The 72,089-nt window shown below is 36.7% G+C and overlaps 4 protein-coding genes and 1 pseudogene across 5 annotated transcripts; 4 read left to right on the top strand and 1 right to left on the bottom strand.

Moving 5' to 3' along the window:
• The first annotated feature begins 13,888 nt into the window (after positions 1–13,888).
• Positions 13,889–20,767, top strand: LOC306879485 (5'-AMP-activated protein kinase subunit gamma-1-like). Its single transcript, XM_079432468.1, has 13 exons — positions 13,889–14,063; positions 14,803–14,854; positions 15,145–15,245; positions 16,071–16,152; positions 17,200–17,258; positions 17,343–17,388; positions 17,469–17,523; positions 17,601–17,727; positions 17,958–18,123; positions 18,232–18,269; positions 18,894–19,040; positions 19,171–19,270; positions 19,498–20,767. Exons 1-13 carry the CDS (start codon positions 14,055–14,057, stop codon positions 19,506–19,508), a joined length of 993 nt encoding a protein of 330 aa, XP_079288594.1. The 5' UTR covers positions 13,889–14,054; the 3' UTR covers positions 19,509–20,767.
• Positions 20,768–20,827: 60 nt separating this feature from the next.
• Positions 20,828–40,685, bottom strand: LOC306879484 (activin receptor type-1B-like). The gene is made up of 9 exons (XM_079432467.1): positions 40,605–40,685; positions 31,200–31,445; positions 30,859–31,107; positions 28,796–29,026; positions 28,530–28,697; positions 27,083–27,239; positions 26,806–26,930; positions 26,555–26,685; positions 20,828–24,079 (listed from the first exon to the last, which is right to left on the bottom strand). Exons 1-9 carry the CDS (start codon positions 40,666–40,668, stop codon positions 23,954–23,956), a joined length of 1,497 nt encoding a protein of 498 aa, XP_079288593.1. The 5' UTR covers positions 40,669–40,685; the 3' UTR covers positions 20,828–23,953.
• Positions 40,686–41,875: 1,190 nt separating this feature from the next.
• Positions 41,876–48,158, top strand: LOC306878963 (peroxisomal membrane protein 4-like; annotated as a pseudogene). The gene is made up of 3 exons: positions 41,876–41,986; positions 44,327–44,602; positions 47,919–48,158. The product of its transcript is annotated as a peroxisomal membrane protein 4-like (transcript).
• Positions 48,159–54,451: 6,293 nt separating this feature from the next.
• LOC306879201 (protein-glutamine gamma-glutamyltransferase 2-like) lies at positions 54,452–61,386 on the top strand (the record flags this gene model as incomplete). The annotated part of the gene is made up of 10 exons (XM_079431995.1): positions 54,452–54,458; positions 54,928–55,107; positions 56,097–56,339; positions 57,224–57,342; positions 57,427–57,555; positions 57,632–57,809; positions 59,642–59,777; positions 60,274–60,377; positions 60,621–60,860; positions 61,322–61,386. 10 exons carry the CDS (start codon positions 54,452–54,454, stop codon positions 61,384–61,386), a joined length of 1,401 nt encoding a protein of 466 aa, XP_079288121.1.
• A 66-nt stretch (positions 61,387–61,452) lies between these two features.
• Positions 61,453–64,684, top strand: LOC306879200 (protein-glutamine gamma-glutamyltransferase 5-like; the record flags this gene model as incomplete). The annotated part of the gene is made up of 4 exons (XM_079431994.1): positions 61,453–61,675; positions 62,801–62,964; positions 63,181–63,317; positions 64,216–64,684. The coding sequence occupies 4 exons, from the start codon at positions 61,453–61,455 to the stop codon at positions 64,364–64,366; spliced, it is 675 nt and encodes a 224-aa protein (XP_079288120.1). The 3' UTR covers positions 64,367–64,684.
• Positions 64,685–72,089: the final 7,405 nt, after the last annotated feature.

Raw genomic sequence — 72,089 nt, 5'->3', positions numbered from 1 at the left:
TTAGTTAATCCTACATGATAAGAACAACATATCCAACAATATCCACAGTAATGCATTGCTAACTTTTGAAGGTAAACTATACTGTAAATGCAAAAACAGAAGTTGTGTACTTTTGCACATATTAAGGTAGAAACAGAATTGCTTTCAAGTGGCAAATTCAATGCACAGAAAAGTCTTGAAAATGCTGAATATTCTGCTTTATTCAGCACTAAATAAACTCGCTGACATTAAGTGACGACTGTCAATCAATCAGCTGACAGATCTTTAGGAGCATGACTTACATGAACATGAAATTATTTATTTTCAGGATCACTAAATACAGAAGCAATTTCAGAATTCTGCAAAACTTTTGACAATAAAGATAAAATACACAACAACAAGAACAATCATCATAATAATAATAATAATGCAAGTTTACATAACTAACTTAGATAAGGCAGGCAATAAATAACAAAAGTGATGGTGGTGTTGGGTAGTGTAGAATAAATTCTGTAAAACTCGTCAATTAAAATAGTTATAACAATGTGTAGCATTGTACAATAGATAGGTTATTAAATGTTCTTTGTTAAAATCCAAATAGCCACAGCACTTTGTCAAAGAGTCATTTTGTATGACAGTAGACATGGTGTGTTTGACCTAGAAACTGTGAATTGGTAATTAACCCGCAAATGAAAACTGGTTGGAATGCATTAATTAGACTCTCCTCTGCCCGTCTCACGGTGAAGAAGCGCTTTGAAAGCTTTCCATGTAATTGATATTGAGAGAGATCATGAAGTCAGTCTAAATCAAATGAAAACGGCTAATTGGCAGAGTTATTACCTTCAGAGTCCATCATTACCAACTACATTCAATAAAAACTCTTTACACTTTCCCTTTTACACGGTAATTGGATTCTTGATGAAGAATGAAGTTTGTAGAAATGGTCTTTTTTCAATCAGAGCCTTTTAATTGAAAGTAAATCTTTTTTCCCCATCAAAGAGTTCGTATACATCACTGCGTGAAGAAATAGGACAGACGTGACATAAAGAGTCGACACGTGTCAAACACGTCCCCATCAGAGCTGGAGATATACTACTGTTATACAATCAGAAAGAGTCCGTGTATTGTGTTGTGTATAATTTGATATAAAAGGCATTCAAATTGAGCCTGTCAAACCTTTAACAGCAATGAGATTAAATGGAGCTCAAATGGAGATTTTCCTCAGAAGTCTCCTGCTTCTCAGATGTTTTAGAGATCTCATAATGAACTCAAATATGTGCTCCGAAGCCCATATAAAAAAAAATACATAAATCAGTTAAAAAAAACAAACAAACAAAAAAACTAAACCATGAAGTTTAATGAAATAATTTTTTGAATTTAAAAAATATATTTAGTTTCAACCTTCACATACCAAAATATATTACAAAATGTATTTCAGTGGCAAGAAAATTTCCAATTCTACAGTATAGCCTACTTTTAGCATAAATGCAAATTTGATGTTCAACAGATTCTTGGTCTCATCCTTTGAAATGCTTTTCCCAGCCTTTAATGAAGCCAATTCCAATTGTTGCTTGTTTTGGGGAGTTTCTGTCTTTACTCTCCTCTTCAGCTGCTGAAATTCATGTTCAATCAGATTTAAATCTGGAGATTGACTTGGGCAATCTAAGACTTTCCATTTCTTTGCCCTTATAAATTCCTTGACTGAACTGGCAGGGTGTTTTGGGTCATTGTCCTGATGCAATATGAAGCACTTCCCAATGAATCTGCTGGCATTTTCTTGAATATTGGTAGGCAAGATGGTTTTGTACCCTTCCAAATTCATTCTGCTACTGTCATCATACATTAAGTCATCAGTAAAGTTGAGAGGGCCTGTTCCAGAGACAGCCATGCATGCCCATGCCACGACACCACCTCCACCATGCTTTACAGATGAGGCTGTATGCTTGGGATCATTGCAGTTCCCTTTTTTTCTCCACATTTTTGCTTTCCAATCACTTAGATAAAGGTTCATCTTTGTCTCATCGGTCCATAAACACAGTTACAAAACTCTTCTTGCTCACCTTTGTGCTTTCACCTTTGCCTTTCTATTTTTGGTGCTGGTCAGAGGTTTGCATCTTGCTGTGTAGCATCTGTAATTCTGTGTCAAAGTCTCCTGAGGACAGTAGAGTTTCAGAGCATCACCGCAGCTTTCTGGAAGTTGTTGATGATTTTTCAGAGATGTGTTTTAGGATTCATTTTCACAGCTTTTATGATTTGTCTGTCATCAACTACTGTTGTTTTCTCAGCCGATCAGGTCATTGTTGGTTGCTGGTGTCGCTGGTGGTTTCAAAACTCTTGATTTCTCCATGCCCTTTGTTTTTGCTAGAGCACTAACTGACTTCCTCTTTTCTTTTAGCATCCAAATTGCTTGCTTTTCTCTCAAAGTCAGCTCCCTCGTCTTCATCCTGGTTTGTGTGTGTCATCATCGAATGCAAGATTCAGAATACAGAAGTAATGGATATAACTGATACGACACATACGAATACCTGATACTGATACGAAAACCTTCTCAAGATGGCGGCGCGATCAGACGCAGCGGCTGCTCCGGGTCCCAAAGACGGTGCTTTTATGTCTTTTAATGTCATCTGTTCGTCTCCAAATAGTTTAAAATTACCACTAACTCGCAAGGAAATCAATCCAAAACACATCTATGATCGCCAAAGCCTTTTGGATATCGGCAACGCGTATGAACAACAACTCTCACCGGCGGCTACTGAGAAGCTACGAGGCCTTTGTTTACTGCTGGAGCCGGACCTCGAGACAAGGCAGCGTCGCAAGCGGTATGAGAGGTGACGGAAGCGCGGTAAGCGCGGAGGTAAACGAGCCAGGCTAAGAGCTAACCCCACAAGACCGGCTCTTCCAACACTCATGCTCTCAAATGTTTGCTCTCTGGAAAACAAACTGGACTTAATTCAACTCAGTCGGCCTACACAGCATGAGGCAAGGGATTGTTGTGTGTTTGTTTTCACCGAAACATGGCTAAACGACAACATCCCAGACTCCGCCATTCAGCAGCACGGGCTAACCAACTACCGAGCGGCTAGAGATTAATCACTATCTGGTAAGACCCGCGGAGGTGGCTTGTGTGTGTATATCAACAAAGACTGGTGTAACAATGCTGCGGTATTATCAAAACACTGTTCATCGCTGGTGGAGTTTATGTTTGTGAAGTGTCGACCGTTCTATCTGCCGCGGAAGTTCACGGCCATTGTTATCGTCGCAGTCTACATTCCCCCGTGTGCAAACATTAAGGACGCGCTTTGTGAACTGTACAGCGCCATCAGTGAACAACAAAAAAATAACCCTGATGACTTTTTCATCATAGCTGGTGACTTCAACCACGCAAACTTAAAGACAGTTTTGTCAAAGTTCTACCAACATGTGAACTTTGCAACAAGGGGAAACAACACACTGGACTTTGTTTACACAACAGTAAAAAACGCTTACAAGGCTGTACCCCGCCCCCACCTCGGGTACTCGGATCACATCACTGTTATGCTAATCCCAGCATATAGACCACTTCTCAAACTCGCCAAACCGGTTCAAAAGCAGATCACAGTATGGCCAGATAATGCCACCTCAGCACTACAGGACTGCTTGCAGGACACAGACTGGAACATGTTTAAAGAGGCAGCTACCTACAACAACCACACAGACCTGCATGAGTACACTGAAACTGTGACTGCTTACATCAAAAAGTGCACTGATGATGTGACAGTCACCAAGACCATCAACACACGTGCAAACCAGAAGCCATGGATGACAGCAGAGGTTCGTGGGCTGCTAAAGACCAGAGATGAAGCATTCAGATCAGGAGATAAAGCAGCCCTCAAAACAGCAAGAGCCAATCTGTCCTGTGGTATCAAAAATACAAAACGGTCATATGCTCAAAAAATCAGCAATCACTTCACAGACAGCAGAGACACACGGAGCCTGTGGCAAGCCATTCAGACCATCACTGACTACAAGCCCCCGCCACAGGCCTGTGATGATGGCACACCCCTCCCCGATGCACTCAACCACTTTTATTCACAGCTGACAGATGTCCTAACAGATATCTTCAACACCTCGCTGAGCCAGGCAGTCGTCCCCACATGTCTCAAATCCACAACAATCATACCGGTACCAAAGAAATCACCTGTGTCCTGTCTAAATGACTACCGTCCCATAGCACTGACTCCAATCATGATGAAGTGCTATGAGAGGCTAGTCATGCACAACATCAAAACCAGCCTCCCCAACACACTCGACCCGCTCCAGTTTGCATACCGTCCAAACCGTTCTACGGACGATGCAATTTCCTCCACCCTCCACCTGGCTCTTACCCACCTAGAAAATAAATAAATTCTATGTTAGAATGCTGTTCATTGACTTCAGCTCGGCATTCAACACAATAATCCCACAACAGCTCATAAATAAACTAAACCTGCTGGGCCTTAACAATTCCCTGTGTAATTGGATCCTGGACTTTCTAACCTGAAGACCTCAGACAGTCCGTGTCGGCCACAACACCTCGAGCACTACCACACTGAGCACAGGTGCCCCACAAGGCTGTGTGCTCAGCCCGCTGCTCTTCACACTGCTGACCCATGACTGCACTGCCAAGTTCAGCTCCAACCACATCATCAAGTTTGCTGATGACACAACAGTGGTAGGTCTCATCAGCAACAACGATGAAACGCACTACAGAGAGGAAGTGGCACAGCTGGCTGAATGGTGTGGCACTAACAATCTGTCCCTCGATGTGGAGAAGACAAAGGAGGTTGTGATGGACTTCAGAAGAAACTCCGTTGACCACCCCCCACTGACCATCGACAGCCTGACTGTGGAGAGAGTCAGCAGCACTAAATTCCTGGGGGTGCACATCACAGAGGATCTCACCTGGACCACCAACACCATGTCACTCTCCAAAAAGGCACAACAGCGCCTACACTTTCTCCACCGGCTGAAAAGAGCAAGTCTCCCTCCACCCATCCTCACCACATTCTACAGAGGCACCATTGAGAGTGTGCTGACCAGCTGCATCACTGTCTGGTACGGGAACTGAATTGCTGCTGACGGCAAGACCCTCCAGCGGACAGGGAACACAGCTGCAAAGATCAAAGATCCCCTCTCCCCTCCATCCTGGACATTTTCCTTACACGATGCTCCAGCAAAACCAACAGCATCGTGAAGGACTCCACCCATCCCTCCCACAGTCTCTTCCAGCTCCTACCATCAGGAAGACAGTACCGGTGTCATTTTTTTTTTCATTAAAAGTTTTAGAAAAAAACCCTGTTATTTTACAGGTTTTTCCTTGTTTGAATTAAGATATTTTACCTTAATTTTACGGTTTTTGTTTGGCAGCCGTAGCTGCCAGTCATTTGACCGTTTTTTTACGATTATTTTTTATTTTTTTACAGTGTATATAAATATATATAAGCCCCAAAATATATTGGTAGAAAATATATTGACATAAATATATTTTGAAACACATTTAGCAAATATACTTTTTTATAAATTTTATATTCGTTTTTAAAATATATATAAAAATATCAGTTTTGCCATGGGATTGTTTGAGTTACTGTACATTATCTACCTTTATTCAACTCTATACTCTACATCAAGAAATCTCTTTTTTTATTTGACATGTCCTAAATAATTTTTATGATGATGTCTTCTTGCACTGGTGGGCGTGTCTAAATTAATGTCCAATCAAATGCGGTCTAGAAAGAGACTGTCCACCAAAATAAACACTTAGTTAATCATGTTAAACACATCAGCTTTATGAAACTAAACACACACTGTACTCTGTGTCTCAGGCTGTTTTTTTTTTTTTTTGAGCTTCTGGGGATCTTTGTGTCCTTGGCCGTGATCTGAGGAAAATCACATCTCAGACCATCTACAGCGAGTCTCCATTAGCTGGGAGGCTAATAGCTGCTCTGGACAAGGCCAGGTGCTGAAGATGCGTGACAGAGAGAGACAGGCAAACACACACGTCACATCTCACTGAAAAATACTTCCTCATTCATATGCGAGACTGGGATTTTATTTAATATTATATTCAGTGTATAATCACAGAAATATGGCTTTGAGTAGTTTGTAGTCACATACAGTGGTGTCTGTGACTCTCTGAAGATCTGATATATAGTGCACAAGTCATATGTTTTATGTTGTCCTTTTCAGAGCTGAGAAAAAGCAGCATAAACATCTTTTTTTGTACCAAGAAAGTAATTTGGGATTTAAAAAGGCCACAAGAGTGAGTAAATATTGAAAGTATCATTTTTGGTCTCTTTGCATGTCTCTTATAGGCTTATGGGACCCTGGAGAAAAATATGGAGAAACATCCAATCAGGAGATATATTGTACACACTACTATACCCTTCAGGAAGTTTATTTGGCAAGAATGCATCAAATTATTTAAAAGTGACAGTAAACATATTTATAATGTTTAAAAGAATTTATATTTCAATAAATGCTGTTTTTTTTTTACTTTCTATTCATCAAAGAATCCTGAAAATAAAATGTATCAATGTTTCCACAAAAATATTGAGCAGCACAACTGTTTTCAACATGGATGATAATCAGATTTTTTTCTTGAGCAGCAAATATTAGAATGATTTCTGAAGGATCTTGTGACACTGAAGACTGAGTAATGATGCTGGATCACAGGAATAAATAACATTTTACAGTATATTACAAGACAAAACAGCTTAAATTGTAATATTTCACAATATTACTGTTCCTTTCTAAACTTTTGAACAGTATGCTATGCATATTCCCTCGACTACACCATATGGATTTGCAATTTTAGCTTGTAGCAATGCATTTGGTCCCTTAAAATATGAGCAAAAAAAGACAGCACAATCATACTGTACATTTTGGCACAGCCTTTGCGTGCCTTTGCTGCATTAAAATACACATATACGTGGGTTTTTACTTTAATTTAGTCAATAAACCAAAAACACATTTTTTTAAATGACATAGAGAGGAAACAAGAAGAGATGTTTCCACTGCACAATAAGCACAGAGTCCACGGGGAACCGCGCATTGTAACAGAATCACTTTAATAAAGGGTCCGCGATCGGGCCCCTCCACGGGATTCTGTCAACCTGAGGCCCAGTGCTCCAGCGCAGAGCCGAGGAAGAGTGACAGCATGCAAACGGCAGCAGATAATCACTGCAGGAGGGGAGACGCAGCCAAACACGCCGAGCGCTTGCATCTGATGCGACGTGACTTCTGCTATTCTTAACCGCGTCGCGTGCTCCTGCGGCAGCGGGACCGAGGCATGTCTGACATCGCGTCTTGCTCTCTGATGCGCTCCTGGCTGTGTGAAAGCAAATCTGAGCATCTTCTGCACTCACAGCTGCATGCTTGCAGTAAACAACGACATCGCGCCCGCTAACATTAGCACGATTCTCACCGCAAACATTAGCACTGCTCAGCTCGAGTTAGACTGAATTGCAGGCAGTTTCGTTTGGTGGTTGTGGGTAAATGTAGTATTGTTGAGTGCTGGTGTGTGTGTGTGTGTGTGTGTGTAGGGTGACAGACAGCTGGAGGTTCCTGAGGGCCACCGGACCGCTGTGTCCTGAAATGTGACAAAACCTCAGGCCTCACACTGCTAATGTGAGAGAAATGTTATGAGCTGAAACTAAAACTATAAAATTAACTTTTCTGTTTATTTAAATAAAGCTGAAATAAAATGCTATAATTATAAGCATTATACTAAAGAAAGTTAACTTACAAAAAAATAAAAAAAAATTAGAAATGAGCAATGTTGCATGGCTACTAAATGAAATAAAATACAAGTAGGCTACAAACACTAACACAAATATAATAAAATGACAAAAGCAATAAAACTAAAATTAAGATGAAAATGGAAAAAAAATGCTAATTCAAAATATGAATAAATACTATAATAGTATTAAATAGTCTACTAAAACAACATTGTTTAAGATGAATTCATACATCAAACGTTTTAAGTTAATGACATAACAAATAACAAGAACAAGTACATGATCTATAGTATAGTACAATTTAAAATAATAATTACAGTAATGATCATGACATTCTGAGGGGGATTTATGGGTGGAAAGTGCTTGATTGTCATGATAAAAATTCCACATGACAAAATCTTAATGGTATATTTAATTTTCCAATAATATTTGGAATTTTTTTTCTATCTCTCTTTTTTCCATTACATAACAAAAGGAGATTTCTTCTCAATAATAGTTCATGCATATTCATATTTAAAAAGTTACATTAATGAATCTCACTTCATTATTCATTGTGTTTGTTTATTGACATTCATGTATTATGTTTGTTTATGTGTGTTTAAAAGATTAAGGTTTTTTTTGTGTAAATATAACACAAACCGGCATAATGACAGACTTTCCTGAAAACTCACATTATATTGTCACTAATTTCCCACAGTGAGACGCAAAGATGTTGTTTGTGTGAAGAATTCTGGAATCCTTGGAGAATAGTGATGTAAAGGCGTCACATATGTCAGGCAGCTGTTAACCAGATCCAGAGCTGTCGGATGAAAGTCTCGTTAGACGTGTCGACAGACAGATGCTGTGATCGTTTCATTTCAGCAGTGGACACATGGACACATTACAGTGTGAATCTGGACTTTGTGCTACCATTGCTGTATTAAAGACAAAATTAACATGACTTTATGTTTGTTTGTGGTTATAGTGGAACAAGCTAATAGTTAAAGGAATTGTGCACCAAAAATGGAAATTTGCTGAAAATGTCCTCATCCTCATCATCAGATTTGAAGAAATGTAGCATTGTATCACTTGCTCTGCAGTGAATGGGTGCCGTCAGAATGAGAGTCAAAACAGTTGATAAAAACATCACAATAATCCATAAGTAATCCACACCACTCCAGTCCATCAGTTAATGACTTGAGAAGACAAAAGCTGAAACAAATCCATCATTAAGACTCTTAAACATGTTCTTGGCAGAGATATGAACCAAGTAACACCACAATTGATAATGCTGATGTCTGTGATGTTGATTTCCCTTCAACATGATGTCACTTCCTGGAGGATGATGCCATTAAGGACCACGGTTTTCATAGTTAATGGGGTTTTACTTTTTTGTATTCTTTTAACCACATGTTGTAAGTTATGTTTGTGCATCTTTCATAAATGATCAATTAAAATAATAAATAAAGGGAATATAAAAGGGAACAAGATGGAAAGATACGAGGACACAGAAAATTATTAATTAAATCAATATTACCGAGAAGAAAAACAACAACAAATAAGAAACATCTGGATATTTTTTTAATAAATTGACAGTTTTTTAATTGTAGAAGCTGACAAAATAAACAACTATGCTCAAGCCAAAGTACTGGTTATTAGTAATAATATGACTTATATGGTGAGTTTAATATTTTATTCAATATAATAAAGCCTGAACATGTACACATGAGCTGTGACATCTGAAGTGTGTTTTTTATTTATGTTAAAGTGAGTAAATGATAATTTGACTGTTAAAGGTAACTCAGAGCAGAACTGCAGGCGTGTGTGTGTGTGTGTGTGTGTGTGTGCACCTGGTATTCATCACGTCCTGGGGACCAAATGTCCCCACAAGGATAGTAATACCAGTAAATCTTAATCTTGTGGGGACATTTTTTGGTCCCCATGAGGAAACAAGCTTATAAATCATACAGCATAAAGTTTTCTGAAAATCTAAAAATGCAGCATGTTTCCTGTGAGGGCTAAGTTTAGGTGTAGGGTTGGTGTAGGGCAATAGCACATACAGATTGTACAGTATAAAAACCATTACGCCTATGGGATGTCCCCATAAAACATGGAAACCCAACATGTGTGTGTGTGTGAGTGTGTGTGTGTGTGTGTGTGTGTGCGAGCAGAGGTCGGTTCACCCGCGGCTCTGTGAACAGTAATGAACTCCTCCACATGTGGGAATTATGACACTAGTTCTCACTCACCATTTTTCAGGACCATTTGTTTAATTAAAAGAGCACTTTTTCGAGAAATTAATTGTCGGCTTCTGCCTCTGGCTCCACTCTCACAAAGGCTGTGCTGTGATGACATTCAGCCCACGGCTCTCTCTGTGTGTGTGTGTGTGTGTGTGTGTGTGTGTGTGTGTGTGTGTGAAGAGCAACTCTTCTACAGTGAGTTTCCGTGCTGATGGCCAGGATCAGAGATAGTTTGATCTCAATGTCATCCTTCTCCACCAAAATGAGATCTGGACAGAATAATCCAAACAGCCCTAACAGCACAAAAATGAAACACGGCAGTCAAACAAAATTAATTAAAGCATTAAAATATAGTGAAAAGTGAAGTCTTTAAAGCTGAAGTGGGCTTAAACACTTAAATAGCTGCCTTAAATTTTAACAATCAACTTAGCTGTATAAGTCATTTCAATTTAAATGATATTAAACTGAAGTAAAAAACATTATTTGAATGTTGTGTAACTTATTTTAAAAAGTTTTAAAAACAACTCAAAAGTTGACAAGCACACACCATGCAGTGTGAAGCCAAAATTCATACAGACTCTCAAATACTTTTACCATGTTTTTCCCCACCATGTTAAAACCGTGTTTTCATGGTATTCTTTAAAGTTTGAAGTAAATAGTATGGTATAAGGATATGAAAATCATTCAGCGTATATATTTAAGTAAGATACCATGTTTTTGAAGCATTTTAGAGTAGTCTACTGTGTAAATACCATGGTAACTGAATTTGGTAATCTGGCAGTATACCATGTTTTTTCAGTAGACTTGGACACTTACTTGTGCAAAAAACAACAACAAACAAACCAGAAAAAAATGTATTCCTGAATTTACATCAAAGCACACAGGGAATACAAACATTACAAACCTGTAATTATTAAATAGTATAACAACTGTCCCCGCACTGCACATACATTTTTACAATATTGAGAATTATTTTTAAGCAAAATATGAATCATACATAGTAATTTCTTATTTACTTTTGATTTTGGCATGAAATATGTCCTGGACATGTTCTTTCATTATTTCCTCCTCCTTGCAGAGCCACAGAGTGTCATTGACAGTGAAGGACAGAAAACACTCTCACTTCATTTTAATTGCTTTTGCAGTGTTTGACAATAGAGTAATTTCAGAATGAACCTCCACACACACAGACGATCCTCCACTGGCCTGTCCTACTTACCCTGTCTTATAGAAAGTTGAATTCAAATTACCAGTGTAAATTAATTTTTTGATATGTAAAGCATTGCCCTGCATACTAATATAAAATTATATTTTTATACAATAAAGTTCATGATACAGTAATTAAAGGACGCTACCGTCTTTTTAACAGTCAGGAGCATGTAATCATGGTTTCTGTACAATAGAGGGAATGATCAGTACTAAACTGTATTAATTGATACTTTTTTTTATTTTTTTACATGGGCCAAATTTAAACCCTTATTATAAAAAAAACATAAAAACATCAAAGATGGTCTTCTTTCCTTTTCCCTGTTCTGTTTTTCACAAACTGAGACAAACAAGATCACACACACAGGCTCTAGAGTTTCTTTTTATGATATTTGACATTTGTAATGCAATTGTGCTCATAGTTTATGTATATTTTCTCCATCACAAATTGTTAAATTTTTCAGGATTAAAAAAAAATAAATAAATACTAATTTTAAGTAGGTTGTTTTAGCAACACCAGAAAAAAATGATATGGTTTCTGCATTAATCCATGTGTTATGTGGAAAATCAGTTTTTGGGATATATTTTCTTAGTGGTGTCAGCAGGAAATATGAGATTATTGATTGAAATCTGTTTAAAAGCATCCTGTATGTTCAACTCATTCAATCACACAGAAGATTTGATAATATTTAGAAAAATATCTGACATAATATTTTACTATGTGATGGTGTCAAGTCAGCATATATCGAGTGATGGACAAGGAAACCGTTTCGTGAGCAAATAAAAGAAGCAGAAAACAAACACCCCTGAACATGCTAAACCTATTCATCTAAAATAATTTTATTTTGCACTTCTGTAGTGTGTTCATGCATTTCCATCCCTCATGTTCTGGTTCACATGTTAATCACATATGTGCACATGCCTTTGTTTATTCACATGAAAATAATGTGAAACACTGAGAGCAGATGTGTGGCTTTTATTGGGACTTCAGTGGAACTAATGGAGATTCCTCTAATGTTACACTGTCATCTAGAGGCAGCAGTGAGAACAACACCAAAGATTTAAAGGGATAGTTCACCCAAAAATGTACCTTCTGTCATTATTTACTCCAAACCTGCATGATTTTTGTCCATACAATGAAAGCCAATGAGGTCCAGTGTTGGCATTCCACCAGTGTTCTTCAAAACATCTGTTGTGCTCCACAGAAGTCATACAGGTTTGAAACAATATGATGAGGATTTCCCATTTTTCCCTAGATTCCCTAAATGTCAGGTAATGGAAACATGGGTGCACCTGGGTTTTGTAGATGGCTTTTCAAAAATAATGCTGTCCTTTTTGAGAGTTTTCACCCGGAGATTATTCGGGCACATCTGGAAGTGAAGCATACAGTAAAGCAGGTTTGTATACAGTCTGCTTAAACAAACACACAGTTTAAACATAAAAGTTGTCTCAGACGTTTTGTAAATTTGACATTAAGAACACCCTTGAAGAATAAATCACTTATTTTTTACAAGTAGCAATTAATATTTCACATATGCAGTACCTTGAGCAAGAGGTGTTGTAATATCACTCTCTGATCCATTTCAAATCCTCTGAAAAAAGCATCATTAAAACCCAAAACAAAGCAAAACCGAAAAAAGAAAACTAATACTATATATTAAAAGAATAATTCACCCAAAAATGAAAATTTCCTGAAAATTGGATCACCGTTAGTTTCTTCATGGGAACAGATTTGGAGAAATGTAGCATTCCATCACTTCTTCACCTGCAGTGAATGGGTGCCGTCAGAATGAGAGTGCAAACATCACAATAATCCACACCACTCCAGTTCATCAGTTAACGTCTTGAGAAGTTTTTAACTTCAAACTGTTGCTTCTGGCTAAAATATAAGTCCACAATCCATAATATTGCTCTTTCCACTGAAAAAGTCATCACACAGATCAAGCCACGCTTACAATCAAAGACAGTCCAAAACAGCTCTAAAAAATATGTGGGTGTACTTTAATTTAAGAGACAACAGACAATAGACTTTTCCAAAGGAGAAAGCGTTATTATGGACTTGTTTATTTTTGGCAAGAAATGATGGTTTAAAGTTCAAAAATCTTAATGATGGATTTGTTTCTTATAAACATGCAGCTTTTCTCTTCTCCAGATGTTAACCGATGGACTGGAGTGGTGTGGATTATTGTGATGTTTTTATCAGCTGTTTGGACTCTCATTCTGACGGCACCCATTCACTGCAGAGCATCCATTGCTGAGCAAGTGTTTTCTAAATTTCTCCAAATCTGTTCTGATGAAGATACAAACTCATCTACATCTCGTAGATGTCCTGAGGGTGAGGACATTTCAAGCTAATTGTAATTTTTGGGTGAACTATTCCTTTAAAGTGACCCACACCAGACAACTTTCACAGAAGCACATACCACTGTCGTGTGAACGTAATATTACCTGTGGATTTACAGGATACGAAGTCAAGGATCTCTGAGCAGAGAATGAAATTGTGATAGAGCTCCGTTTGTTTGAAGTAAATTAAAGTAAATTGTTTTTAAATTAAATAAATACAAATATAAATACAACGTTTATCTGCCACACTTAGGCTCTCACTACTGTGGTCGAGATATGTTTTAGAATATAGTGTTGTTATATAATTAATATTTCATTTATTTGATAACCAGGATTAATTATTATGTACGATTACGCATTGTTATTATTATTATTATGTAGAAGCGCGCACACGTGTGTGTCGTCACATCCGGTCGCGGCCTCCGCATCGGTCTTCCTCATCGTTGAACGGAACCAGAGACGAAACACAGCTACCGGAGACCGAATTAAACTACATTTCTGGGCTCTGAACTCGAAGTAAACATCTTTAGCTTCTTCACACCGTGAATGGATCATGGAGTGTGTAAGTAGTGCGAGTTTAAACTGAGACAGAGTTGATCTGAGAGCCGTCAGTCGTTAACTGACTAACGGCGGCTTTTGTTTATGATTGTGTTATAATATACTAAATAGCTAATATCGGCTAAAATGTTAAGCTAGCGCGTTGAGTGTTATTAGTAAGATGAGTATTGTGTCGTGTAGTACTTTCCATTCATTTGAAGCCAGTTAACATACACTTCGCCTGCGGTTAACTAGGTTAGTGCTGTGCTGCTAGTTAACTGCTGTTACACTAGTACTGCACTAGTCTACTGCAGTTACTATAATACTCGAGAACTCAAGGATGCATTTACTTAAATGTGCTGTTGTTACTTTAGTATTTTATTAACAATTAAATAGTCTTTTAGTATCATTTTACAAAGTCCACCTTCAGGTTGTTCATGTGTCTTTTTGCTGTGAAATCTTTACTGATATTTAGCCTATATAATAAATGCAAAATAACTAATAGGTTAGTATTATTTCAAAATGAACACTTACTGGACTGAAGCAACTTGAGTATACACTACATGCATAATATTTTGGAAAAAATCAGCGAGTATCAAATATGACCATCAGGAATTTTGTTTGTTTTCTAAAAGTTCAATAAACATCCCTTTAAAAATGTGATATTTCTAACTATTGCTTCATGTGTGAGGATTTACAGAAAAATGATCACATATGTAAAAATGAAAGTGAGCTTTGAATGTTCACAGACATCTGTTTTTCAGGTTCCTGCTGTTCTAGATGAGTTGGACGGTAAAAAGGAGGCGCACATAGAGGGTAAGAATGTGAATAAATAAAGATGATACTGTAGTCCTGCGATGACCTGCAGCTCATGTGCGAGATATGAAAACAGAGCCGAGCAGGGGTTTGACTTCAGTGTTTGGAGTAAAATCTGAGACTGAAGTGACAACAGAAATATGATCCAGTGACATTTTGTTCTCCGACACTTTTTCTCTCATATTTTCATTGGTTGTTCTTAATGCTTGTTCATGATTTAATGTTTCAGCCTATGCTTTTTCAAGCAATAAAAAAAAAAAAAAATTAAATTCCCATTTCTTTCAAACCAGATCCTGAGTATAATGTCTACACCCGCTTTATGAAATCCCACCGCTGCTATGACCTGGTGCCCACCAGCTCAAAGTTAGTGGTATTTGACACTTCTCTACAGGTGTGTACTCAGAAGAAATCAAATGTTGTTACTTGTGCAACCTTGTTTGCAACCCATTTATTTCCATAATATCACAAATTTCTGTGTGAAACAAAAAAAAGTTGATTTTACTTCTCATTAAAGGATTAGTTCACCCAAAAATGAAAGTTTGCTGAAAAGATACTCACCCTCAGGTCATCCAAGTTTCTTCATCAGAAAAAATTTGGAGAAATGTAGCATTCCATTACTTGCTCAGCAATGGATCCTCTGCAGTGAATGGGTGCCGTCAGAATGAGTGTCCAAACTGCTGATAAAAACATCACAATAATCCACACCACTCCAGTCCATCAAATAAAATCTTGAGAAGAAAAAAGCTGCATGTTTGTAAGAAAAAAATACATCAAGATACGATGAGCTGTTTGGACTCTCATTCTGACGGCACCCATTCACTGCAGAGGATCCTTTGGTGAGCAAGTGATGGAATGCTACATTTTTTCAAATCTGTTGCCATGAAGAAACATACTCATCTACAACTTTGATGGCCTGAGGGAGAGCATCAAGTAAGCATCAAGTAATTTTAGTAGGAGAGGTAACTTGTTTAAGACAAAGAACACATTATTACTTTTTGATCAAATATAATTAACATGCATGCGCAGTTGCGCACACACACACTCAATATATGGAATAATATGAATAATTGATATTCGAATCGGGCACATGGGGTCAGTATTGATTTCATGTTGACTTTAGGGGTTGGATATATTTGTTCTGTACTTTGTGTCAACATTCATGACATTTAAGCTGTCCGAGTACCTGCTGGTTAATTTATGGTTGTCTGGTTACCAGGTGAAGAAGGCGTTCTTTGCTCTAGTGTCTAATGGAGTGAGAGCAGCGCCTCTCTGGGACAGCAAGAAACAATGCTTTGTTGGTAAGCAAGATTTTTTTTTGGAAATGTAAATATAGTGTGATTGTTTGATAAGATTAAACGGCATTCACAAATTCATATTACATAATGAAAATCATTAAGGGTAGATTGGATCCATTGTGATTTGATTGGATCATTGGATCAAGTTAGACTGTGTGTTATTATTATTTTTCCCTCTCCATGTGGCTTTGATTGCATCATCCAAAAACTTGTGTACATAAAATATATGTACACAACCATATTTGGGATCAGTTACATTTTTTCCACATTAATTTGTCAGTGACAGAAAAGGCATTTAGAAGAGACTTGATTCAAATCTTACTGGATTCAAACTGTGAAATGGTGTAATAATAATATAAAAATTTAATTTGAATTAAAGCTGCAGGCAGTAACGTTTAACTCTTTGTCGCCCTCTATGTTTGAAAACCTGGAATTGCAGTTTCTTGCAGAATAATTTTTCACATGCGTTTCATAAACACATAATCCTTTCTGGATTACAGTCCGCCATCAAAATGATACATTTAATTATTCTAGCTGCTGTGAGAAAAGGCTATAAATGAGCTGCCACCTGTAGGATCCTCACATGCGATAGCCTGCTAGCCGGGACAACTTCTTTATGTTTACAGACGTGACGTAATGACTCAGTGTCATACTCAAATTTCCCACAAAAACCTACCCGTACCACTCAAATTAGAAAACAATATTATAAGATAACCTTTGTGAATCGGGCTAAAGTGGCTGATTATGTAATTTCTCAAATATTGATTTTGGATCATTTTTAACCAAAAAAAAGTTACGGACTGCAGCTTTAAATAACTAATTTACAATTTATTGTTACTGGAAAGTAATTCTAATTTAACATACAGTGCCCTCTATATGCTGTTGAAACGGCTAATAATAAAATGTGACATTCTGTAGTTTTGTCTCATCTTTTAATCATATTTGTAAATGTCTTGACTCCATAGCCAACAGAGCAATTTTGTCTTTACTGTTCCAATACTTATGGAGGGCACTGTATGCCTCGTTTTCTTTATTTGCTTTCTATTGTAGGTATGCTGACCATCACAGATTTCATCAATATACTTCATCGCTATTACAAGTCTCCTCTGGTAAAATGTGTTATTCTCCCATTGATGTTTTTCCTCAAGTCTCTTTGAGGAGCACTTAATTTTTTTTTTCTTTTTCTGTTTTAGGTCCAGATATATGAATTAGAAGAACACAAAATAGAAACATGGCGAGGTGGGAATGATTTGTATGTGTATTCATGAGGTCTATGCTCTGATATGTGAGCCTGTGACTGATCTCTCTTTTTCTTATAGAGGTCTACTTGCAAGACTCCTTCAAACCTCTCGTCAGCATATCGCCCAATGCCAGGTAAGAGTTTGTAAGAGACAGATTGAATGCTTTTGTTAGAGAGTCGTGATTACGCCTCATGTTTTTCTCTCTCTCAGCATATATGATGCTGTTTCATCTCTACTGAAGCATAAGATCCACAGATTACCCGTCATTGATCCTCTAACAGGAAACACGCTCTACATCCTGACACACAAGAGGATCCTCAAATTCCTGAAGCTCTTTGTAAGTTTCCTGCCATGTAACCGCTCCCTGAATGTTTCCTGTGACACAGGAAGTTAAATATAGACATTCATTTATTTGGCAGTGGTCTGTCACAGAGCGTTTGCTTTAACTCTGTTACAACTTTTTAAGCAACTATTTCTAAATTACTCATATGTTGACACAACAATACAGGAATTTAGTTTTCTTTCTAGAAACACAGTCTTCATGTTTATGTTAACGATCTCCGACAGATATCTGAGATGCCCAAGCCTGCGTTTCTGTCTCAAACGCTGGAGGAGTTGAACATCGGAACGTTTCACAACATCGCAGTGGTTCACTCGGATACGCCGCTCTACGCCGCGCTCGGCATCTACGTGGATCAGAGAGTGTCTGCCCTTCCTGTGGTGGATGAAAATGGTGAGAGGAAATTAATACATTACTTTTTATATATTGTAAATTACAAATCTGTGGTTTTATTTTCTTCCTCCTCACTTGATGTGATTTCTCTCTCGTTTATGCCGACAGGACGTGTGGTCGACATCTACTCCAAGTTTGACGTTATAGTAAGTTTTGTGTATTTGTGTCTGTTGTTTCTAACTAGAACGCTGGACATTGAGCTGTGCTGGTGGTGTGAGATTATCGAATGTGTGTGATGGTGTTTCTGTTTCGATTGGACTCGGTGTGTCTAAAGCCTCTGGTGTTTGTCGTATTGATCCGCTTGAGTGAATGCAGCCACTGCAGCACATGATCTCATACTCATAATGCTGTGGGTTGTTTTTATTATGTCCTTAATTTAATATCTTACAGGAATAGTTTCACCCACAAAAGAAAATTTGCTGATCCAAGATGTAGATGGGTTTGTTTCTTCATAGGAAAAGATTTGGAGAAATGTAGCATTCCATCACTTGCTCTCCAATGGATTCTCTGCAGTGAATGAGAGCCACAATAATCCACAAGGAACAAATCCATCAAGACGTTTTTAACTTCAAACTTTTGTTTCCGGCTAAAATATGAGTCTATAATAACATTTCCTCCAGTAAAAAACCCATCTCCTGTTGTCTCTCACATTAAAGTCCACACACATTTGTTTAGAGCTCTTTTGGACTATTATGGATTTTTCTTGGGTGAATTATTCCTTTAAGGTTTCTGTGTTTGTGTCTCAATCTGGTTTTCTTATCATCACACAGAATCTGGCCGCTGAGAAGACATACAATAACCTGGACATCACCGTGACTAAAGCCCTCCAGCATCGCTCGCAGTATTTTGAGGGTGTGCTCACCTGCCGAGCCAGTGAGACGCTAGAGGCCATTATCAACCGACTGGTGGAGGCTGAGGTGAGAAACACATTCTGCTCAAATGCTTGGGGTCTGTAAGTTGTGCATGTATATGTGGATGGACAGATGAATATGTAGCTCACTGTCTGATCATGTCACCTCACAGACTGATGTGTGTGTTGTTTCTTAGGTGCACAGGTTAGTGATCGTGGATGAGCAGGAGGTTGTGAAAGGCATCGTGTCTCTGTCTGATATCTTACAGGCGCTGGTGCTCACCAATGGAGACGACGGTAAGACCGGATTATGATAGTGTGAAGCATTAATGCTCATATTCTGTTATTTCAGTGGAACACAAAATAATCTTTATACAACCTTTTCCATATGACTGTTTAACGGCTGTCAAACTTAAGAATCAGATCTTAATTTTAGCCGTTCATTTTAAATCCTACAGGTAATGTTAGTCAGTTTTAATTGATTATTTTGAACTATTGACAGCCCTTACTTTTTTCCTCTTCAGGAAGTGCTTGATGGAAGTAGAGACATGTGAAGCAGAACATCTCTGTATTTCCTCTTCTCTCAATAAGCCACCAGGAGATCCAGAAAAAGGATTGATAGAGACAGAGGGCTATGACACACAACCATCCCAAACACAGGAGATAATTAAGCACAACCAATTACAGACTGAAGAAAGAGACATGCTGAGAAAAGACATTGCTCTTCTAAGAACAAACTCTTTTAATCACAGAGCCTCCGTACCGCTTCAGGGAGTCTACAAGGAAATTCTATCATTTTAATTGGACAGGATTCAAATGATTTTAATTGTCACTCGAGCGCTGGAAAAGCAGATGAGATTTTTGTGCAGGTGTAAGTGTCAGTGTATGGACCGAAACATCCCGTTATTGATCTGCACGCAGTTTTGCAGAGTAACGTTTTTCTATCATTCGATAGTGAAGAGTTTCATCTGAATCAGTCTGTTTCCACACTACACACTGATACAGTCACACCAGCAGTATTCAGAGGACGCTTGATTGCTTTATTCGGATCCAGTTTCTCTGAACATCAAACCAGAGCCATTTCAACTACCTTTATATTGTGGACATGGAGTGCTTTGCTAAAATGCTTTGAAATTAGCCATTGAATATTTATAGCGTTGGAAAAATAATTACAGCTCCATAATATCATGTATTTTTTAGTGTATTATCAGATCAATTTGATCTTTCCTGTTGTTTTGGGCCAGACAGACAATTTTATGCTTGATGCAGACGTGTGTTTTACTTGCTCTTAACATCCTGATTTTATTCTGCTTCCGTTGTTTTCAGCTCCATGATCTCAGTGGCTTTTATCAATGCTTTGACGTGAAGAGGAAGCAGAGTGTTTTTATAGATAAAATATCAGAAGCTGTCATGAGGAACAGCCACTGATCTCCTGTCAGCTGTGCATTATGGGTAGATTGTGATGTTATTTCAGTTAGATAGGCTTCCACAATTAGCTGTTGATGTAATTTGACACAAATGTACCGTAGGGTCCAACAGCGAAAATGCTTGTTTTTCCATTCATTTTTGTAACCCATCATGAGAAACATCAGATCGGCTCTGAACGACTCGTTTTTATTGTAGCTTGTTTTGCTATGAGAACAGATCATTCCATCATTTTATTGTAATATATTTTGCTGGTATTTTTATGCCACACATGGTGGATCTGTAAATACACCTGAACCGTTTTCTAATGCTCTCATGTCAAAGATGTTTTATTCAAGGCACAAGCAAATAAAATCTATTCAGTTTATCAGTTGTTGCATTTCTTATTTTGGATAAACTGAGCACTTTTGTGGAACCAAGCATTTTTTTCTCCCAAGATTCTTTAATGAATAGAAAATTCAAAAGAACAGCATTTAACACTACAAATGTTTTATGAATTTACTTTTGCTTTGACATTTTTCATAAAAAACATTGTGAAGATTACAAATGACACTGTCTTCTAATCTTCTTTGGCATCTAAAAAATATATTACTACTCATTTGTTTTGACAATCATACATCCATGTCAAAGAATGTCATAAATTAGTCTTTATCATTGCTGTTACTAATAGTACCAATTAATTTCCGGTGTGCATAGTGACAGTAAGTTTGTTTTTCGTTCAGCAAAATTACTCAAAAGCCTCATTCATTTAAACATTATCAGGTTAAAGTATTTGAAGTCTGTGATTTGACTATTAAATCTTTATCTGGCTAGCATTTGTATTTCTAATTTCCCTTTGCAATCGAGCTGAACTAGTTTTGCAGTACAGCCATCTGATGAACTCTATGTTCGCTCAGGCTTTTCCAGTTCAACCAGTTTTTAATAAATGCCTTGGGTAAATGTCATGTTTGAGAACATAAATTACATGTTTTCTATAGTTTGAACAAGTTATTGAATTACACTCGCCATATTTACATTGTTAAAGTTCTGATGCAAGAATGAACTCATGACAAAATGTAGGAAAACCTGTATTTATTACCATTTAATAATTACCCATGTACATGATTGGAAACTGAAATTTCTGACAAGTGTCTCCATGTAGATTTGGGAAATACACTTGGATTATACAGGTCGGCTGTGAGGTCTGAGGATCGAGGAAATTTCCTTATGCTATACCGGGACAAAGACTGTTTGCACAGCCAGAAATCACACTGTCGCCATCGTTTAGCTGTTCTAATTAGCCGGGCGACGGACGTCTCCACTACAGCCAGTGCATGAAAGGGAGCAGACGTTTATGAAGCCCAAATCCCGCCAGCAGCGACACGCTTTCTGGAAACTATAAATATATGTACAAACTGACCTCGACAGTAGAAACAAATACAAATCAAACCCGAGCACTTACTCCCAATTCAAGATTTTCTCAATCAGCAGCTGATGTGCCAGTGTCGTCTTATATTTCTCAGTAGTGTTGTGACTCAATCCAGTGTTACAAATACATTTCACAAGGTAGCTTGTCGTTTTGGATCTACATAACATGAAAATATAATCTAAAGAAAGCATTAACATGTTCTTCCAACTATATGCAATCATTTTTGGCTTTTTCTGGACACATTTTAATAGAGTAAGGTGACTGAATTGTTGCAAATGGACGAAGGAGAATAACAGTACTTATTCAGATTGTCAAAACACAAACTCTAGACATCAGTCCAGTGAAACTAAAGATAAAATCAAAGTAAATGAAAGACCACAGACCAAAAACCCTGTACAGCTGCTTCAAAATCTACTGTTAAAAGCGCTATACAAATAAACCTGAATTAAAACAGTCACATTAAAAAACAAACCATAAAACAGAACCACACAATTGTCTACTGAATCAAATCTGATTAATAAAAAAGGTCATACATTATAGAAACTATATTTACATCTTGCATATTAAGCGGAGAGGGACAGAAGGGCAGTAGTATTTATCCCTGGAGTACGAGAGAGAGACAATGTCTGTCAGGAGTCATAAATACAGTGTAGTAGGAGTAAAGCAGTGCACTTCGATGCCAAACTTTTCAAGTTACATTTTCAAGTCGTTCTTCTCATTACAGACCCAGTGCATGAAGAAGAATGAGATCTATTTCATAGGATTATGTCGTAATGTCACTTGCGGCAGGAGCCGCTGGAGTTAATGCAAAAATTCAAATCCTATCATTATTCGCCCTTATGATGCTCCAAACCTGCATGACTTTCTTTCTTGCATTCATGCAACTCTTTGCCTTGCAATTAAATTGCATGAATTCTGAGTGCATCCAGCTCCAAAAAGTATCATAGATGTAGTTCATATGAATTCAGAGGGCTCTGAATACAGCATAAAGTCATATTGATTCTTTATGGTGATTTTTCATCAAGTTTTGTGTGCAGCTTGCACATTCTGCTCAATATCTCCTTTTATGTTTTACAGTATAAACTCCCGTCATACGGGTTTGGAGCGACATGAGGACGATAAACGCATGAATTATTCTTTAAAAATGAGCTTCAAGTCCATACAAAACAGTCCTAATGCTCCTCAGCTAATTAAATGTGCGTCATTATAGTGTCATTTAATGCTACAGTGACAGGTTTAGCTATGAAAAACAAAGTTTAACAAAAGCTTGTACTTTAGCCACCGCTTCCGCTGACCCATACAGCTTCACATCTCTGATGTTCCTGGACGATCAAACCTTTAGCTTTGTCAAAGGGCTTGGAAATTAAAAAAGGGTAAGCTATTTACATTTCCACTCTTTTAAAAAATATACTATGTACAGTAGCTTTGTTTGCCCATGGAGGAGGAAATCTAACGGCGATAAAAAAATAAGGACGTATGAAGGATCTATGAACTAAAATAAATAGATATCTCCGTACCGTTCAGTAGTAAGAATAGACACGTGAGCCAGTGTGTGATTCCAAAAACATGATGGCTATAATCCACTTGACGCTCACAAAACCTCCGAGATAAAGTGCAAATAAGGTTGCTTTGCTAACAGCTTTGACGTGGTTATGAAACACTGGCGAATGAAAGGAATCAGCTGATTGTGTCGTCACTAACAGTGCCATCTTGCACCAATTCACCGTGTTTACCAGCTCATTATCACCTCTCAACTGGAGTTTGTGTATTCCACATTGTTAACCGAGGTAAGTCTGCTAGACTGATCTAAATGAATGCAACAAGCTGGTCAAAACTGCATAAATCTGAGCGACTCTGGTTGGAAAAATGATCTTTGGGGCAAAACTGATTTGATAAGAATCAATCAAGTCACATCTATTTTGATCAGCAAGCTGGGCATTAGTGGTAGTAGATGTAGAGAGGAGGAGGAGAGCACAGAGGGCTGTTGGGTACCGTAGGTTCAGTAGTTTTGGCGGTGGGGTGAGGTAGGCCCCGTCCCGACGCAGTGGACGGTAATACTTTTAAACTGGCAGGACAGTTTAGAGTGGTGGCATGTCTGTACACGTTCTCTTTGCTAGGAGTGTTTCTGGCAGAAGGTAGTGTTTCACTCAGATTTTCATGTCTTCGTCCACGCTGAGTTGAGACAGGGTTTTTTTGATGCGGAGAGCCGTCAGTCGTGCGGCGCCGTTAGCGTACCAGCACTCCCGCATGATCTTCCCCATCACACGCAACGCCTGCAGGAACAAGAGCCAATTTACCATGCGAGTTCATAGAGCAAACAGCCTTTTTGCTTTAACACTCTTCAAGTATTTTATGTAATAATGCAGCACTTCCGACACATAGGGTGTCACATTCCTTTGACACAAACAAAATAAAATATCTATTGTAAAATTACAAAACAGCAATAATTTTCTGTCAATCAAGTTTGATCAGACTTTCTAAATCAACAAATGTTGTCAAACTCATTCAACCCTGTAACCCGTTACTAAGTTATTTACGATTTTTTTTTTATTTGATATGAAAGCACAATATATGTTAATAATATAAGTTATTAATAATAATTGTGTGTATTTAAAAAATTATATACTTATTAGGGGTGTAAAGATGCGCGTATAAGATTAGGCTATATTTACTCCTCAATTAAAATGTTTTTTTTAAAACAGGTTCATTATGCTATAGGCTACCTACAATGAATTATAGTCCTTTAATTAAAATATTAACACTGCAGTCATCATTAAAAATCAATGAAATAAAAAGCTTTCTTTTTTTTCAGTATGTACAGGCCACAAGAGAAATAATAGAGCTGCAAGCAGCGATGGCGGGCCCAAGCAATCAGTGCAACCGCCACCCCGGAGGCATCAAGAAAAAGGGGCACAGCGGATACATGCATTTACAGTAACCCTCTGGCAGTCTGGTTTTAAGAGATACATCAATTAAAGGATTAATCCAAACCATCAAGACTGTGAAAGACTGTTACTTTAATAAATCGCCACAGCAACACCGTTTAAGATATCCAAAATCTGTTCGCAATTTAGCATCCCCAATGTCTTGAGATAATGTTCACCGAGTTTGGTGGCAATCCGCTGGAAATCCTCAGAGGAGGAGTATATCAGATTCCAGAGCATCTTCCTGTTGGGCGGAGCCTATGACATGCAGCACGAAAGTTGTTCGGCTCAATGAGTTCTATATGTGTACCGAGTTTCATATGAATACATGCAAGCATGTGTAAGATATACATAAAGTTTTCTGACTGTGTTCCAGGGGGCGCCGTAGAGACCCTGTGCCACGCCCGGGTCCCAGCCTCTGCAGCGTCCTAATGGCCGCAGATTCCAACGTGTGTGCCAATTTTCAAGAGTTTTTGAGCACATTAAGGCCCCCAAAAAGCCCCGGATAGTCGAGGGAAAAATTTAAAAAAATAATAAGAAGAATAATCCTTAGAAAAACAAGAGGGCCCTGCGCCTTAGTGGCTTGGGCCCTAATAAAGTATATAAATGAAAACCGCTATAGGCTATACGTTATCAGCATATGTTGAAGAAGATTTGTCTCTCGTCGTCTCTGAGAGACTAAGCAGCGTCAGATGCTGAAAGCTCCCTCATTACTCTGTCATTCCGTTTTACTTTCTGCTGTGAATTGACTGAGATTAAGACGTTCACCAGCATAAATCTTGCGCAAAGTTTGCACGTGTGCAAACCCTGGTGCAAACGCGTGCTTGTGTGATATCCATTAGCTCAACTTCATGGTTTAAAACAGAAATATTTCCAACATTGCAACGTAACAAATAGCCCTGCCCCCCGTATCGAAAACGTACTGAACCGTGACACCACTGTCTCAAATCGAAACGAACCGTGAATTTTGTGAACCATTACACCCCTAATACTAATTATTAATAACACGTATACAAATTAAAATAATATATATGACCCTGGAGCACAAAACCAGTCTTGAGTCGCTGGGGTATATTTGTAGCAATCGCCAAAAATACACTGTATGGGTCAAAATTATTGATTTTTATATTATGCCAAAAATCATTAGGATAATAAGTAAAGATTATGTTCCATGAAGATATTTTGCAAATTTCCTACCATAAATATATCAACACTTAATTTTTGATTAGTAATTTGCATTGCTAAGAACTTCATTTGGACAACTTTAAAGGCGATTTTCTCAATATTTAGATTTTTTTTGCACCCTCAGATTCCAGATATTCAAATATTGTCCTATCCTAACAAACCACACATCAATGGAAAGCTTATTTATTCAGCTTTCAGATGATGTATAAATCTCAATTTCCAAAAAATTTACCCTTATGACTGGTTTTGTGGTCCAAGGTCACATATTAACTATGTACATACAATATATAAAACATTAGTAAAATTATTTAAAAAATACCTATATACTTATTTGTATTGTTTATTGCTCGTAAAAAAAGAAAATACTAAAATAAAAGTGCATTTTAATCAATAATACGGATTATACATGAAGTGGACAAACAACACTTTCTGAAGTTTTAAGCACTTCTTTTACTGAAGTTGTGTGGAAACTGGAAATCTAATCTTTCAGAACTCAACACCACCTTCCCGATCTGAAAAGATCATGTATAAATAAAATCGCAAAAATCACCATATTTGATATAGAAAGGCTATTTTAAGTGGACCACTATAGTAGTTGTAGAGGAATCAGTGTTGTTGTGACCTCTCTCTCTCTCTCACCTCATAGCTCTGCCACCAGTTGGGGATGTTGGGTCGTAACCTCTGATCACACACCACTTTTCTCATTTCCTCTATGGATGGGTCAGAGGGCACTAGGTCATAGTAGGGCAGCTGGTACTCTTCATGAATACCTGAATGCAAACAAAATATAAATAAAAACAAAAATATTTCTCACTTTAACTTCAAAAGTGCTTCAAGTGCTTTTTTATGCAATGTGCCTCTCGAAGAATGGTTTCGATTAATTTCAGTACCTCCAGCATTGCAGCGGCGAGCGATTTCCCAGTACACGAGTCCCAGAGCGTAGATGTCAGCGCATTTAAACGAGTCAAAGTGACACATGTTAATAGTCTCTTCCAGAACCTCAGGCGCCATGTACCTGAAACACACACAGAAACAGGATCACTGAAAGAACATCAAGTAGAAAACAAACCATTGACCATATGAGCAGACGTTTTGGGTCAGATTATTATAACGTGCAAGTTTATACATCTGTTTTTCTGTTGGTTCAGGCGGTAATGTAAGCTGTACCTCTTAGTGCCGACGCGCTGGTTGGGGGCGATATCGATGGTGTCAGTGACGGACTCGTGACGAACGGCCAGGCCGAGGTCAGCGATTGCACACGTGCAGTTTTTCTTCACCAGAATGTTCTTGGACTTCAGGTCACGGTGAGCGATGCCAGGCTTACCTGATGACCAAAACAAAACCATTACAGCTACACACACACATATCTGGTAAAAACTTTCTGACCAGAGAAGAAAAGTGTTCCACACCCTCACACGCTCCCACATACACAACATTTTTAGGCATCACGACTAAAAGCCCGTTCACACCAAGCACGATAACAATAAAGATAACGATATTAGCGTCCACACCAGCGAACCATATCATCTGTTTATTCTAAGCGCATTGTCAATTCTCAAGCACATTATAGCAGGATTGATTCTGATTGGCGGTCAGTGTTTTTATCGTTCATCAGCTGGAAAAAAAATTTCTGGAAGTGATTCCAACGATATCGTTTCTTTGTGCCTTTATCGTTATAGCTGTGGTGTGGACGCTGCTATTCTTTAATACTGAGAACGATTTTTAGAACTATATCTTTATCGTGCTTGGTGTGAACAGGCCTTTGGTCACCACTGAATGCATCCTTCAAGTATATGACCAGCCCAGAATGCCTTCTTCAGTTTTAAAAATCAGCTTACTGAAATAACGTTTAAAAAAATAAGGTTAGTCCATGTCGGAAAAATTTAATAATTTGTGTAGATTTGTGTAATTTCAGTATTAAATTTGACAAAAAAGGTTTAAGGCTTGAATTGCTCCCAACCCTTATAATACGGAAATAACTTTTACTGTAGCTTCTGATTATGCTGCAAAATAGTGAATGTAGTTTTTTTTGTCTTGTTTTTCAATGCAAATTTCTAAATATTTACTTGAAATTGATCAAAATGGAGTGAACTCATGATTAAAAGAACAAACATCTGTCAATGGACTCAAAAATCAACTTCGTAACAAGTTTTCCTTCCCCACTGACATGTTTGTTCTTGTTTTAAGCATAAACTTAATTTTGTGGATTTATTTTTTGAAGTGCATTTAACACTTCCTGCTTTGACTGAAGGCCTTGAATTGTGGAATGGCAAATTAAGAATTTTGAGATCTTTTAAAAACCTTTTTAAGACCCAGAGAAACTTTGGACAAAGAAAGAAGGGTTAATGTGACCACATGCATTGTTGGCTTATTAAGCATAATCAGGCTCCTTTAATCGTTTTAATCAAATTACAATGCTTTTCATGTCTGATGTTTCTTTCTTCATTAGTGATTTAACAGCATGCCATCCTCATGACAAACAACAAGTTAAAACAACAAAAGCCCGCACAGCTGATGCAGATGTCTTAGAAGTTAACTCCCTATGTAGACTGCAAACTGGTTCACTAAGTATTGGAATGGACATCATTTAATCAAATAACCCTGACAAACTCACCCTGAGTGCCCAGTATCTCCATGTGCAGATGCGCCAAGCCGCTGGCAGCCGACAGGGCTAGTTTAATCATGCCCTCGATAGTGACTGAATATCGGTTTAGATAGTCAAACAAAGATCCATTCTCATGATAGTCTGACACCAACCACAACTGAGTCCATGTGCCATTATCTGTGACAGAGAGAATTAAACATTATTAAACCTAGATGACTACACTATTCATACTATAAAACAGCTCATTAAAACACACAGCATATTAATTTGTTTACCTTTGTTGTCGGCAGCAATAAAGCCCAGGATGTTCTCGTGGCGGAGCATGATGGTCTGGTAGATTTCAGCTTCACGAAACCAGGAGCGCTCCTCACGAGAGGAGAAGATCTTCACGGCGACGTCTCCACCTCTCCACTTTCCTCTCCACACCTCCCCAAAGCGGCCTTTACCAATGATCTCCTGCAGCACTATGGTACGAGCCACTGTCCTCTGGACAAACAGTGGCAAACCTGCAGAATCAATGAGAGAATAAGTATAATAATAAGTGAAACCTAAATAATAAGTGATATTAAATAATGGAGCAGTGAGTCATTTATTTTTGCAAATTTTAATGTTCAGAGAGTGTGCATTCTATCAACAAACTCTAAATCTTTTTTCATTACACAGACTGTTTAATGAAGCTGAGGTGCCATAAATGCATTTATACCACAATTTCAAATGCATAAATAATTTTTGGACATACAAGTTAAAAACGTTGGGAAAAATGCAATACTTTTAAATATGAATGCAAACCACCAATAGATGACAGTAAACAACTGTTTTAAAGAGTGAGTCATTAGTCATTCATTAAAGCGGCTGATTCATTCAAAAATGTGAGCGTAAGTGTGCCTTCAAAATGGACCGGCTCGGAGGGTCAGCTCGTGAGATGAGGTGTGTTCGAGTTGATGCAGTACCGCGCAGACCGATTGACGTTTAACATCAAAGTACCGCGAGAGCGATTTGAACGCATGCGGAGCATAGTATGCATTTAGCAGACGCTTTTATCCAAAGCGACTTACATTGCATTCAAGTTACAGTTTTAATTTTTTTTTACAGTTTTTACACCTATATAAAGGATGTATTATGGAGTTTTTTTTCTTCCAGAACTCCATGTTAACTCCACATTAAGTAAACAAGACAATAAAATTAAACTAGATTAAGCTATTAAAATAATGAACAAAAACTTATGCATGTTACATCAGGGTTATTATTGTTTTGTTAACTGAAATAAAGCTGACATAAAATAAAACAAACAATAGATGGAAAAACTAGAAAACCAAAATAAAAAAAAATATTGTAACTAACTGAAATACGCTTGGGTTGAAGCACTAAAATAAAAAAAATAGTAATAATAATAAATATAGCGGCAAGCAGCGATTCCGGGGCCAAGCCCGCGAAGGGGCTGTAGCGCAGAGCGGGAAGAGCAAAAACAGCAGAAATAGAACGTACATTGAAAAAACAGATAGGTTCAGAAGACCAGAAGTTAAAAATTGAACAGAAGTTCACATGTTCTTCACTCAGAACATGTGAGTGAGTAAATAATGACAGAAATTAAATTTTAGGGTGAACTATCCCTTTAATGACAGTCGACAGCATGTTTAGTGTCCTGTCCCTTTAAGAGCTGCACGCATCTAATATACTGTTTATACATCCGTTTCTCTCTTAACTATTTAATTTTATTTTAGAGATAACCAACTGAGTTTGTATGTAAACCTTGTGTGTTTTGACAGTATTAGTGCAAAAGATAAGTTAGTTGAGTAATCAGGCGCTGTTAGACAGGCTTATAAGTGCGCGTGCTTCAGGTGTATGCGCTCAGAAAAAGCGCACGTCAGACCAGCGCGCGAATTAAACATTTAACCAGCAAGGCTTGCATGCAAATAATGTACCTTTGCAATCGCAAATAAGTGCAGTGTCCTGTCAGAGTAACTCTACTGCTGTATGTCGTGTTGTACAGTATATAGAGACGGAGGCGCCAGAACTGTATTTGACATAATGTGTGCTGTAGCACGATACTACCATATTTCTTCAAAAGCAGATCGTGGAGACATTTTTATCATCCACGAAAAAAAAGTAGAAGTAGAATAGTAATGTTGACTTGGCAACTATGATGTTAAAGAAATAAAACTGTAATAAAAAGAAACTAAATATTAATATAAAAATAGTAATACAAAAAATAAATCTATAAATAAATAAAAGCCAATTCAAAATTTGAATGAAAACTATAATAATATATAAATATTACTACAATAACACTGTTGCATATACAAAAACCATACACCAAATTTTCTCCTGCAATACTAACCAGACCCAGATCCTGAGGTGGAGAGGTCGTAGATGAGGTCCTGTAAGGTCTTATCCTTGGCCAGGAACATGTGTTCAGTGCTGGGATCCTCTACCTCAAGTCTCTGCCGGTGACCGTAGGCCCGCTGGTGGTGCTGGAACAGGAAGAGACCCAGCAGAACCAGCATACAAAGCAGAAAGACCGACCCCGCCACCACTGCAGTGAACTCCAGCGGTCCCCAGTCCTGGCCTGAACCCGGTCCGTTTGTCACTGACAGAGAACACGCTGCATTAGCTCATCATCTGGAATTCACTAGCTGTTTTTGATAATGATTATAGCTGATATTAAGAACTGATGCTCACCGGTTGGTAGACTGAGGTCGATGCTGTTGCAGTAATCGGAGTAGCAACAGTGTGTGTTCATCAGCCCCTCGGCGCTGAGGCAATAGAACGGCTTGCCCAGAGGGACCAGCCCCTCTTTCTGGATGCAGAAGCGCACATGCTGCTCCTTTCCTTCACTGACTGAGGTGTAGGCCACGCACGCCCCGTTGGTCTCGCACTTATAACCATCCTTCACACACTGTGGTGTGGTGCAGTTACAGAACAGAGCTGCAGAGAGAACCAAAATTATATATTACATGCATATATTAACACTATAATATACATTAAGTAAGAAATAATTGATGAGGGGCCGTTGAATTAACGTTTGTCAGGTTTTTGTCCATAAACGCTCACTGTGTAGGTTTAATTTCTTACGCATCTCATTCCACACCTCCGTTGCTAATTCCGAAATGTCATTTTAGAGCCAGTAACAGAGGCTTGAGCCGTTGACAGCAGACTAATGCAGTTATGAGAGAAAGATTAAGCGAGTCTGTGAGTCTCACAATACAGCCTGGCAGCAGTGTCTCTAAGAGTGAAACTTTAGATTAATCCGTTTCAAGGACAGCGCTGTACCTCACTAATGAGAAATGCCATTGTAGTCTGCTAAAATGTAAGTTGCTAAACTATTTTACTGATCAAACTGTCAGAGCAGGGCTAATAGCAGGTTTCTGTGCGCGTGTGTTTCCATGTGTGCGAGTGCTGTATGTGTGTGCGTATGTACAAAAGAGAGCAGGAGAGAGAACGTGTTTTCTGCACATAATGAAATGTAATCTTGTGGCAAAAAAACGTAGAAACAATTAATCATTTTGTCCTATTGTTTACAACATTTATTAGCTTGGTCACTGTGGGTTTTGGTTCTTTTGCTGTTTTAGGCTGTACGAACCTTTAAAATAACTGAAGTCATTTGGCGAAGTGACATGGACGTGTGATGCAGTCAAGACCCGCCTGGGACTACTTTAGATGTGCATTTCACTGAAAATAATTGCACACCTTGGAATGTTTGTCAGCCAATCAGATTCAAGCATTCAACAGCCCAGTTGTAAAATATACTATATTACAGCCACAATCTCAAACTGTTTATGAATGTCTGTATTGTAGTGAATAGACTGCAGATGTGTCTTTTCAACAGCAGGGGGTGGCAGAGATAAGTACAGTCATAAACTATGCACAAAGCAGCTTCATGTTTGTTTTTGTAGGGAGAATCCAGAAACGGTTGTTCATTTTTCTTTTATGTATATGTATTTTATAAAAAATCCAAATACATTTTTTATTGCAAATATTCTAATTATTATATTATGCATCGTTTATAAAACAATGGACTTAATAAAATGGTTTAAAATACAATTTCATGGCTGGTGAGATACTGGTTCATCACTCATCAACTTCAGAAAGAAAAAAACAATTGAAAATGTTCTTTATAATCTTTCATCTGAATGCCTCTAAAAAAAAAAAAAAAACTTTAATTTTCGGCTGCTATCAAGGCAAAACACAAATCGTGGTATGGAAAGCAATCAGTTTTCATGATCCAATAATCTCCTGATTGATTAAATAAAGTCCCACATTTGTTTCCTTGTTGGAATACTGCATAGGACAACATAAAACTGCATTATTTCCTGCCCTCCACACAATTTTTCTTGGTTAAAGACTCATTCATCAGGTCTGTTCAAGAGCAGCCAGAGATGATTCAATCAAACTTGGACCAGAGCACACATAAATGGAGGATGTAGACGGTCAAAAGTGAAGAACAGCAGATGATACAGACTCAACTCGTCTGAGCTGCCTTGAGAAATGAGACAGATGGGCTGCAGGAGTATTCTAGGGAAGTGCTTTGGGAAGATGCAATTTAAAGAACTAAAGCATTTTTGTGTTCATAAGAGAGTCTCATTTTCTAAAAACTACTTATAAACAACTTCACTTACCATTTCATCCTAAAATGATAAGCAACTTCTTAGAGAGATGGTTTTAAAGTGTTGATAATTGATTGATGAGGCCCAATTGGCCTCGACCATGCAAACATTTCACTCGCATTTGCGACTAAAAATAAATGTGCAAACTGTAAAATTTATTTAGGAGCATGTGTGCGAATTAAAAAAAGTCCCTCTGTTTTATGACATTTTAGCCCATAAAAAAGTATCTTAAATTGAATAAACATCTTAATTATATTTTAAGAGGTCTTAAATTTGGTGATGAAAAAAAAAGGAATCGCTAAACAGCATAACATTTTTATGAATCTTCAAATTATGATTTATTTGAATATATGAGCGCTGCACATTTCATAGTCAAAACGTGGCACTGTTGCGTATTCAAGGGGTTTCAGAGCAATCAATTAACAACATGCATTTATACCAAGCGATTACTGGAATTATGACAAAGTTTGATTCTCGGTTTTTATATTGTTATATTTCATAGACATGAATGAGCAGCCAGCAATGCTAAAGCATTTTAAAATAAGAGACCCGGTGTATTTTGACAATATGCATATTGTGGAAAAATAGTAAGCATCAAGCATTATTCAACAGCTACTGTTGCAGGCTAAAAACCCTCTTCAAGCTGTTGCATCTCCAAATCCCCTTTTAATGATCATGAAAGCTAAAGATAAAAATAATCACTTGCTGACCTCACTGACCATCTTGACCCAACACTGGATTTTTAAATCAGGCACCAACATTTCCATAACACCTATGTATTTTCAGCATCTCTGCCTGCCCTGATAAATAAAAACATGAACTATACCAGTACACTGAGCCAATTATAAAATGTTACATTAATAAAAACTATAAAAGATTTGCATATAGAAATCTGAAAAGTACTTCAGCAACAGCCCGTTTTATTACAAGGGTCATAGAATATGAATAAAGTTTTTGGTACAGGAAATCATGACTAACAAACATGACTAGAGATTTTACAAGAAAAAGATAAAATGCTACTAAGCTGTAAAACACGTCTTCACTAATTACTGGCAGTCCTATAAGTCATGCAACAAGTTGTGCAAAAGAGTTTTGCAACAGCTGCAAGTCCCTGAAGTGCAACATTCATTTGGCACTTGATTCACTCTCTGGTGAAGCTCACAATGTCATTATTGAGATATTTTTCATGGCATATGGATAATTAGAAAGTGTTAACTGAAATAAAAAAAAAACTGCAGTGATAGTGTCCAAAATGTTCTCTGTTTTCACAGCGCTGAGTGCAGGCTGTGGCGTGTTGCATTCGCGGCGTGACTGAACACAGCTCCAGCTCATGCCAACAGGGCTCATTTCAAGCCAAAAACGCAGAGCGATTAAACAAATTAAGCCTGTGATCAATTCACATTAAGAGGATCTTGTTTTATGGTATACTCTTGCAGTATTGCCCAGGCTGTGTCTACATTTTACGCTTTCAGCAACAGACAAGCACAGGATTTCTGGTTTATTAATCAAAGTGTTTGCATGTAGGTCACAGCAGAATGTATAAATTTAGCATGTGAGCTTGGTTTTCCACTGAACTCATTTCATTATTGCATGTATAGTGGCATATTAGTTGATAGACGGGATTTCCTGTTATTTACACCCATTCACACAATATGACGTAAAGAGACGCTCCATCATCATCATGGGAGCTTCCCCTTGGGCTATGAACTGAGAGAAACTACTCGAGGACAGATGTTATGACGCTGCCGTTGTGGTCGATGTCATGATGGCAGAGATTTAACTGATGAGTTTTTTCTGATAGTGACAGAATGAAAAAAACAAACATTCAGTTCTAAATGCCAATAAAAAAATTAAACTTACTCCTACAATCGTGCAAGATAAGGCTTTCCAACACGGAGGAGAAAACACATCCCATATCACTATGCTGTTAAATTCAAAGTTCAATCAAACTCTGCAGTATTTTGGTGCAAGGGTTTAGTTGATTTTCCCTTTTTTTATGCAATTAATCTTTTTGCATAATGCCAAAATATGCCTCTGCAAATTAAATGCAATTTAATTAAGGACATTTGCTTAGTAATACATTGTATTACTGCATTAGGTTGCAATTTGATGCCAAATGTAAAAACAAAATCTTAATTTTTTTAAATTTCCATTCTGTCTAAACCAAATAAAAAAACAACAAAAAAACATACCAAACACCATTTAGCAAATAGTAGTAATAGTAAATGATAGTGCATATATAACAGTTTTGTGAAGTAGAACAGAAGTTTGTGAAAACATGATCTCACTGCTAAATTATGACTTCACGACATCACATCCTCAAACTGACGTGGACTTGTTTGTACTTGCACATGTACACAGCTAAAGTGTTGATGAATCCTTTTTCATTTTCTAGACTAGACGTCACTTGCTGAATTAACCATGCACTGCAGTGAAGTCATGTGAAAACAATGTAGCATATTGCTATTTAAAAGGTTTTATATACCACATCTCATATTATTTTATAAAAACAGTAGACAGTATACAGTGTATATTGTGCAGTAAACAGAGTCCATATTTTCTCTTACCAATAAATAGCAATCCATCTCTGCTATTCACAAATGGACCACACCATACAAACAAAAACCCACCAGTTAGTGTGATTAAATATTGCTTAGGCCATGCATTAAGAGCCTTAAGAACTTTAGAGGTAGTGAACTTGGCTGTGTCTGATTCGTATGTACAGTATTGTTCACCAAAAAGGTCTGATAGAGGCTTTGTGTATCGTGATATGCAGACCCATGCAAACTCATAGGGCTTTTAATAGTGTAAGTCTTCATTTTCTATTCAAAGGACATTTAAATAATTTGGCATTTCCCTGCATTGAAAGCAAACACCCACACATGTGCAAAACACAGCAAGACTAGCAGGTCTGTCTGAACATTAGACATGTAGGAACCAGGGAACGAATATGCACTCGCATTCATGTACAATTACAGAGGACTGATGAAAATAAATATTCTCTCTCAACAATGTGGTTACACATACAACAAAATATACACACCTAAAGCAAGAAGTCACGCTGTTTCTAAATTATATCAAACACAAATATCATACGCTGTCATATGACTGTTTTAGCGTGGCATAAAATCTAAACTAATTTCATGCTTTTACTCTAAACAACACAGCTATAACATTTAACAATGTGCACGGTATGACTGACAAGCATGAAAAAGGTATGATTTAGATACAAACATGCAGTCTGAAGCCTCGTTCATACCTCCAGTGAAAGCTAAAAATTATTCTACATACACTGCACCAGTGCATAATGCATCATTTTCAATTGACCAAGTGTGAATTAATTGGTCTCATGCCTACAATGCTGTCCAAGTCCTGAGACAGTAATGCTGGCCTAAACAAACTCTACCACATTTTACTATTAGAATTTTGGTGCAGCCACGCAGTGCGATTAACCAGGAAGTGCTGCCTTTTCTATCTAAAGAACATCATTCTCAGCATAGCTGTGAAACTTGCAGGTGGTCTCAAGTAAATGGACATGGAGCAATGCTATTTGTTTTTAGAGAAAAGTGTTTTTCTCTGTAGTAACCTCCCTGAGAATCACTTTTACTAAGTGTTTTTATTATGAAAAATCTATAAAAATCTATCCCAGTTCCAGACAATTTCAACAAAGAAAGGCGGTTTTGGACCAGTCAAACTGGCTCTGCTTTGGCACCTTTAAATCTGCTTATCTACAATCAGCTAATAGCAGTTAAGATAATGTCCTGTATGCAATGTTTTCAAAATAACAACTCAGTCAGGTTAAAGTGAACCACAGCAAAACTAATGATGTGTTTCTCAAAAAAAGAAAAAAAAGCTGTCTACACTGGAAGTGGCTGCTATATCGTAATGTGACTGGCAGTTCAGTTGACGGACATTCTTTGCTTATTTTTATCCTGCTGCAAAACAACAAGCAACTTTATTTTCATTGTAAAACTGATATAAAATTATTTTGTTTACAAGTATCACATGTGAATTAATTACTAGTCTGACTCTGATAGCTGACAGGTGGCACTGGTGAGCTATCAATGATGACAGATTTGCTTTTTATAACACAAACTCAAATGACTTTCAGATGCAAATTCTGTCAATTACAGTTTCGAACTAGGGTTGGGTACCGAACTCGGTACTTTTAAGGGTACGGATCAAATCGCGTCGGTACTACCGAGTACGGATTCACATTAAATCATTCGGTAGCAAATTTCGGTACTTGAGAATGCATTTGGGCGCAGAGAGAGACCCTGTGACATGATGTCACCCCTGCAACTCTTTAAAACACAACACACAGTGCAAACCAAAATGTTCTAAAGTGTGCTTACATTTCTAGGGTCATATGGTTTCCATGAAAACGTGGACAGGATGACGTCCATTCATAAAAACAGAATTTACTCTATAGTGCGGAATGCAATGGAATTCGTAAATTTTTGGATGAATAGAAGGTTTGCCACTTAATTCGAATTGTAATATAAACTAGTGTATGTGAATATTAAAATGCAAAAAGATGGTTTAAATATGAATCCTGCATGTTCCGTTGGCCTCGGTATGTATGAATGGCGGACACGCGGTTTTGTTTACTTCACAAATACTGAAGCACAAGTGATCGCGGTGATTTTCGGCCTCTGCATCTCACTACATGAACACATGAACTTACAGGCTGTGCGAGTCACTTCATGAGAATTTTACCATTTCATTTGAGAAAACTAGCATCGTATCATACTGTATACACACAGAAACTTCACGGCAACCTGTCAAAATAAAAGTGCGGTTTAACCTGTAACAGAAATATATTACTCTTGTATTACTTTTGTACAGTATAATGTACACCTTTATATATTCCATTTACTGACAAATTTAAATAAAGCAATTAAATTATAAAAAAATTACTACAACCACATTAACCACTTACAAAAATACAATTATTATTAACTTCACTCTTTCAAAGGGCATTTTACAAGACATTTGATAAGATTACAATAATATGATGTAACTGTACACATTTAAAAATAAATGTTAAATGTGTCTTTAGGACATTATTTAGCTCAGATTGGTTAGCTGGTCTAAAAGTCCCACCCCTCACCTCAGTGGCATGAGAGACACAGACTGGTTATCTTGCATTGTGTTATACATACTTACATTGTTCAATTCATTGCCATTGCCAGATGTGACAAAAATACCCCGCATTTTTGAGATTTTCTCATTAACGCCTTGTATCTGAAGCAGATTAATCCTCGCACGCTCCAGTCGTGTGTTCAGATAAGCTTTGCACTGCTCTTATTAAATATGATACACAATCTCTGTTTACTCTGTTGCAAAGTCAAGGTGGGAAAAGCATTAGCTGCTATCTGAGGATTACTAATGTTATCCATGCCGTTGCAAAACTGGGTGAGCAACACCACACTGAAATAAATTTGGTTTAGAAACCATTTTCACTCAGAAATGGCTAGCAAATTTCACAATTAATAACGAAGAAATGGCAAGTGCCACATTTAATTAAATGTGAAAATTTGAAACGGAAAGATTGAAATGGTATTTTCATGTAAAACAGGCAACTCCAATAATGTTATTTGTGAAAAAAAAAAGAAAAAAAAAACATTCTTGGGGGGTTTATTGAGGTTTTCATTGCAGGACACGATCTGTGGGTTATAGTGTGCAGCTGCAGAAAACAGCTTGTGTTACATATTCCTTGAAGAAACTAAAATATATGCAAATATATGTACAAACCAATATAGTAGTGAATATCATCAAAAGGCTAAATGAAGACATTAGCCATATCACACAAGCTCAGCGCTATAATTTTGTCCCAGTACAGAATCCAAGACTGCCAAGTATCAGTATTCTCATCATACATTTTAAAGCATTTAAATGTATTATCCATTAATAATTTTTACAGTATTATGCTTTTAAAGATCATTAGAGAACACAATGAACTAATTCTTTCCTAGACAGCCATATTGATCAACAGATCAACAGACAGATAGATGCAATTTATTGAACCTTGAGGGGAAATGCAGAGCTCTTAAACTAGTCTGCATGACCAAGCCTGTCAGCCTTTTATATGCAGAAACCATTAAGGGCCTTTTTTACAGCGGGTTAAGAAGAAACCTTAACAGTAATAAAGAAAACCCCCTGGCTATGAGTTACCCCATATCAAACCAGACATGGACAAAGACGCAGTGTTTCTATATGATGCAGAGAGAAAGAGTCAGACAGACATATATAAGAGAAATGGGGTCACTGTTCGGTCATATCCTTATTTTGTCCCTTCTTTACAAAGAACAGAGATTTAACCCACACAACACCCAACCATTATCATGACCTGCACCCAGAGGTTATTGTTAAAACCATATCATCACTCAAAAGGAAAGCTTCAATCTGCAGACCACACACCTTCCTTCTGTCCTAACATTAACATGTCATATCATACTGAGAGCAAGCATTTACTTGATTTTCCACTGTACTTATATTGAGCTGAGAGCTCCTCTCTACTACTTACCTAAATACAACACACAAACCGATCATTAATATCAAACAAACAATAATAAACATGCGGAGGAACTTGCACCTTTGTTAAGGTGCAACAGGTCAACCAACATAGATGTGTTTATATTAGCTATTTTGACTGTAAAAATAAAAATAAAAAAACAGATTAAGACTCAAACAAACAAGTTTAAATAAAACAGCCCGCCAGGATCCAAATAACGCCATTTTTGTTTACTGTATATTTGTTTACTGTTTCTATATCTGTTTACTGTATCTATTTGTTTACTGTAAGTTATCTATATTTGTTTACTGTATCTATATTTGTTTACTGTAACTGATACTGTGATCGTGTCAATTGTTAGCCTTTCATATTACTTCCTAAAATGAAAAACAAAAAAATACAAATGTGCACAAACACAATGAAAAGTATACAGCCATTGTTCAGCAGATCAGTAAAAACAGCTTGTAAACCCTACTGAATGTGTCAAATGACAATTAATGTGTATGTACGCTTTTAACTGCGTCGTTCAACATCCATATTCAGACTCATATAAACTTAAATACATTGCATTTGATCACACGAGCTCATTTTAGTTTTTCTGAAGTTTTATCCGAATCTACAGCTACATATTAACTAAGTTAGCCTGTTAGCATGCTAGCCCTCACCTTTTGCGTTTCTATCATAAACAGAAACATCCTGCTTTATTATGGTTATTTAAACAGCACGTATAAAGAGCGATATAATTTTAAGCACATCATACGTTCACGTTTCTGACAGAGAAAAAGATAAAGTCAGTGAAAAGGCAGATAGTTTATGGGGCCAGTCGTTAACGTTAAATCCCTGCGCCATGTTGTTGTTGTATTAAACGCCAAACGTTCAGCGACTAAAACACATTAAACAAATCACATTGACACAAGGATGTTAACAAAACACTGCTGGACTGAACAAACACTTCATATTCACCTTCACACGCTCCGTTCAATCCTGATAAAACGATCAAGAGTCGCAGGATTTGCCGTGTGTCCATCCTCACAGGACTCCCATCGCACTAAGAATGCGCGTGAACGCCGCTGTTGCGAGCGCGCAAGAAATACGCGAGCGCGCGCACACAGTGTACGCGCAATACCCAGACATACTCAGAATGAGAATCAGAATCAGAATTAGCTTTATTGGCCAGGTATGTTTACACATACAGGGAATTTGTTGTAGTGACAGAAGCTCCACAGTGCAACAGAAAGACAGCGACAGGACACAGATAATAAAAGAATAATATCCAAATATCCAAATAGGCAATGTACAAAGCAGCAAAAACACAATATATAATATAGACAACTATGTATGTACAGGCCAAGTATGTGCAAATTAGAAATGAGAAAATAAAAATAAAATAATGAATGGATAATGTATTATAGTTGTGTGTTCCACGCTTATTGTTGAGTGTTCATGAGATGGATTGCCTGAGGGAAGAAACTGTTCCTGTGTCTGGTCGTTCTGGTGCTCAGAGCTCTGTAGCGTCGACCAGACGGTAACAGTTCAAAGAGGTTGTGTGCTGGATGTGAGGGGTCCAGAGTGATTTTACCAGCCCTTTTGCTCACTCTGGATAAGTACAGTTCTTGGAGAGTGGGGAGGGTTGTACCAATGATTCGCTCAGCAGTCCGGACTACCCTCCGTAGTCTTCTGAGGTCAGATTTGGTAGCTGAGCTGAACCAGACAGTTATTGAAGTGCAGAGGATGGATTCAATGATGGCAGAGTAGAACTGTTTCAGCAGCTCCTGTGGCAGATTGAACTTCCTCAGCTGGCGAAGGAAGTATAACCTCTATAATAGAACAAACATCACCCTCTCGTGCTCAACACCAGTAATGACAGCTGAAGATGTGCATGCAAAACCTCATCAACTCCTTCTCAGATTTCATTTATTAAGACTTTAATAATCCTACCTGGACACAGATTTTTTCTAAAATTTCATATCATTGTTGTCGTTCCGGATGGTTTAAGCGGAACCGTTGTGAGCAGGAATGTAATACATAACTCAGAATTATACAATTACAAAATATCATATTGCTCAATAAATTAAAGAATTGTTTTGCTGTAAACAGACAGGTGAAGTTCTTCTGTGAGGTGAAAACATTTGGTCCGGTGATCACCATGAATTCCAGGTAAGCTGAAATCAACCTGCTTTCAAGGGTAAATAAAACTAAAATTGTGTTACAGGCGTCCGTCTTAAAGGAGAGACATGGCAGCCTCAAATCTCTTTAAAACTTTATTATACACGGTTAACAATCTCCAGCAGCAACACAAATATAAAACTGCTCTGGCAGTCGTCAAAGGCTTCAGGAATGGAGCTGTGTGAGTTTGAATGACTTTTAAACAGTTTTTGTGCATGTTTGCTAATAAATTAATTTACATAGTTGTATTTCTAATGTTTACTTTTGGACATGCTGCAGCACTTTTAATTATATTTCATCTGTCGTATTTAAATATATAGATTTTTTGTTATAATACTTAAACTAATAGGTTTGCATATTGCTAGTTTTGTCCATTCGATTCACTGAAAATATGTCATTATTTACTGTTCATGTGAAGAGGGTCTCATTTAGCTTTCTTTCTGTTTTCCTTATTTATTTGTATTTTCCAGATATGGGGCTAAAATTCAAACTTTGAACTCTCAGATAACTCCATGTCACTTTAATGTCAAAATAGTTATACACTGCTTTTACTTGTTGGTATAGAATAGATAATAATATGTGAAAAATAACATTATTTAATGATTTCCATATTATTTAGTATATGGGTCATTCCTGGTATCCGGTAACATTTTGGCTTCATAATTTTTGGAAAAAAAGTTACATGGTTTTCATGTTTTTAGCATTCTACCAAAATAGTGACATGTTTAACTATACTGAACACATACTGGTCAAGCTCAGTGACTTAAAAAATAATAATTATGGGTATATTGTTCAGACACTCGCTGTGAATGTATTCCACCCTGTTAAGGACATATACATATCACAAAATTTTAAACAATAATGAGCAATAATAAGATAAGTATATGTCCTTTATGCCATAATGGTATTTCTTATTCTTGAAACAAAAGCAAAACAATTATTAATGAATAGAATATGTCTTGATTATTAAGAACAGGTACTTTTTTGTGCCCATTTTTGCCAACAGGATGGTAAACAATATAAAGATTTTGCTCAAAAACATATATATGCTGGTAATGCTCCTCACCTCACAAAATAAGACAAAGGTATGCCAAACATTTAATGTTGCTTTCAAATTTTTATTTAAAATTACTTGTCTAACAGGGTGGAACGGAACATAACAGGGTGGAACACCAGTGTTAACAGGTTCTAACAGCAAATGGGTTTTTCTGTAATTGTCCTGCATGGTTTGCCATCTGTAATGTGTGGAACTGCACCTACATAATATTGTTTCAAAACAATACAAAAAATAGCTATGTGGGTATAACTACAATCAAATTCAACATTTATCAGGCTTTAAAAATAACTTTTAATTTAAGTGAACTTAAAACAATCTTCACATAAACCCAGTATAACAATGTTATATTTATGTGGTCATCCTACCTGTCTAACAGGTACACTCTTAAGGAAAATGGTTCTAAACAATACCAAATTGGGGTTCTTTGGCTTGAAACAATAGCAGAATCCTTTTTGCTGCTAAATAGAACCCTTTTTTATAAGTTTCCATAAAGAACCGTGCTTTGAAAGTCCAGTGTGACAAACATGCAAAAAAAATAAATAATAAAAAATAATAAATCAGGATGGGGGCCAACACTTTTTCACACCACTGTATGTATGTATGTATGTATGTATATATATATGGACAATTTTGAGCTAAATTAGCTGTAGTTTTTTGAGTGATCAACATTTAGCTCTGTAGCCTTCTATAGATGAACATAACTTTTATAACTATGTCAGATATGTTTTTTATTTTTCTTTGATCGGACAAACATTCTCCATAATATAGCCTAACAGGGTGGAACTTTAAGAGTGTGACAAGCAGGAGAACATTTCAAAAACTGGAAAAAAAGGAGTGAGAGTTGACACTTACCTCCATTTGTACAGTTGAATTCCAGGGGAAAAAATAAACAATATCACTTCCTGAAAATGATCTCAGTGGAATTGTAGTCTATTTTGGAAGGCGAGGGAGTACATACTAACAGGGTGGAAGATGACTTTAGGGACATGGTAAATGAAGAAAATTGTAAAAATATATATATATATATATATATATATATATATATATATATATATATATATATATATATATAGTTTCACATGATTTATATGTATGATTAGATGAAGTTTAGCCTAGTCCATAACATAATTTAAAAATATTTTGAGGTTTTTATCATTTCATGGTTTATATTTCTAGTGTAAGTTGATTACTTTGCACTGAGGACATGATAAAACTAAACGCCCGTATCAATAAAAAGGTGTGTAAAAAAACAAAATATTTTTAATGTCTATTATCTCTGTTTAAGTGATAAAGTAGACCTATTATGTATAATTTAAGCAATTTCTTATAAATATGTGACTATTTTAGAGAAAATATGAGTAAGTAAATCATAGAGACAGAAAAGTCACTGTGTAACATATATATGTGTGTAATTTAGTCTGTTTGTTTGTTTTGCATTGCATATTGTACCCATGCTGATTAGATAATCACATCAAATATACATCATGACTTGTTGAATAAAATCTAATCTTCGCTTTGTTTCTGCACATCATTGTCAGTCTGAGAGAGAAGTTTAGGGCGATCGCTCAGGCCACATACACCCACTCCAGGAATCTAGCCTGCTTTGTGTTCACGTATAAAAGGCCTGCAGGCTCTCCAGCAGCACTTACAGGGGAAACTGCTGCAGTCTCACTCGTTTCTGGCTGCCTGTGTCGGAGGCTGGCTGGTGTTTGGAGAAAATAACAACATTAACAGCCAGGTTACGATTTATCATTGAATAACTTATTTTAGTGAAATGTTTTATTTGAAAATGTTTTAATCTGGTTTTCTTTCAAATAAATTGTACTTGCTTTTATGTTTTTGTGTACTGTAAAGTATTTTTTGAGGGCACTGTAAACTGTATATTACACTAGTGGTCAAAAGTTTGGAATAATTCAGATTTTTTTAAATATAAAAAATATAATTTCTGTAATCAATGCTGAATTGCCCCCACCGTTACTCCACGTCACATGATCTTCAGATATCATTCTAATTTGCTGCTCAAGAAACATTTCTGATTATCAGCAATGTTGAATACAGTTGTGCTGCCCAATATTTTTGTGAAAACTGAGATACATTTTATTCATCAGGATTCTCTGATGAATAGAAATGTCAAAAGAACAGCATTTATTTGAAATATACATATTTTGCAACATTATATTTGCTTTCCCTTTTAAACTATCCAAATGGCACAGTGTCACAGTTTTCACAGTAAATTAAGCAGCACAACTGTTCTCAACATTTATAATATCAAGGGCGGAGGTTTAATGTTGACATTGGTGGGGACAAAAGAGCAATAATTGCACAATTTTGATTATGCAAACCAACAGCATTTCAATAGGCACATTCATAACAAAAAATGGACATTTAGTCTATAGAGATGTCAATTAATCAGTTTTGTCATTTAGTTACCTTTCACTTATAACAAAGAGGCAGTTTAAGAGAGACTTAACTTTGTTCCTAGTGCAGTCATCAACATCTCTTATTCATTAGCATCGGCATACTTATATAGAGCACTTACACACAGGGTGTGAATTACACAGTGTGTATATATATATATATATATATATATATATATCAGAATGAGCTTTATAAAAAAAAAAAATTGAAAAAATGGTCTTTGGTCCGGAATTTTTTTTAGTTTGTGCTGCTTCGGTTTTTAAGATATTACAATAATATTAAATGGTCTTTTTCTGAGGTCACTCAGTACCCCTGCTTCGGTTTTTAAAATATTGGACATTGAATTATAGGCGATGACGTCACCAGCCCCCCCACATACTCCAAATTCACCCAAAATAGTCTTCTTTGTTTGTGCCGTAAAAAATAAAATTATTTTCACTCACTTCAGGTTTTTTGAAAATAAACAGTGATCATTCTGAGGTCACTCAGCCCCCCACTTGCTCCAAATTTACCCCAAGAGTCTGTTTGTGCTTCGGTTGTGCTGGTTTGTACCGGTAGTTTTTGTTTTTAAGACTGTCTTTTTTTAACAATAGTAATAAGGTAAAATTCAAATGGCAAACCAAATCACGAAATAGTCGCAATCACTTAATTGTTAGTAGCTAGGCTAATTAAAACAAAAATAAATAAAAATAAAAATAAATAATAAGTAAATAAAATAAAGACTTGATATACACATTTTCTTTTCTGTACACAAATAAAACATGCAATAGTAGGCCTATACTTTTGCGTTCATTCGTTTTTCCTTTTTTAACCATGACGAAAAAAAAAAAAAAAGAACAGTTGTTGTATTTTTAAATGCCATCCTGAAAACCAAATTTGAAATTAGAACCTTACACACAAAATGCTGCCCGAAAAAAAGTAAAATGATGATTTTTTTAATGACTTTTTGCACCTTTAGTAAACATTTGAAAAATGCACAAATTAAATCTAGAAAAAATTAGATTTTAACAAGTTTTCTTTGGCCAAATTAGAAGTAGGCTAATGCTTCTCCCGCACGTTCAGTTTATAACTATATCTCTGTGCTAGATCATTGATGGGGAGCTGGGCTATTGATAGTCAATATGACCAAAACAGGGTATTATTATTATTTTTTATATGAATAATAAAATTGCTATTTAGGTGCATTTCAAGTGTTTATGGGGAGTGTGGGAGTATTATCGCGCTTACTGTATGATATGGAGGCGCCCGTGCAATCTCTCGCATTTATTTCATTTTTTTTCCTGTGGAAAGAACTTAAAACAGGCCTACTTCGTCATTTTTGGATGTGCTTTTTGTAGTCTCATGCAGTCTCCGTGACTCACAGACACAAGAAATAAATCTATAGAAATCTTGAAATGTCTGCTATTAAACAAACCAATTAAAATAAAAACAAATCTTCTCTAATTATGTGGTCCATATGAATGGTGCATTTCTCTATTAAAGGCACGGCCATTAGACTACTGTGGAGATGGCCATCAGCGTTGGCATTTGGCAACTTATAATTACAATGTCTTCTTTTCCCCCGACACATTAATAATCAATACTTGTGTGCCGCGGTGCTTTGCACATGATACATTATTTTTTTCCACATGATACATTAACCTTTCATTCACCATTCTTTCCATTATTTTACCAATATTAGATGTCAAAGCAATAGGTCTATAATTTCCTGGATTTGTATCTTTCCCAGGTTTACGTATTGGAACTATAACCACCTCCTTCCAACTTTGTGGTAATTTTCCTTCCTCCCAAATTGTATTGTACATTTTTAATAAAACATCCTTAGATAATTCACTGAGATGATTTATCATTAAATAACAAATCTGATCCATAAGCTGATTTCTTTTTTTTTTCTAAGAGTTAATTCTGTCTTTGTAAATGTTATATTTATTTGGTCATTATAGTATTCCACACTCTTTATACTGCTCCAACGTCCTTTCCCTTCCTCTTTTTCCCTCCTCACTAATATTGTCTGATTTATGAATTTTAACAAAATGTTTTGCCAGAAAAATTTTGAGATACTGGATTTTTGACTTTCATGAGCTGGTTTCTTGAAGCATCTTTCTTTCTGTCAGTTCTTCTGGATTGAGTCTGTCTCAGTTTGTTCTGTTTCTTCATGTCATTCCAGACACACTGGATGATGATCAGATCTCTGTGTGGAGCACTGGCTGTTGTCAGACAAAAATCTCACTGGATTATTACAATTAATGGCAAAATGAGTGTTTGGAAATGTAAACTGATATTTCCTACTGACACATTACAGCAAAAGATAGAAATAACATAAAACCATTTTTAACTGGTGTAAATACTAGTGTTCTAATAATTTTGGCCACCTCTGCGTGTATGAATATAAATATATATAATGAATGTTTTGTTGCTTTAGTGGGGAACACAACTTTAACGTGCATCTGACTGATAGGTAAACTTTAAGTTCTCAGGTAATGTCAGTATGACTCATTACAGACACATTAAAATGCTTACATATGCATATTTAATTATATATTTATCTATTAATATTCTACACCTTGATCATCAACTTTTCACCAGTACTGTAATATCTCTTATTTGATTTTTTGTAATTTTGGTCTGTTTCCCAGATAAACAAGTACCTGCTCTCCAGGATTCTCTTTGCTTTGTCTCGACTGGCCGTGGAAAAAGGCTTCATCCCGCAGCCCAAGAAAGACCCGTTCCCGCTGTTTGCCACACTGGTGTGGGGAATCGTTCTCTGGTTGTTTGAGTATCATCCTCATACGCTCCAGCCATCCCTCCAGTCCTCCATGAACTACCTCTACCACGACAGCAACACATAGCATGACATTTCAGACTTTCTCATCTAAAAGCCAAATGAGGTGCTGACAACTTCAGGCTCCTGCATTAAACCATAGAATCTAGCAAAATAAGAGACCACTTTAGAGTTTTTGTTTCCTTTTATTTTTGTTGTATTGAAGGGTTTGATTACTTTACCTTTATTTGTGACCTATAGATATCAGCGATGCCTAACCTTGACCGTTCTCAAAGCTGTGTTGCCTTACATGTTATAGGTTTCACTAATTGACTTCTTTGCACATGGTCTAGATTATTAGCTCCACTTTAAATGAGATTTACTCTCAGCTGTACCTACACTTCGTGATAACTTTATTAAACCATCAGGAGAGAACAGAAACAAACATTATTTTAAACCTCTCAAAAACATTTTCGGGACACATTTCATCCTAAAGCAATTATTTTGCTTTTAGTGTTATTTTGCATAAGGAAAATGTTTGCTTTTAGGACCATGCTACTTAGTTTCTGTAACTAATGATGTATAATGTTGTACTTGAGAATTTTAAAACGTATGTACGTTTTTTGCATCATGGTAATGAGAATTGTGAGTCAAAACTTAATTTTCTTTAAATTCCATGTTTTTGGGGAGTGAAATATGACCCGGGTGTGTTGGTGAGATTCTGCAGTCAGTCACTGGTGTTTTTGCCCGTTCTGCATTAGATGTCTGTACTGTATGTTAATGGATGTAGATCTGACTACTGTTTTGTAAAACAGCACTTTTTGGTGTCACATCACTTGACTTTATAAAGTAACCTAACAATCAATCAAACAGAATGATGTTGTATTCTGTTGATTAATGCTTTATTACAATTAATTGTGGTCATGTCCATGGTTTATTCCGGATTCTCACCTCAGCATTGCTAAATTGGGTAGGTACTTCATGTATTTGATTCCTCTGCTGATTGCAAAACTATTATTAATCAAAATGCAAGGGCCGATATGAGCAACAATTTACGTTGAAATTCAAAAGTAATTTTGTGCCATTATATTCAAGATTAATTTTTCCACGTGTTGTATTTGTGTGGATATGATGTAAGAATGTATCTATTAATTGATTAAATACAGAACCAGAATGTTTGGGAGAGTCATTAATATTGTTTGAAATATATTAATTATCCATATATTCCTATATTATGCACATGCTTCTCTGGATTGTATACAACAGGGCTAAAAAAAAATGTAAAATGTACATATATAAAATATTGGACAGTATTGAGTCAAAAATTGTACTTGATTAAGTGTCAAAAAGTGTTTTTCTTAGCTTTAGAAATACAAGTACACAAAATCAAGAAACTGTATTTAACGTTTAGTCGTAACTAATTACAGTGAGCTAAAATTAATTTTAACTAGCTATTTTAAATCAAATAAACATTCTAATTAATTAAGTCAATAAGAAGAAAAATATAATTTTTTTAAAAGCAAAGACTTAAGTCCTCTTGACTATTTTTAAGGTTGAAATAAAACATTTCCCTGACCTAATTTACTGACCTAATAAATTCTTTTGGAGTCAAGCAAAACGTCACCAGGCCCACTCATCATTTTAATCATACGCTAGTATTAATTATATTGCATGGAATTGATCTTACCGATATAGATATCATACCTCAAAGTGATGATGTTACTGATCATTTCCTTGTATCGTGCATGCTGCGTATTACTGATATTAGTTATATGGCTCCGTGTTATCGTCCGGGCAGAACTATTGTTCCAGCCACCAAAGACAGATTCACAAATAACCTGCCTGATTTATCTCAACTGCTCTGTGTACCCATAAATACGCATGAACTAGACGAAATGACTAGCAACATGGGCACTATCTTCTCTAATACAGCTGTTGCCCCCCTCAAATTGAAAAAGGTTAGAGAAAAACGTACTGCGCCATGGTACAACAGTTATACCCATTCTCTCAAGAAAGAAACTCGTAATCTTGAGCGCAAATGGAGAAAAACTAACTTGGAGGTTTTTAGGATTGCGTGGAAAAACAGTATGTCGAGCTATAGACGGGCTCTAAAAGCTGCCAGGGTAGAGCATATCCGCAAACTCATAGATAATAACCAAAACAATCCAAGGTTCTTATTTAGCACAGTGGCTAGATTAACAAATAAACAGAACCCACCCGATCTAAATATTCCCTCACAGTTTAATAGTAATGACTTTATTAATTTCTTTACTGATAAAATAGATAACATCAGAAATACAATAACAAATGTAGACTCTACTGCGTCTAGTATTTCAGCTTCATTCATCGCACCCAAAGAAAAACTGCAGTGCTTTACAACTATAGGACAGGAAGAGCTAAATAAACTTATCAATGCATCTAAACCAACAACGTGTTTATTAGATCCTGTACCCACTAAACTACTGAAAGAGTTGTTACCTGTAGCAGAAAAACCGCTTCTCAATATTATTAACTCCTCGTTATCTTTGTCACAAGACCATTCAATCTGGCGGTTATTAAGCCTCTTATTAAGAAACCACAACTAGATTCTAATGAACTGGTAAATTACAGACCCATTTCAAATCTTCCGTTTATGTCTACAATTTTAGAAAAACTTGTGTCTGCTCAATTGTGCTCCTTCTTGCAAAAAATTATCTCTCTGAAGAATTTCAGTCAGGTTTCAGGCCTCACCATAGTACAGAAACTGCACTTGTTAAAATTACAAATGACTTACTACTTGCTTCAGATCAAGGCTGCATCTCATTGCTAGTATTACTTGATCTTAGTGCTGCGTTCGACACTATAGACCATGACATACTCACAGATCAATTACAAAACTATACTGGTATTCAAGGGCAGGCTTTAAGAGGGTTTAGATCCTACCTGTCCGATCGCTACCACTTTGTTCATTTAAATGGGGAGTCATCTCAATTATCACCAGTAAAGTATGGAGTACCACAAGGATCTGTCCTAGGTCCTCTGCTATTTCCAATATACATGTTGCCTCTTGGTAATATTATTAGAAAATACGGGATTAGTTTTCATTGTTATGCTGATGATACTCAACTATATATCTCAACAAGACCAGATGAAACTTCTAAACTATCTAAGCTAATATATTGTGTAAAAAATGTAAAAGATTGGATGACCAATAATTTCCTCCTATTAAATCCAGATAAGACAGAGATATTACTTATTGGACCAAAAAACAGTACACAGAATCTCTTGGATTACAATTTACAACTAGACGTATGTACTGTTACTGTTAAGTCAAAAATCTGGGTGTTATATTAGACAGCAACTTGTCCTTTGAAAATCATATTTCCCATGTTACTAAAACAGCATTCTTCCATCTTAGAAACATTGCCAAGCTTCGACGCATGCTACCTGTTTCTGATGCAGAAAAGCTAGTTCATGCATTCATGACCTCTAGACTGGACTATTGTAATGCACTGCTAGCTGGTTGTCCTGCATCTTCAATAAACAAGCTACAGATAGTCCAAAATGCAGCGGCTAGAGTTCTTACCAGGTCAAGAAAATATGATCATATTACTCCAATTTTACAGTCTCTGCACTGGCTACCTATTTAGTTCCGTATCATTTACAAAATATTATTACTTGCCTATAAGGCCCTAAATGGTTTAGCTCCTGCGTACCTAACTTGTCTTCTGCCACGCTACAATCCAACCCGCTCCCTAAGGTCGCAAAACTCTAGGATAGCAAAGTCCACTAAAGGAGGTAGAGCTTTTTCACATTTGGCTCCCAAACTCTGGAATAGCCTTCCTGATAACGTTCGGGGTTCAGACACACTCTCTCTGTTTAAATCTAGATTAAAGACACATCTCTTTAACCAAGCATTCACATAATACATCTTATAATCTTGTACTGCAGTTATATCTGATCAAATGTACATTATTATTATTCTTTAGCTTGGGTTGAACAAATAATTTTTGCTTGGATGGAACAGCAGCTACGCTAATTATGTCTCTATTTATTTCTCTGTTGATTAATATGCCGTGGTAACTAGGAATGACAGAAGCTTCAGTCTGGATCCAACCCTTAAATGATCTGAGATGACGAACACCTGAGAAAAGATAATGCCAACCCTTCAGAGGATGCCAACACTCAGACAACTTACAGAATTAACAAATTTTGCCATAAGTTAAATATAGTAAGGTTCTGCAATATATAAATATATTGTGGAAACTTAATTTCTTGTAGGGCTGCTTTGCAACAATCTGCATCATAAACAGCGCTATACAAATATACTTGAACTTGAAACTTGAACCAGACTCTTTTGGTGTAATTTTAGTTTAGCAGGTTCATCTGTCAAGAGTGAGAGTACTTTTGTACAATTTAACAAGGCCTTTATAATCCACTTAATTTTGTTGAATGGCTTTGTGAAGCGTGAGTCATTTCAGAAACCTGCACTAAAGGTGTGTTTATATTGGGAAGGACCTCAAACTTGTAACGGTCCCTGGATTAAAAACCTAAATTACTTCCTTGTACAGCCCATAAACTGGCTGAGCCTTTTGGAATTTCTTGTAAATGCTATTTAGCATCCAGAACCAGAACAATTTATTTTGCAAATAAGATTGAATCACTTAAATTATTGTGTGTAGGATAATAATTGGCAGCTGAAATCACACCACACCATGAAAAAAGTTAAATTTGTTTAATAAAAACATCTGCAGACCGTATAATAATTCTAAAGACATGTTCATAATTAATTCAAGCAGACATCTACATACAACTTCACAGGTTTCTCACAGGAAAGTCTTTGTTTGTTCATGACTTGGGAAATATTCTCCACCACCACAGATACTGTAAATAACACTAATGGTTTTCCTAATACGTGCAGATGTCGTCATGTGTAAAATACAGTATTATGTAATCCTGCTATCGAATGAGTGTGTCATAATTAGATTTCTTCAAAAAATAAGATGAGTACAGGAGTGACCTGGGTGTCACCCAACGTGAAACTCAGACCAGGCTGACAGCACCACACCTTCTGCACCTTCTGTCATGATTTATCTAATGTTCAGTCTCAGTGGTGTGAGTGAGGGTGTGTGATCTCGAGCTCTTTCAGTGACTGTGAATCAAGATGTGATATGTAAATCAAGGCTATACAGTTAAATGCAGGTTAATTACACACTCAGAGAACAAGGAAAAGATCAGTAATATTATTAGTCATCTATGAGGATGAATCGCACGCGAGCATCTTGTATTTTCCCCCGGAAAAGAAAGACTGCATTGCATTAGTCACATTGCTTGAAGACAATTAAGCCTGTTTTTAGAACCATTAATACTGTCATTTTTTCCTCAAGACGATTTTACCATTGTCATACTTTAATATACTGTACATCTGTAATATGGATTAATCCTAATTACTAATTAGATTGTATTACATGTTAAAACACTCATAAATAAATTACAGTTACTTATCCATGAATTTCCTAATTTACTGTTTTTCAAGAAAGGTAGAAAAAAAATAGTAAAGCACTTCATTATTTTTTTATTCAGATGCCTAATTACAGTCAATAAAAACAGTAAGATAGATAGATAGATTCAAATCTGTGTTAAAAAGGTCAAAAGTATCCTAAAAGTAATTAAAGAGTAGTCCGAATGTAATATCTAATACTACAATTTTTGACATATAATTTGTAATTAATAGCAGACTACAATTTGTAAATAATCTACCCCCAGCATATTTATTTATTTTTTTATTCGTTTGATGATGGAATGAAAATATATGTTTAATACATTTTAGTATTGCAGGATTTTTTTGTTTATATTGACCACAGATTTGCACATCCGATAACTTTACATATGACTTAATGAAGGTGGAGGTCCTGTATTATAGTAATGTCAGCCTAATTTTGATGAATTCTCTCATTTGTAACTGGTTAAACTGCACTGATGGTCACATCACTCCCCACACTCTTCACTATTACAGGGAAAGCTTCATGTTGTGATTTTGTTTAAACTTCTCTTAACAGGCCCTTTTATATACATGCACAGAGGGTCAAAAGCTGTGGACTTTTGCATAGCCTATACATCGTCTGTCCTGATCTCTTTTGTCCCATTGAACACGGATGTCTGTCTAGGGATATGTGTGTATTACTCATTCTGTGCTTCACACACTGAATCCACCCGCTGAAACACACACACACACAGCACTCATGCGTGTGTGATTGTGTAATTGTTTCAGGTGTTGGTTCTTCTAATTGTAACTATTAGCATGTTTTGACTTCTCGTGAATGTGGTCTGACAACTTCAGCGGAAGGGGAGAGGCAGATGGATGCTGTATAAAAGCCCAATAAACTATGAATCTGAATCAAACATCAGACCACAACACAGCTGCATATCATGGGTGGTAAGCTTCACGTTTTTATTATTATAATTTTAACTAGTTTATTAGCAAGGCATTTTGTTAAACCTTTCACAAAAAAAAATATTTTGCTATTTATGGCTTTATAAAGAACTTATTACATTAATCTTTACTATTGCATGTAATCTTTTTAGGTTTCAGATTGTTTTACTATGCTATTAAGAAAACTATTTATAATAACTGCTATTTTAAGCACTTACATATTTGTAGTTGTGCAATTAAGTTGATTATTTGCTTATGAAAGATCATTTAAAAAAGTGTTTATTTGAAATTATATTACAATAATTATATTTGTATAATAATAATTATATATTTTATATTTGAATACTAATAATAAAACTCAGTTTCTGCTTGTTATATTTAGTCATTTGCAACTTTAAATTAGTTTCTCTCTCTCTCTCTCACAAAGCATTTCCCTGAGAATTAATATCACATTTGCTCATTTTTTACACAGAGTTCAAAGTTCAAACTTTCGACCTGCAAAAGGTGCAAAACCAGACCCGCCACAAGACCGACGGTCTGAGTTCCAGCACTCTGGTTCTGCGGAGAGGACAGGCCTTTACAGTGACAATCAACTATGATGGACGACCATTCGATTCACTGAAGGAAAAACTGATCTTCCAAATTGCTTTAGGTATGTTTGAGTGCTTGTGTGTGTGTGGGTGTGTGAATTGAAAATGCAACCTCATCTCACATCACCCTCCCTCTATTATGATGAAATGCATCAGTAATAGTTAGTTAGTCAGATCCAGAGTGACTTACATTGTAACCGATGTAATTATTTGCAGTACTAAAAATGATGATGGCTATGGAAAAGTCAAAGATGAAACTATAAAAACAATTACATTTTAGGTTTATTCCAATATACAATTGTAAAAGCAGTTTGTGTGTTATTTTATTTTCACTGATTTACTATTATATTTTTTGTTAATATTTTTAATTTGATTATTATTATGGTTTCTGCTTTCACTTTAATTTTAGTTTCAGTGCAAGTTGTGTTTTGACATTTTTATAGTTTTTGCAGTCCATAACTTTTTTTCGGTTAAAAATGATCCGAAATCAATATTTGCGCAAGTACATAACCAGCCAGTGTTCAAAACTATCGCCTCACTTTAGCCCGATTCAAAACGCTTAGCTTATAATAATGTGTTCTAATTTGAGTGGTACGGGTAGGTTTTCGCGGGAGATTCGAGCATGGCACTGAGTCATTACGTCACGTCTGTAAACATGAAGTTTTCCTGCAGGTGGCGGATCGTTTAGCCTTTTCTCACAGCAGCTAGAATAATTAAGTTTATCATTTTGATGGCGGATTGTAATCCAGAAAGTATTGTGTTTTTATGAAACACATGTGAAAGAAATTTAATTATATTCCAGTTTTAAATATGCTTCTGATTACAGATAGCCTGAGTTTACTCAAGATTTGTATTTTAAAGAAAACCAGTTCTAAGGGAGCATAGTTTGCTTTTTGGGTTAAAATAATTTCTTAATATGAAATTCGATTGGTATGACTTTTAGATGAACCTGTACAGAAATTGAAATTTACACGCTAATACACAATTAATATTATTTGACTTCCAGAACCCTATTTTCGAGCAGTATTCTGACACTCTCTTCTCACCGCAGGGCCGATTACTGTGGAGGTCCCGGTCTCCAGGCTTGCACAGCCCTCTCTGACTCAGTGGACCGCAGTTCTGGAGAGGAGCGTCCCGAACCCGTCTGGACCCCGTGTTCTTTCAGTATCACTGTCCAGCCCTGCGACTGCTTCTATCGGCGTCTACACGCTCCAGTTGAGGGTCGAGGCCCGCTTGAATGTGAAAACACACCCTGTCGGCCAGTTCACGCTCCTCTGCAACCCCTGGTGCCAAGGTGAGTGCTGTAGGCTCTTAGTTGGCAAGCTGAATATCACAGTGGTTTTTAGCATGCTGATGTGTGGTTCGGCTGCTTGCTAATCCAAATCACAATACATTAAGTCTGATCGCTTAGGAAAGTAAATGAAGAAGCACCTCTTCCCGACAAGAGACGTGATTTGAAAATCTCTCACGTTTGTAGGACGCAAATAAGCAAAATGTAAAAAGTCTGGGGTTGGCAATACGTTTTAATGTTTTTGAAAGAAGTCTCTTCTGCTCATCAAGACTGCATTGATTTAATTTAAAATGTAGTAAAACAGTAATATTGTGATGTATTATTACAACTTAAAATACCCTTTTTCTGTGTGAATATACTGTAAAATGTCATTTATTCCTGTGATGCGCAGCTGTATTTTCAGCATCATTACTCCAGTCACATGATCCTTCAGAAATCATTCTAATATGCTGATTTGCTGCTCAGTTATTATCAATTACAATTTGTATTTAATTGTTAATAAGGATTCTTATTATCATCGATGTTGAAGACATCTTCACATTGTTGTTCAAATCGAGAAACATTTTTCTGGATTCCTTGTTGAATAGAAAGTTCTTAGAAATAGAAATTAATTTAATTTAAATAGAAATCTTTTGTAACATTATAAATGTCTTCACTGTCACTTTTGATCAGTTTAATGCATCCTCACTGAATAAAAGTTTTTTTTTTTCAGAAACAAACAATCTTTTAAAAAGTAGTTGGTGTCTTTAATTGCATTGCTTTTGCTGCCTATTTATACACCTTTAAAATCACAGTAATGCGTAGCCTCTTATCACTTACTGCTTCCATTTATTGTTTTTACACAAAGATCACCAATAAAACAAACAAACTATTGTGTTTTTCTGCAGCTGATTCAGTGTTCCTGCAGTCAGAGGATCTGAGGACTGAATATGTCAAGAGTGATATTGGCCTACTGTTTAAAGGCAGCCCCAGGAACGTCGTCTCCAGACCCTGGTCGTTTGATCAGGTGAGATGTTTGACTATTGACTGACAGCTCAGAACTAAAAAATGGCTTCACATTAACTCCTGCCATGCATAAATGTGTTTTCAGTTTGAAAAAGGCATACTGGACATCTGTATGAAATTGCTGCAGCTGAGTCCTCAATATCGAGCGGATATGAGAAAAGATCTACAGAACCGCAGCAATCCGGTTTACATCGGCCGCGTGATCTCAGCGATGGTGAGGATCTGCTCACATTCTCTCCTCGCAGCTCTCTCTCTTCATGTATTAATATAGTCTCTCTGTTTCTAAACAGGTGAATTCTAATGATGATAAAGGAGTGTTAAGTGGAAACTGGTCAGGTGACTACAGCGGTGGTGTCAACCCTTCAAAGTGGTCCGGCAGCGCAGATATTCTCAGGATGTGGGCAGAAACACAATTCAAGCCTGTGAAATATGGACAGTGCTGGGTGTTTGCTGCTGTCATGTGTACAGGTGGGACAAATAGAAGTCATTCAAAAGTTTTTACAATTTTAAACTTTGAATAAAATTAAAACTAAAAGACTTTCAAATCACATGAGACAATATTTTATCCCCAATAGAACATAGATAACATAACAAATGTTTAAACAGAGAAACTTTACACTTTCATCCACTAAATGAGCTCATTTCAAATTTGATGCCTGCTGCATGTCTCAATAAAGTTGGCACAGGGGCTGAAAAAGCAAGAAATTTTGAAAAAATTCAGCTGGGAGAACATCTAGCAACTAATTAAGTTAATTGACATCAGGTCTGTAAGATGATTAGCTATAAAAGGGATGTCTTAGAGAGGCAGAGTCGCTCAGAAGTAAAGATGGGCAGAGGCTCTCCAATCTGTAAAGAATGCGTAAAGAGATTGTGGAATACTTTAAAAACAAAGTTCCTCAACATCAAATTGCAAAGGCTTTGCAAATATCATCATCTACAGTGCATAACATCATCAAAAGATTCAGAGAAACTGGAGAAATCTCTGTGCGTAAGGGACAAGGCCGAAGACCTTTGTGGGATGCCCGTGGTCTTCGGCTCTCAGACAACACTGTATCACTCATCAGCATGATTCTGTCATTGACATTACTAAATGGGCCCAGGAATACTTCCAGAAACCACTGTCAGTAAACACAACCCGCCGTGCCATCTGCAGATGCCAACTTAAGCTCTATCATGCAAAAAGGAAGCCATATGTGAACATGGTCCAGAAGCGCCGTCGTGTCCTCTGAGCCAAGGCTCATTTAGAATGGACTGTTTCAAAATGGAAAAGAGTTCTATGGTCAGACGAGTCCAAATGTGACATTCTTGTTGGAAATCACGGAAGCCGTGTCATCCGGACTAAAGAGGAGGGAGACCTTCCAGTGTGTTATCAGCATTCAGTTCAAAAGCCAGCATCTCTGATGGTATGGGGGTGCATAAATGCATATGGTATGGGCAGCTTGCATGTTTTGGAAGGTACTATGAATGCTGAAAGGTATATAAAGGTTTTAGAGCAACATATGCTCCCCTCCAGATGACATGTATTTCAGCAGATGCAAAACCACATACTGCAGCTATTACAACAGCATGGCTTCGTAGTAGAAGAGTCCGGGTGCTGAATTGGCCTGCCTGCAGTCCAGATCATTCACCTATAGAGAACATTTGGTGCATCATTAAACGAAAAATACATCAAAGACGACCACAAACTCTTCAGCAGCTGGAAACCTATATCAGGCAAGAATGGGACCAAATTCCAACACCAAAACTCCAGAAACGCATAACCTCGATGCCCAGATGTCTTCAAACTGTTTTGAAAAGAAGAGGAGATGCTACACCATGGTAAACTTGCCCCCCTTCCCAACTATTTTGAGACCTGTAGCAGGCATCAAATTTGAAATGAGCTCATTTTGTGAATAAAATTTTAAAATTCTAAGTTTTATGTTATCTATGTTCTGTTGTGAATACAATATTTGCTCATGTGATTTTAATTTTTAATTAATTTTTTATTGCTGAAGGATAATGTGACACTGAAGACAAGAGAAAATTCAGCTTTGCATCACAGGAATAAATTACATTTGACAATATATTCAAATAGAAAAGTTATTTCAGTTCTAATGATGTTTCACAATATTACTGATTTAACTGTACATTTCTGAATGTTAGTGTATGTGCTTTAAAGTGTTAATTCACTCAAAATCTTATAAAACAATCAGTTGAAAGAGCAGATTATTTTAGTTTTGGGTGAAGTACTTTAATGAGTCATTGGTAATTTAATTGGTGCTGTTGATGATCAATATCAAATGCATTTGTTTGTGTTATAGTAATGAGAGCCCTTGGCATTCCGACAAGAGTCATCACCAACTTCAACTCCGCTCACGACACAAACAGAAATATGGTGATCGAGGAATATTACAATGAGACGGGGGAAAAACTGTCCATCGGCAGTGATAGCATCTGGTGAGTAACGCTAAAAAGTCTCTGTAGATATATTGCTAAAACATACATTACTGTTCAAAAATCTAGTGTCGGTAAGTTTTTCATGTTTTTGAAAGAATTCTCTTCTGCTCACCAAGGCTGCATTTAATTGATCAAAACTACAGTAAAAACAGTAATATTGTAAAATATTATTATAATTTGAAATAACTGTTTTCTATGTTACAAAATGTAATTTATTCCTGTGATCAAAGCTGAATTTTCAGCATCATTACTCCAGTCTTCAGTGTCACATGATCTTCAGAAATCATTCTAATATATTATAGATTATGATTTACTGCTCAAGAATCATTTTGGATTACTTAGAAACATAGAATTCATAGAAATTTCAAAACAACACCATTGATAACTAAATCTCTTTTGCAACTTTATAAATGACTTCACTGTCACGTTCAATTTAATGCATCCTTGTATTTTAATGTCAGAATGTGAGCTGAAAAGTGTGTTTGGTCTTTTGCAGGAACTTCCATGTGTGGGTGGAGAGTTGGATGAAGAGGCCTGATCTGGCTAAAGGATATGACGGATGGCAGGTTCTTGACGCCACACCACAAGAGAAGAGCGAAGGTCTGTCATTACAGTGATTTTTACAAGGCTAATGCATATGGAAAACTTGCTGAAAAGATCAGTTTCATATAGGCTGGTTTATGCTGGTTAGTAATGGTCTAGTGGGCCAGTTTAGTTGTGGGCTTTGTTATAAAACATAGTGAGCTGCCTACATAGCATGCTATTCAGTTCCTCCAAAGCATGCTATCTTTAGAGCTGGGATTTTAATGATTATCATGCTTAAACGTCCATATTCTGTCACAGGAATGTTCCGCTGTGGTCCTGCTGCTGTTAAAGCCGTTTATGAGCAAAAGGTGGAGGCGCAATACGACGTGCCGTTCGTTTATGCAGAAGTGAATGGGGATGTACATATGATAATCGTTAGAAATGGGAAGGTGTTATCAAAAACGGTCGATAAACGCAGAGTTGGAGCCCTGATCGCCACCAAACAGCCAGGATCCACGAAGATGCAGAACGTCACGTCTGACTACAAAACTGAGAAGGGTAAGAGACAGAATGATAAAAAAGAGAGACAAAAACGTACTGTTAAAATACTGTTTTCATACAAAAATCTCCTTCTTTCACATTTAGTTGAAGTACCAATCCGTGCACCATTTCTTGTACCAAGCGCTGCTGGTAAGTCATTCTAATGTTTAAAGCTGTTTTCCTTCAGTAAATTTCTAAAATAATTACAAGGAAATGGCAATTAACACACTGAATTAAATGTGACATTTACAAGTAGTAATACTGAAATAGTATTTTCTTGTAAAACATACTCCAATAATCTTTGTTTTGCTTAAACTTTTTTTTTTACAGTTTTTTCTTTCTTGAACACGTTGAGGAAACATATTAACATAAAAAAAGACACATGAAAAACTGTTAAATGAATTCAGTGCCAGCTAATCAATTTTAAGATTTATGTAAATATTTGTTTGATTTTCTTTAAAAAAATGTTTTCATCTAAGATACTGGAAGATACCATCCTGAATCTTCTCAACCTAAACCTGTGGAAATGGAGGGTAAATCCTAGCATTTGTTTTTCCTTAACACTGCTCTTTGTTTGTTTGAGTAATATGACTAATTACAATGATCTTTCATGTCATTTCAAGTACCTTCTAAGGGCGTTACAGTTTCTCTCCAGCTTCTGAAAGCCCCTGTAGTTGGAGAAAACATTTCTTTCAACGTCACAATCACTAACAACGAGGCCGCTCCGAAACAGCTGAAAAAACATGTGAACGCTCAGAACAAGGAGTACAACCGCAATCCCACTGGAACCTTCTGGGAGGCTCACGACGACGTGAAGATCGGCCCGAATGAAAGTAAGAATATTACTTACAATGAGTTTAAAATGTACTTACAATGTACTTATCACTTTACAATAAAATCACAATCTGTACGTGTTTTACACATTTATTCTGCTGTAGGGCTGGACGATATGACAGGAATATTATGATTTGTTCCACAATCTTTAATGTTGGTTTATAAGAAACTGATTTTCCTGTTTAAAAAATAAAGCCATATAAGATAACAAAACAAAAATGGAAAATGACAAACTGCTGATTTTGGGTTCAGATGAATGGATTTGATGCTAACATCTATTGTGCCTGACAAATGTTGCTTTCAGCAGATATACATTTATTAAAATGTCTTTATCCTGTGGCAAATCAAGCCCCCCCCCAAAAGTTAATCGCAATCTCTTACTCATTGTTTCATCGGACTGCCAAAAAAATTACAGAAAAAATTTAATAATAAAAAAACAAAAAAACACACAATTATTTTTAAGATGACAGGAGGCCACTTGCATGCGATTTGATTCATGATACTTATTTCACAATACGATTTTTTAACAAAATTATATTTAAGACCAATTCATTATTTGGTCTTTTATTATTTCTCAGACAAAATGCTGTACAATTCTTTGTGAAATTGAAATGTCAAATAACAAACTAAACTGAGAAACAAATCCTAAAACAAACAAATAAAATATCTCTCTAGAGGATCTTTAGAGGCAACTGCTGTATTTTAATCACAATCCAAATAAAGCATGAGAAGTTTCTGATTTAAATGAGATTGTATGGTTTCAAAATTTGAATCAAAAACAGAATGGTCTGACTTTAGCTTTGTAAAACTAGACGGCATAAAACATCTGCATGAAACAAAAACAGCAGATGAGCTGAATGAGAATGTAAATGCCTTCTCTGACAGTAGGTGGCGCTTTTGGAACAGCGTTACTGTGAAATATTTATCATGGAATGCATACTTAATAGTAGGCAGAGTAGTATAACATTGCACACAGCCGGTATGCATAACAAAATTCTTCTACTTGCAAAAGTAAAAACATTCATCTGGACCACATGATTTTTTACTGCAAAAACATGGCAAAATGATTCATTATAGGAATTGCGAGGTCACGTGACTGATTCCTGTTTCTTGTACTCCACCAGCTGTGACTATAAAACATGAGATCTCCTTCAAGGAGTACATGCTGAAGGAGGCTGCAGAGGATTCTCTGGTTAACCTGGCCGTGGTTATTGAGGATGTGAAGTCTCAGGAGAGAGTGCTGGCTTCAGAGGAGTTCAACATTAGCACACCTACCCTCGAAATACAGGTATATGCTGGCCCAACATGGACATTTACACTAGCTTCAAAAGAAATATAACCTCTTCTACCTTTGACCCCTTTTGTAAGAATTTATGACAATATATAATGCAGTACAACATACATTAGGAATACCTTTAGAATGTGTTTCACATAAAGAATTACATTTTTGCATAACTAAATTCACAAGTAAAAAATAACTAAAGCAATTAGTGTTTTCTTCCAGATTCAAAATGAGTTATCGGTCATCATTAACACACCACAAGTGGCCACGGTGATCTTCACGAACCCGTTCAACGTTGCAGTGAGCGGAGAACTGACCGTATCTGGTTCAGGACTGTTGGAGGAGAAGGCTCAAATGAGGTGCGTAAACTGTGTTGTTTGAGTCTTTAAAGCTCTTTTCTGAGCATCAACAAATGATTCAGATACAGGTTTTCCCACTCATTTCCCCTTTCATCCACTGGTCAGCCCTGCCCCCAAACGCACACCATTTATTGATACAATGTGTCAGGCTGGAATGCTCAAATAAACAGAATAATATTTAGGAAGTGTCACAGTGTTACAATTTTCAGAAGAATCAACTTTCAAATGTATCTGCATCCTAACTTTGTATAAGAGAACGTATTTTAACATCCAAAAAAATGACACACAGTACCCTTAAGTTTAATCCATTTCCGTCTTCCTACATTTATTTAGTAGAAAATAAGTTATTAAGTTTCCCAAGCCAAACCATTTCAGAATTTACCATAATTCTATAGCAACAAAAATGCCATAGTGAGTTCAGTTTTTTTTTTTTACAACAAAGTCACATTATACATTACAGTCAGATAATTAACAAAATAACAGAAAGAATCTTACAGTTAAAATAGATCCCATGTTCATTTACTTTAATTTTACAGTAGTAACAGTGGAATTATGGAAGAAGATTTGATTGTCATGATAATTTTAGTTCACATGCCTGATAAGTGAGTCTGATGGGCGTCAAACAGTGGAGTACATATAGTTTTCAATCAGTGGGAGGGGTATTTTCTGAGATTTTTGACATTATCTTTGACATTAGTTTCACTGCTACAGTGTCTTTTAGACGTGTCATTTTACACACTTGTTAGATCACAAAAACTCATTTGTATGTTAAACCTGCAGATTTACACCATTATATACACTTTAAACTCTTTTGTAAATCACTAAACCTAAACATGAGCAGCAGTAATAGTGATGCTTGCCTATTTTTGTTCTAAATGTCCTGTGTTTTATATTTCAGCCTTTCGATCCAGCCTCGAGAAACCATAAAGAAGCCCGTCAGTTTCAGTCCCAGGATGGCAGGTGCCAAGATGCTTTCTGCAAGCTTAGTGTTGGAGAATCCTCCCACCGTCCTGCACGGATTCAAGACCATCAATGTTCAAGCATCTTAGAGTCAAACACCTTCAGAAATGATTGTGCACTCTCATGAAGTTCTGCAATAGTGCTTGGAACACATTTAGAATTAATTGCTTTTTAACTATTTTAATGTCACTATAAAAATATTTTTGACTTGATTCACTCTGAATTGTGTATTCAAGATTATTTAGGCACAAGCCTAATATTTTCTTAATATTTGCATGCTTTATATGTTCACATGCATTCTCCAACAGAGGGCAGACTAGTTAAGTCATTCACAGCACAGACTGTCAGCTTCAGTGACAGCAAATATTTCAAATACTGATGTTACAAGTATTGACAAATCCCTGCTCAAAAATAATAATAAAAAAAAAAAGACAACAGACTACACGAGTGCTTCTTTGACTTTGGGTACTTTTGTGTTCTAGGGTTTGATTTTAGGTAACATTTTGACTTTTTGGGTTACATGATGTGATGGTAAAATTGTCCTGGAAACTTATTACAGTGCATTCATCATTTTTTTTGCCACTTTTCAATTGTCTTTTATGCATATGTTTCACTTCCCCAACCATTGCCTTAGCGTTAAAATATAAAAACTAAACACCTTAAATCTTAAAAACTCTCATGTCCTTTATCCTTATGAGAAATTTGACATTTCAATTTATTAGGATTAACCCCTTGAGATGTACCATCTCGTTTTCGAGGGGGTCCCACAATGTATCACAAATCACAACAGAGTAACAAAAAAACCCCAACAAAAACAAAACACAAATTAACATTACATCCATAAAAAATAAAAAAAAACACCAAACAACAAAACTCAAACATTAATTGGAGGAAAACAAAGAAAAAAAGCACCACAACATTAAAATAATAACTAGTAGGAAATATTAAAAGATTATAAATAAATCAATATGTATAAATAAATCAATAACATCTTCAGAAATAACATGTACAGTCCAAGTTAAAAGATAAAGTTTGCTTAAACATCTTAAATTATTCCAGTTTTTTGTTACACGAGGAACAAAAATATAGGTCTGAACAGAATGCCTAACTTGATAATTTAAAGAAAAAGGTACAAAATATTGTTGTAAATAACTAGGTTATTTAAAATGAATACATTTGAATTTAAATTGAAGCCAGTGAATATATCGTCTTGCGTGCAAAGAAGGCCACTGGAGTGCATCATACAATCAGGAGTATAAAAAGAACACCCCAAAACAAATCTGGAAAGTCTATTATATGCGTATATTATGTGTGTTAAGAGAAGCAAGATCTAATTTTGCTGCAGTCTGATAAACAACATCACAATAATCAAGGATTGGAAGAATAAGTTGAGAGGCGAGATTCTTACAAACACTGTGAAAAACTATTTCTAGATCGATGTAAAGTACTAATTCCAAAATTGATTTTATGTCGAATAAGATTAATATGTGATTTAAAGAAAAGTTCAGAATCAAGCCAAACTCCAAGGTATTAATAGTATCAAATTTATGCAGAGAAGTGCCGTCTTTACATAATATAGCACAGGATCAACTTTTGGATTTAAGTTTCTGTCTAGAACCAAAAATCATAATATAAGACTTAAGTCTGATTCGGACGGTAATTAGCGAATCTGCTGCGGTCGTCCCATCACATCTGGAGCGAAGGTCACAGATAACACGGAAACCAGTTAAACCTTAACACAGGCGAAGCAGTGTTGCCAGATATTGCTACTAAACACAAACAATCCCCTGAAAAATGCATCAAAATAAGTTTAAATCTTGTTTTTTGCAAATAGGATACAACATCTCTAACCTCAACCTTCTTCTTCCCAGTTTATTAATGCCCTAATTACTTATTAACGCTGTTACATTTAGTATTAAAACAATAGCTGTGTTGGGGTCTATGCGCGTCTCTCAGAAATCAGGACCGTATTCCTGAAGATTCTAAGAATCCTCTCAGAGAGCTCCTAATTTATCTTAAAAATGTCTAACTTGGAGTCTTAGCTTAAAAGTGAATCAGGACCAATCTGAGAGCAACTCTGAGCGAGGAAAAGACAAAATCTTTGATCTTAGTGAGGAGCTGTCTTTTGAAAACTGTGATTGGTTTGTTGTCCAAGAAGGAAATAAAAGAGCGCTTGTAAGAGTAGGGTTTATTATAAGCCTTCACTTTGAAATTACAGGCATAATTTTTCCTGTGCTGTACTCGCTCTCTCTCGCTCTCTCACACACACACACACACACACACACACACACACACACACACATGTATTCTTTATTTACCATGCTGTCATATACTTAACATATTTCATAGGAAACGAACAGTGACATAAGTGCTGTAACAGACCCAAATCATCACTGCTGCATAGTTGCATTTTTCCAGTTGCTAAATATGTTAATGTAGTGATTACGTCCATTTCTGGCGCTATGGCATTTCAGCGCGGTGTCTGAGATGTTAGCGTGTCTTTAATAAGATCGGTCACAAACATGATCCCTGCACGATCTAATGTGTAGCGTCTTATTAACTCACTGTCATGCATTGTGTGCAACACATTTCTTCTCCCTCTTCATGTTTCGTCCATTTTCTCCACTGCTAAAGAAACTCTTAAACCCCTTAAAAGTCCTCGTCCGTACTCCTAACAATTTTGGACCTTAAGACCTCTTTTAAGGGTTAAGATGCTTTCTGAATTAGTTTTTTCTTTACTAGGATATTTTCTTTAATTATAAGAGGAAACACCCACATTTCTAAGAATTTTCTTAGAATTGTGTTACTAGGAGCAACTCTTAGCACTAAGATTCTTCATGAATACGGGCCCAGGGCTTTGTCTGGAGTTATATCAACTAATCCTAAAAACGGTCCTAACTTCAAACCTTTAGAAATCCAACTGCAAAAACGCATTACATTAGCCCTTTTTGTGAATGGCATCACATTTAATTATACAAGACGAAGAAAAGCGAGGTTTGATCAAGGCTTTTGGAAGGTCCAAATGATTTGTTGCGCTCTGTTGATAAAATACTTGTAAATGATCACAGACTCCCGCAATACATGATCTCCAAGTTACTTCAAGTTCAAGTGAGCTTTATTGTCATTCTGCTATGAGTACTGAACACTTTCTTTCCATTTCTTTTTATTTTTCAGCTTAGTTTTTTTCTACTAGTGCTCGTTAAAGATTGTGGATGCTTGTCTCTTGACAAATTTGTAGACAAAGTTTCACTGGAAAACAAGAACAAAGTTATTTTTCTTTTTTGATCAACAAAGTTATAATTAGAATTAAAAAAAAAGAATACTTTGTTAAGCATATTTGTTAAATGAAAACTACGAATCGAAAAGATTTGCATTTAAAATGGTATTTTCATGTAATTTGACGAACTTCCGGTTTAAGCCACGCCCACTTCCTGATCCATCCGAATACAGATTCAAATAATTGAGATTGTCACAGATACAGATACAAATAATGGCTCTGCTGCACACCCCTAAGCTCAACTACTTGTAAATTTGAATCAGAATATTCGTTGACTCTCTGGTGCCCATTATGTAAAGATCCAGGTCACATGCACCAGCCGGGCAACTACCATTGAGATGAAGATGCATGCATGCAGATCTCTCTCCAGGTGTTACAGACCTCTGGCTCCCCCTGTGGCTACTCTTCTGTAGTGCACTGAGAATGCAGACGTGTGCCTGCTGAAGGACAGCCGGTGCCCTGCTCTTCTTCAGGTGCCTGTGATGGATGTCATGGCTAATTTTAAACACCATGAACTAAATCACCAGTGTCACCATCTCTCACGCTGCTGGAAGTGGAGCACAGTTCAACCATTTACAGAGCACCTGGACTGCACTACATTCCCTTTATAGCACACACAGATTTTCTGTATCTAATTTTTTCATATCATTACACTTATGTACTAAAATCAAACAAAGCAACAAATAAGTCTATAGCACACAATAAACCTGAATGAACATCAAAAGGTTTCTTGTTTCAACTGTGAAAGTTGTCAGTCCACACCATTTTTCAAGTTCAAGGCTCCGACATTAATCTACTCTCCTGTCTGGTGTGTTTGTCGGACAAAATGGCAGATTCGGCCTAATCATTGGTCAGATTGCCTGTCAATCAACCTCCTGGTGAAGGGTCAATTACACTATATTTGAACTCTGTTGGAAGGGCATGTCACCACGATATTTCTCCTTGTTGATAACAAAAGAGTAAAATCATCCTATTTTTCCCATTATATGTGAGGTGTTTGCCATGTAATCACAGCCTGTAGTCCTGGAGTTTTTTTCTTTAGTTGGTCCTCTGTGTTGCCTGATTGAAATTCTCTGACAGCTTCACACGGGTCAAAATGATCCCACCTTTGCCTGGTAATGGTCATTCCCATGAGAGATCCAGTCCTCCCCTATCAGCACTGATGAAGCCAGACGTGTCTGTGTGTGTCCTGCCTGTACATCTGGGATAAATTAGGAAAGGAGAACTGGTTAAAATGCATGAGTTTTAGTGCAGCTCAATTGACCAGAACTGTGCTTTCCAAAAGCATTGCCATTGATGATCTCTACAATCTATACAATCACGAGTTTACAGAATTCTACTTTTCCAATTGTCTGCGTATTATTTACTTCTATTATGTTACATATTTGTGCATAAGGAACATGCTTTTTATTGATTTTTATTTTGATTGATGTGAAATGCAGATTTTTTTCAAATGAACAGAAATGCATTGCTCTAAAAATAAAATAAAATACTATGTATTTGAATCCTGCTCATATTTTTCTAATTGGACAATCTCTTGGTTATTTCAGTGTTTGAAAAAAGAAAAAAAAAAGGTAAAATAGTTGAAAACTTTGAAATGTGATACACTTTACTACAGCAGGGTGTCCAAACTCGGCCTAAGAGCTTGATTAGCTGCTTCAGGTGTGTTTAATTAGGGTTGGAGCTAAACTCTGCAGGACAGGACCGACGTTGTCTATCCCTGAACTAGTACATTTATGCTCTGATGTTTACTCATTAAAAGTGTTCATATGCAACCCGATTTCATGAATGTGCATATAAATAGTATTGTGGGGTAGATGCGTATCATATACACGTCAAAGTCCATTTTTGCGCATCAATACCAGGAGTTTTCGTGCTATTTATAAGCATTTATTGTATAAGTGGTAATAACAAAGCAACCAAAGCTCGCGGAAAGCGTTCATCAAGCTAGTCTGCGGCTCAGCATGCTCCTCGGCCGGTCAATTGATATTTAGTTTGGCCACAGCACGAGCCATCACCTCCAACAGATCCTCACACTGGGGCGACACACCCTCCTCAGAGTCAAAACAGTCATCCGGGAGCGGAGCAAATGCAACGCACACAGTCGGCTCCCTCGAGAGCAGACCACGCACAGATCATGTGTATCATCTGAGACCATGCGGCGTCCGCAGGGAGGAACACATGATCTGAAACATGAGCTGCTCTCGCCCTCTTTCTTAGAGCGATCGACTAAATATCTCTTTGACACACTGCATTCTCTTTTTATCGTATGCAAAAAGAAAAAGTCAAACTTATATGGCGTTTATAAAGTGGCAGGACAGACAACACTAAATAAGACTCACGAAACAGAAAGTTTGGACACACACACACAAAGAGCGCTTTTGCTGAATGACAAAAAGCTGATGCCGGCTGAATCGCACGTGCTTTTATACCAGCTGGTCATTACGTCACCCCGCCGTGACATCTCGCCAATCATTCAGAGCCGCTCACGCTGGAGATATTCCCCAAAGCGTCTTACCGGACGCAGCTCGAGTTCCTGAAGAGGAACTTTTGTAACTTTTTATGTAAATGCTGAAGTGCATTTCACTGGCACTTAAAGATACTAAACATCCAATTAGCATCCAATTTATTTAAAAATCCATGAGACTGTTAATTCATTTAATCTCAGAACAATAAATCATGTCTGGTCATGTGGATCGGAGGGACTCCTCTTAAGTAGAATCAATCCGTTTGTCAATTTTGTGATGAATTTTGTTGCTTGTTTTCATCACAGAGTATCTGTCTTGCAGAGAATGTTTCTCATGACACACTGCTAAATATTCAGAGCAACAATATCTGAGTCGTGAACATGAATTTTAGTGTATGTTGTTCACTTATTTTAATTCTAGAGCATCTTTTGACCTTTTAAGGTCTGCAGCGGTGGCAGCAAGATGAGTGAACAACAAAGACTAAAAGAAGTCTGGAGGAAGGAGAAAGATGAAGGTTTTCATTTCATTTGAGAGATGGATGTGTCGGGGTGGCATTTCCACCACTATTGAATCAAATGATGAAAGATTGTGGCAGCCTTGGGACAAAACGCTCGGTGTAATTGAGTTGGTTCTGGGGTGGCTGAACCGCACAAACTAATTGGTTTCATTTGCTCTGTCTTGTTTCTTTCTGTTCTATATTTGCTTCAATTAGTTTGCTTCATATTCTTCTTCTTTTCTTCAGCACAAGTGGCATATACAATATCTTAATTTTCTTAGACACTACACTGAATAGGGTAAAAAAAAAATTCTAATAGATATCACCATTCTTCCCTAATTAATTAATCACAGGCCATTGTTTTTGTACAACCCGAATCCCAGAAATGTTGGGACGTTTTTTTAAATTTGAATAAAATGAAAACTAAAAGACTTTCAAATCACATGAGCCAACATTTAATTCACACTAGAACACAGAGACCATACATTTTTAACCAGAGAAATTTTACACTTTTATCCACTAAATGAATTCATTTTTTCTGGTCTCAAAAAAGTTGGCACGGGGGCAACAAAGGGCTGAAAAAGCAAGACATTTTTAAGAGATTCAGCTGGGAGAACATCTAGCAACTAATTAAGTTAATTGACATCAGGTCTGTAACCTGATTAGCTATAAACGGGATGTCTTAGAGAGGCAGAGTCTCTCAGAAGTAAAAATGGGCAGAGGCTCTCCAATCTGTGAAAGAGTGCATAAAAAGATTGTGGAATACTTTAAAAACAACGTTCCTCAACGTCAAATAGCAAAGGCTTTGCAAATCTCATCATCTACTGTGCATAACATCATCAAAAGATGGAGAAATCTCTGTGTGTAAGGGATGAGGCTGAAGACCTTTGTTGGATGCCCGTGGTCTTCAGGCCCTCAGACGACACTGCATCACTCATCGGCATGATTCTGTCATTGACATTACTAAATGGGCCCAGGAATACTTCCAGAAACCACTGTCGATAAACACAATCCGCCCGTGCCATCTGCAGATGTCAACTAAAGCTCTATCATGCAAAAAGGAAGTGAACATGGTCAAGAAGCACCGTCATGTCCTGTGGCCCAAGGCTCATTTAAAATCGAAGTGGAAAAGTGTTCTATGGTCAGACGGCTCCAAATTTGACATTCTTGTTGGAAATCATAGACACCATGTCCTCCTGGCTAAAGAGGAGAGAGACCAGGGGCGGACTGGGACAAAATTTCAGGCCGAGAAATCTCACATTCATCCAGGCCATTTCATACAGCCACAACAAATTTTGAAAAAAGTTTAAATCTCTAGGCTGGGGCCGCGCAAAAATAATTAAATGTTATCTCTTGAACTTCCATTTTGCTTTTTAGTCTCTTCATTTTTCCTGGCATCTCTCTGTCCCTCATGTGTTTACTTTTTTCACTAATCTTCTTGTACCTGTCACTTTTTCATAAAAACATCTCCACCTTGTTGCAAAGCAACCACTTCATTGTAATGTGTTTGCACATAGTATACATAGTATTGTTTTATCTTACCTAAATGTCAAAATTAGTACATCAATAGC

The sequence above is a fragment of the Barbus barbus genome (assembly GCF_936440315.1).
Source record: "Barbus barbus genome assembly, chromosome: 13".
Classification (NCBI taxonomy): domain Eukaryota; kingdom Metazoa; phylum Chordata; class Actinopteri; order Cypriniformes; family Cyprinidae; genus Barbus; species Barbus barbus.
This window is presented reverse-complemented; position numbering and strand designations above follow the sequence as displayed.

Coding starts and splice junctions, on each gene's coding strand:
- LOC306879485 (XM_079432468.1), top strand. Junction 17,524..17,600: donor AGCATATCGCCCAATGCCAG/GTAAGAGTTTGT, acceptor TCTCTCTCTCAG/CATATATGATGCTGTTTCAT. Junction 18,270..18,893: donor ACTCCAAGTTTGACGTTATA/GTAAGTTTTGTG, acceptor ATCATCACACAG/AATCTGGCCGCTGAGAAGAC.
- LOC306879484 (XM_079432467.1), bottom strand. CDS start 40,668: ATGGACACACGGCAAATCCTGCGACTCTTGATCGTTTTATCAGGATTG. Junction 28,698..28,795: donor TATTGCTGCCGACAACAAAG/GTAAACAAATTA, acceptor TCTCTGTCACAG/ATAATGGCACATGGACTCAG. Junction 26,931..27,082: donor CAGCGCGTCGGCACTAAGAG/GTACAGCTTACA, acceptor TGTGTGTTTCAG/GTACATGGCGCCTGAGGTTC.